Source organism: Rhodnius prolixus, unplaced genomic scaffold (assembly GCF_049639745.1).
Source record: "Rhodnius prolixus isolate KJV_2025 unplaced genomic scaffold, Rpr scaffold_8, whole genome shotgun sequence".
NCBI classification, from domain to species: Eukaryota; Metazoa; Arthropoda; class Insecta; order Hemiptera; family Reduviidae; genus Rhodnius; species Rhodnius prolixus.
The window spans coordinates 35,640,366-35,712,454 of record NW_027411593.1 but is presented as its reverse complement, the minus strand read 5'-3'; the positions used below and the strand labels follow the sequence as shown (position 1 = coordinate 35,712,454).

At 31.4% G+C, this 72,089-nt stretch overlaps 3 protein-coding genes, 3 long non-coding RNA genes and 1 pseudogene across 10 annotated transcripts; 3 read left to right on the top strand and 4 right to left on the bottom strand.

The window, feature by feature from the left end:
• Window positions 1–4,052: 4,052 nt before the first annotated feature.
• Window positions 4,053–4,577, bottom strand: LOC141450621 (basic helix-loop-helix transcription factor amos-like). Its single transcript, XM_074121211.1, has one exon. It carries the CDS (start codon window positions 4,472–4,474, stop codon window positions 4,193–4,195), a length of 282 nt encoding a protein of 93 aa, XP_073977312.1. The 5' UTR covers window positions 4,475–4,577; the 3' UTR covers window positions 4,053–4,192.
• Window positions 4,578–8,824: 4,247 nt separating this feature from the next.
• On the top strand, window positions 8,825–18,016 carry LOC141451353 (RCC1 and BTB domain-containing protein 1-like). Of its 2 annotated transcripts, XM_074122658.1 has the most exons (12): window positions 8,825–9,097; window positions 10,529–10,678; window positions 10,802–11,007; window positions 11,743–11,877; window positions 11,952–12,208; window positions 13,109–13,215; window positions 13,389–13,612; window positions 14,249–14,370; window positions 14,485–14,588; window positions 14,668–14,798; window positions 16,571–16,734; window positions 17,803–18,016. In XM_074122658.1, exons 1-11 carry the CDS (start codon window positions 9,001–9,003, stop codon window positions 16,730–16,732), a joined length of 1,695 nt encoding a protein of 564 aa, XP_073978759.1. In that variant the 5' UTR covers window positions 8,825–9,000; the 3' UTR covers window positions 16,733–16,734; window positions 17,803–18,016. The 2 variants fall into 2 exon arrangements, with proteins under 2 accessions (XP_073978759.1, XP_073978758.1); XM_074122657.1 differs by lacking the exon at window positions 17,803–18,016 and having other exon boundaries at window positions 16,571–16,920.
• On the bottom strand, window positions 17,658–22,830 carry LOC141451354 (pyruvate dehydrogenase E1 component subunit alpha, somatic form, mitochondrial-like). 2 transcript variants are annotated; one of them, XM_074122659.1, is made up of 9 exons: window positions 22,654–22,830; window positions 22,524–22,580; window positions 21,690–21,863; window positions 21,519–21,583; window positions 21,296–21,449; window positions 20,162–20,410; window positions 19,968–20,071; window positions 18,756–18,900; window positions 17,658–17,974 (listed from the first exon to the last, which is right to left on the bottom strand). In XM_074122659.1, the coding sequence occupies exons 1-9, from the start codon at window positions 22,684–22,686 to the stop codon at window positions 17,795–17,797; spliced, it is 1,161 nt and encodes a 386-aa protein (XP_073978760.1). In that variant the 5' UTR covers window positions 22,687–22,830; the 3' UTR covers window positions 17,658–17,794. The 2 variants fall into 2 exon arrangements, with proteins under 2 accessions (XP_073978760.1, XP_073978761.1); XM_074122660.1 differs by lacking the exons at window positions 22,524–22,580; window positions 22,654–22,830 and having other exon boundaries at window positions 21,519–21,614; window positions 21,690–21,832.
• Window positions 22,831–23,917: 1,087 nt separating this feature from the next.
• LOC141451349 (putative cystathionine gamma-lyase 2) lies at window positions 23,918–35,538 on the top strand (annotated as a pseudogene).
• A 1,229-nt stretch (window positions 35,539–36,767) lies between these two features.
• On the bottom strand, window positions 36,768–55,471 carry LOC141451350 (uncharacterized). Of its 3 annotated transcripts, none has more exons than XR_012456702.1 (3): window positions 55,187–55,471; window positions 51,690–51,821; window positions 36,768–37,545 (listed from the first exon to the last, which is right to left on the bottom strand). It is a non-coding gene; the product is annotated as an uncharacterized lncRNA (long non-coding RNA). The 3 variants fall into 3 exon arrangements; XR_012456700.1 differs by lacking the exon at window positions 36,768–37,545 and adding an exon at window positions 40,091–40,796 and having other exon boundaries at window positions 55,187–55,470; XR_012456701.1 differs by lacking the exon at window positions 36,768–37,545 and adding an exon at window positions 40,091–40,764 and having other exon boundaries at window positions 55,187–55,470.
• Window positions 55,472–57,413: 1,942 nt separating this feature from the next.
• On the top strand, window positions 57,414–60,199 carry LOC141451351 (uncharacterized). The gene is made up of 4 exons (XR_012456703.1): window positions 57,414–57,538; window positions 57,628–57,781; window positions 58,298–58,413; window positions 59,421–60,199. It is a non-coding gene; the product is annotated as an uncharacterized lncRNA (long non-coding RNA).
• Window positions 60,200–66,961: 6,762 nt separating this feature from the next.
• Window positions 66,962–70,430, bottom strand: LOC141451352 (uncharacterized). The gene is made up of 2 exons (XR_012456704.1): window positions 69,966–70,430; window positions 66,962–68,697 (listed from the first exon to the last, which is right to left on the bottom strand). It is a non-coding gene; the product is annotated as an uncharacterized lncRNA (long non-coding RNA).
• Window positions 70,431–72,089: the final 1,659 nt, after the last annotated feature.

Here is a 72,089-nt window from a genome sequence, read left to right as displayed (position 1 = left end):
TTATTAACTGTGTGTTAATTGTGCTCACGAATATTTCGGTAAGACGAATTCAAGACAGTAGCCTACTCTAACTTTATCTTTACTTTAACATGCATGTACGTATATGTGATTTATCATAATTATAACAAAAAAATAATATAAATGAAGTGGCCAGCATAAGGGTCTGTGATATCTAATAAATTCTAAAAAATAACTTATTAATGAAAATTAATGCAGTAGAATTACTTAAATATTAATGAAGTATTAATGAAATGTTGGGTACTCGCTGATTTGTGTACCTTTTGGCGTTTAATCAACCCTTATACTTAACATTTTAAACTGTAAGTTTTTGTTAAGGAGATTTTTGTACCTTTTGGATAGATTTTCCTTTTTGTCTATTTTACAAAGTTACATATCTGCTTTACAGATTTTTTTTTAAAATTTGGAATAAGCAATTCTATCATTATAACCTGATAAGGTGTTAAGTCGGAACCGTAACTACCACTGGAGAGATCTTTTTAAAAAATGATTGTAGTTGCGGCTCCCAAACCATCCTCAATAACAATTTTTTTGAGAAAGCGTTTTGAATAACATAGGAAGGTATTTGTACGTAAATAGCAAAATTAAACTGCGATTTCAGTACTTCCTTTTAAGAGGAGTAAGAAAAATAAACTAGGATTGCAGTACTTCTCCCTAAAAGGCAAAGAGGCAAAGATTTTTTAATCGAACAATTCATTGATTTAAATCGGTTCACTCATTGATAATTTAAACGATTGCAGTACTTCCTCTTAGTAGGAGCAAGAGAATCAGCAACGTAGAGGAGCTTTAACCACTTATTCGAGCTGAATTTTATCAAAATCGGACTAAGCGTTATAGAAATATTGGTAATAATAGTTTTAGAAAGGGCCTTATTTGGGTGGGGCAAACTCCCCTCATTATGAGGCACGGTGCCGAGACTTTTAAAGTGCAAATCTGTATAAAATTTCGATTCGAATGACACTTCATTCATAAAAATCGGTTCACGTGTGGATAATTTGAAACGATTGCTATACTTCCCCTTAACAAGTGTAAGAGCTGATCGCCGCTTTAATGTTACGTAGGGGAGCCCTAACCCTATCATCCTACCAAATTTTATCAAAATCGGGACAAGATTTACAGAGTAATTAGTAATAATAATTTTGGAGGGGGCCTTACATAAAGGGGGCTAACTCCTCTCCCATTCGATGTACAGCGTCGGGACCCCCAAAAGGCACATCTACATAAAATATTGAATCGAATGACACCTCATTCATGAAAATCGGTTCACGCGTTTAGGCGCTACGTTGTTTACAAAAAAGGTAACAACAAGAACAACAACAACAACAACAACAACAACAACAAGAACAAGAACATTTTTTGAAAAAGCCGTTTTTGCTCATTTTCGGCAACTTTTTTCTCGAAACCTATTAGATCTGGGTGGTTGCAAAAAAATTACAGTTATAAAGGAGGGTTTGGAGTAAGATTTAAAGAAAATTTGGGAATTTTATCTTTTATAGAAAAAGAGAAAAAAATTGTCAAAGTTCGGTGTTTTTCAACGTTACGCTTTTTCGTGCAGTTTTTGATGGTCAACCCTTATACAACTGTCCTACCGGACAGTTTTAATATTGGTTTATTCGGTTTTCAGGAATACCTCTATGGTCTCACTAGATCCATGGTTCTTCTTAATCTTCATAAAAAAGATGATCTCTTGAAAATATCGGATTCTGATGTTCTTGCGTTCGTCTATGAATTTTTTTTTCTTAAGGTTTTTTTGCCCTATACGGATGCCAATAGACGTAGTCATCACTAGATGAGCTAAGAAGTACTTACTGCGTCAATTGTGGTGGCATGGAGTTAATTATCAGCAATTTCTAATCTTTTCTATTGACCGAAAAACAAAAATAAATTTAATTTTATTTGCTGGCGAATCTTTGAGTAGAGCTAGTAGTGTAATGGACGTAGAAAAAAACCTTAAAAAGTTCTTTCAATAGCACTCATGATAACGAAATCTGCAAAAGTGCTGCAAAAGCCATTCTAGATATGTGATAGATTCCAAAGAGGAGTTCATTATTTAGCTGGAATTTCTCTTCGACTCCAATTCGCTCGATGAATAATTTAGAAAGGAAAAAGAAGGATAATCAAACACTTTAATATTCATTCCAATCACCAAATAATTCTTTAAAGAATTAAAAAAGAACATACCCTGTAGCAAGGAATTTGAATAAAAGGTGCGCAGATAAATATGAATGAATAGTAAATGCAGCAATAGACCAATAACCTTGGTCTTGTATGACCGCCAAAATTTTGTCTGGAGCAAACAAAAGGACCGTCTGAAGTAAACGAACGTCTTAACTATAAATTATATTGAAACAGGGAATAGCCCTCGGCCATCTTTTGCTTCTATTCAATAAAGTGCTCTAAATGAGTAACATGCAGTCGTCTGCAGGACATTGCAATCTGCAGTATGAAGGCTTTGATTTTTTGTTTTGTTCTGGACGTGTTTGTTGCTATTTAATTTCTACATTTTTTTTCTTTTCTGTATTTAATAACAAGCACGGTATATTTAATAATTATGGCTTAGTGCACACAATCCATTGTTACGGCCGCAACTTTGTATATTAAAACTCCTGTTTTTAGGGAGTGTCATTTTATCGTTCAAAACTTAAAAATAATAACTTTAAAAAAGTACTAATTCTACCAATAAACAACATCACTATAACGGTTACTCAGTCGAAGGAATTCATTTTTATTGCTATTATTAAAATTCATAAAAATGTACATCAAGGAAGACAGAGAGGTTCTCCTTAGAATGCTCTGTGTGCAATGATGGAATCATGTTGCCATGTAGAAAACACGAAATATTCAGTAAACCTGTGATTGATAAAAATAATATTTATCTCTGATTTAAAATCTTCAGGTATACTAGGAAATAGATAATTTGACCGAAAACATTTGGACAATCCCATGTGAATTGGTCATGTGTTTGTGTTGTTAGATGCTACGATAGCCGAGCTGTTAAAGGCGAGCTTCGCAAAGCTAAAATGTATGGGAAACTCGTCTAAGTCATGCCAGTGCTTAAATCGTACCTCAATGATTTCGAAAGTCACTTTTTGTGTCATACAAATTTCAACAGTTCATAGTTATTCTGCTCGGTTGTACTTATGCGCGTAACCAGTTACATCGGCGTTTCAATGAATTCTGTTTTTGGTAAACAAATTCATTTATAGCCATTTCAGTGTAATTTCCATCTGGTGTGTAGAAGCTTCACTGGCAAGAAAACACTAGTTAAATACATATTGGTTTTTTAATATAAGTTATATGTCTATTAGTGATTTGTTTGCCTCTTGCAGTAATTGTGAAAGATTTTTTCAAAACTTGTAGTTTTTGTTTTTTTTTGAACTTACGTGCACACTGTGTCTTATCTCGTACCCAACTTACGCTTACTACTGGTATGACTTAAGACCCGGCCGTTAGGAGTTTCTAGTTTACTTTTCTAGCTTATTTGTTGAAATGCATTTTCAATAACTATCGGGCTAGGTAGGTCTTCAACCATTGGACCGTTCTTTTTCCTTAAAAATCTCTTAAGTGTTATTATACCAAATGAACTCGTAATAGTTTTTAGTTCATAAGGAATAATTGTTCATTGACTTGTCTAAAAATTATTTGTTTTATTCACCTATTTCATAAAGTACTAATAAGCGGATAGTAAAACATTTGTACCAGTGATTTTTCCCTTTCTTTACTAAAGAATGTTCGCAGGACTTTTTTACCTTCATTACCCACTCATTCACTTCTTCTTTTGCACTTTATTTTTAAATTTCTGCGAGAGGTTAATAAAAAGAATCTTTAATTAAAGAAGTAAGTTATTCGAATTAGGTTATTAACCTGTCAGAAGTTTAATGGTGTTGCTCTCTGATTTAGGAATATAATTCTGAATAATTGTTTAGCTTTTATTCTTATCATTACTTGAGATACTAGTAAAGCTCATTGAGAAATAAATGAGATTCTCAGTTGGAATGAAAGTGAAATATTAAAAAAATAAAATGAAAACGTCATAGTTTTAATCATTTATTAGGCATTTTAAAAAAATGTTCACAGCACAAGTAATTAAAAGATTAAATTTTAACAGAATATGATTTTATTTACAAATAATTTTTTGTTATTTACTTCCTTTTTTTAAAGAAACATCTTTTCGTCACCTGTTTAACAGTTCATGTAGAGCAGAAATATAAGTTTGCGCCATTTGTAAAGTTTCAAACTTGCTAAGTTTACGATCAGAACCCAACGATGGTATAACTTCTCGAAGGCGATCAAAAGCATCATTCAAACCATTCATACGCCTACGTTCACGTGCATTAGCTGCTAATCTTCTATGTCTGGCTAATTCAGGACTGGACAATCCATTGGAGGAACAAGATATATTATTCGTTGATGTGTTATACGAAGACCAAGTACTACTACTTTCTTGACAGTACATGATAACACAGATCGGCCGGTGATGGAATTACATTGAAGTGAAGTGAAGAAATGCTGGATAAATCGCTGCGCCTCGATGGACCAGACGTAGTGGGAGAATGCCAGCATCCAATCATCTAGCACGGAAGGCTATCCCTTCCAGTTAATAGGTAGCCAATAGTTATGGAAAGGTGTGACATAACACGATGGCAAAAAGGAAAAATAAAGGTTAAAATAAGGCAGGTTATTAGGTTTTATGTGTCTCAGTTCTCACCAAGGTCTTTCTCTCTCTCTTTAAACAAATAATTGGTTCTCTCTTTTAACTTCTCAATATTTATCATTCATTTATTAATGGATCCATGTACTTAAATATTATGGGTACATATAAGAAGAAAGAACAAAATACATGTCTATGAAAATTGTAATATCTTATTGTAAGTACAACAAATTTCACTGACATCAGTCTAATTAGATTTCTTGTAGATGTTCTACTCCAGACTGGTCTCCTTGCTCCTTATTCACTCCGCGACAAAATTCAAAATAAGTTTCTTAAATACATCTCTTACAAAAAAGATAATGTACCAACCTCAACGTACAATTTATCAAAAGAATTAAATTTAAATTCCTGTTAGGTTATGGGTTAATGTTTTGCTCATTTAATTTACCCTTAATGGCCTTACAGACAGCTCTGAATTAGTCTCTCATATTACAACTTTTCTATACCGAATTATAACTCTAGGAAAAATTATCTGTTCCCCATAAAATTCTATAAATTAAAGTATTCTTATCAATCCTTTATTGCGAGAAGTCTAAGATTTCTAAATAATTTACCAGATTTGAATTTAAGTCTTAATATAATAAAATGTTTTTATTGTCCAAATAATACAATAGTTTTTACTTGATATAAACATTGGAGTACCAGAACCAGTTCTTTTCCTCTGACAAAAATAAGTTAAACTTCTTCATACTTAAAAAAAATTTTTCTTTTTATATTTTGGGAAAAAGGACAAAAAACCCAATACAAAATTTAAGTCTTGATTAATCTCTTAACAGCGGTGAACGGGCCATTGGCAAAATGGGGGTATTTTAGAAAGAAGCCGCAACAAAAGGAACTTCTGGGGCAGGCATATTGAAAGGCCAAAATCTTCTAAGGGTTATGAAGGACATTTAGTTAGTCTTTGTAGCTAAACGGAAATTGAGATAATCGTGGAAACTATAAAAACGTGACTCAGATTTCAAGTAAAATAGAATGTAGAAAATGGTGATAGAGCCACAGTGTTGTATATCTTTGATTTTGTCCATCGTAGCATGAATGTTTATTGTTTCCATGACTGGTTACGGATTTTCGTCCATCACCATAGGTTGATTAATCAGGTTTTGGGGCAGAGATTGCTATATAATTTTAAAATATACATAAGTAATATAATTTTTATAAATTATATATTTTTATAAATGCCTTCCTTCCATAAACATAAAAATAAACCCTGGTTCTCCAAAGAATGTATTTCCGCCAAGAAATTAATCCGTAGATGCTTTAAATCATGTAAAAGGAATAACTTCGAGGAAAATTTTTTAAATGAATACATTAATTTGAGAAGAGAATATAAAACACTTATCAAATCTAATAAACAGACTTATTACAATAATATAAAAGATACAATAGCCTCCTTAAAATGTCCAGCAGAATTTTGGGAATGTATTCGCCGGCTCCAGAGCAAAAGGGCAGCTAAATCTCCTCTTTCTCTTTCAGACTGGGAAAAGTTCTATAACCGGACTCTACCGCCAAGATTGCACATTGAGTTTACATATTTAAGCACTTTTAATCCGGATATTGATGGTGATATAACATTGGAAGAATTGTTACACTCTATTGATAATAGTAAGTTGAAGAAGGCTTCAGGGCTGGATTTAATTCCTAATGAGTGCTATAAAGCGTTACCTTCCAATTGGATTCATTATCTGTTAAATTTGTTTAATAAAATATGGAACTCGGACGATATTCCGGCCTCGTGGTGTAAAATAAAATTGAGACTTATATACAAAAAGGGTGACCATTCTGATCCGAATAATTACCGTGGCATAGCCATTTTTAATTCCGTTACTAAATTATTTACATCTATTCTATACAATAGGTTGAGCAAGTGGTGCGATAACTACAATATTCTACCTGAAGAACAGATGGGCTTTCGCAGCGGAAGGGGTTGCGCGGATGCGGTGTTTTCTGTTAATACTGCTATTAACATTCAACTTAGGCTCAAAAGAAGGAGAGTATTCGGCCTTTTTGTAGACTTCAAAAGAGCGTTTGACTCTGTGAACCACGCCAAATTGTGGTTTAAATTATCTCAAATTGGTGTTAGCGCTAAGCTGGTTGGATTTCTTAGGAGTATGTATGATAGAGCCTCTTTTGTAATTTCGGATGGTGCCTCTCTCTCTAATGAGATGGGTGTTACTCAGGGGGTGCTACAGGGCGAGATATTGAGTCCACTACTGTTTTCGCTCTTTTCAGCCGACATTGTAGATTATTTCGTTGATCATGGTGCTCGAGGTGTAAATATCAGCTCACACAGAGATCTTACAATGGTTCTTTATGCAGATGACCTGTGTATATTGTCTTCTTCTTGGCTAGAAATGCAGACTAATCTCAGAATCTTAGAAAGTTACTGTAATGAGAATTCTCTTTCTGTAAATACCAAGAAAACTGTGCTGGTTCCCTTTCATAAAGGTGGAAGACTTCCGAAATTTCCCAAGTTTTATTATGGTCGGGAGAGTATATCTGTAGAGAGCTCTTTTGTATACTTGGGTGTCCCACTCTATGCTTCTGGCAGATTCTCTCAGGCTGGTAAGTGGTTTTTACAGAAAAGTATTGCAGCCAACTCTGTGGTCTACAGATTATTAAGTACCAGTAAATCAGATGTTTGGAGCACCAAATGCTATCTGTATAAATCTCTCTCTGAGAGTGTTTTGCTATATAGTGCCGAAATTTGGGGCTCTCAGTGTTTGGATATCCTCGAAAGGAGCCAAATCTTGTTCTTTAAATCCCTTCTACAGCTTTCCCCCAGTACTCCAAACTCGTACATAAGACTTGAAACAGGAAGGGTGCATGTAAAATACAATGTTTTCAAGAGAATGTTGAAATGGTGGGAAAAATTGCTACTCATGCCGGATAGCTGCATTCCTAGAATTTGCTATCTGAGATTGCATCAACTAGCTAATTTCTCTTCAATACCTTTCAATTGGGTATCTGAATTTAAATCGTTTTTTTATCTCATTGGAGCTGAGGATGTGTGGCTTAAGCAAGATGTTTCCTTTCTGCGAAAAAGCAGATGTGATGTACTTGCCAAGCTGAAAAACCACTTATCTTCAATTGATGTTGACCTTGTTTTAAATAGTCGATATAATTTATATTATAGAAATATTAGCTCCTTTGGATCTGGAGAAAGTTATCTCAATTTGAAGTGCCATATCAACAAATTAAGGTTGATGGCTCAGATAAGACTGGCTTGTAAAAAGTGCTCTAAGGTATCATGTGGTGATATGCGCTACAAATTTTCTCCAGAGAGTTACTGTTTGCTTTGTGATTCACAACAGTTCGATACATTGTCTCATTTCTTTTTAGATTGCTCAGAACTTAATCACCTCAGAACTAAATACATTTCCTGTTTCATAAATGATTCTCTGACTGCAACTGGAAAAATTGAAAATTTATTGAACACTTTGGCCTTAAGTAAAATGAATAACCTCTTCTTGTTTACAGTGAATGGTCTCAAACTTAAGTGTTAATATGTTTTTTGTGCCTGTATATAATGTCATTTAACATATACTTGTGTATATGCATAAATTTACTTTTTCCTTTTTTAGGCGGTTTATGTATTTTTTTTTGTGGCTTTGAGTTTTCATCTTTTCCTCCCCGTTTCATATCTATTTTCTAAGTTCATGAATATTATTATGTTTTAATTTTTGTGCAATTTCTTTTTTTGTTTGTTTGTTTATTTCCAAATTAATCAGATCTACTTAATTTCGATTTTATTAGAAATCAAGTGTTCTACTTTTGTTTGTATTTTCTGTATTTTTTAAGCAGTTACTTTAATTTTGTATGTTTTATTATTATATTGTACATGCGCTGTTTGCATTCCATTATCTATTTTCAATACTTTGAGTTCAGCATTATTGTAATCACAAATACATACAACTCCTTGCTTGTAAAGTGTAAACTTAAAAAGCAATAAATATTATTATTATTATTATTATTATAATTTTTATAAAATTAGAATCACAATGAATATTCAATTTAAAGATGAATATAATTTTAGCGGAACAATTGATTGATAAGGAAAACCATTCAAGGACAGCTGTAGTTGATAAGAGCAAGTGTGGAGAGTCAGTACTGTTTGTGCTAGTAATGCAACTACTGTACGACAGTTGTGCAATTTAAACTCGTGTAGCTGCAATTATGTAAACAGTTGAAACAAAAATGGACGTATTTTTTTTAAAATAGTTATTTAGCTTGGGTGTTATAAATATAGCTCGTTATAAATATTAGTGCTCATAATGTTTAATCTAGTGTATCCAAAAACAGATTTAAAAAAATGGAAAATCTTCTCCGACATAACTCTGACAGACCAAGTGGTGCTAGCGCATATATTTGGTAAGTAATTAAACCATTTTTACCTGTATTTTGGGTCACCATCGATGCCTAAAGAGTAAAATATATTGTCATATGAAATAGATAATGTTTGAAATAAATAATGCTAATATACTAAGTACAGAAACCTCTCTCATTTTAAACCATTTTCTCTATTTAAGGCACGTCTGCGTGAGAATCCAGTATGCTAACTACTGAGATAATCTCTTCTCTCTTCTTTCTACGCCAATCGATAATTTTAAATTGCCAATATTCGTTAAAATAGAAGTTTTTCAAATGCTTTGTTGCCTTTTACTTGGTAGAGAAAGGAAAAGGCAAAATGCTGATATCAAAGACAAGAAAGCAAAAAATTAAAATAGAAATTTTCAATAAAAAATCAGACATAATTATTAAAATTCAATTTACTAACTTACTTAAAACTAATAGAGAAATGAGACTATTTAATAATATTGGTGGTTATCATTGATAATGTTCTAGGATTTATGATAGGGCCTATCATTGGTCATCTACGCGCCCATTGTTTTCTTTCTATTCTTGAAAACATGAAATTCAACCAAACACTTCTAAAAATTCACAGAAAATCATAAAATTTAACTTTATAATCATAAATTATGGACGAAGTAAATAAAAATTTAAAGCTGGCACACGTTGTAAAATCCCTCCACAATTAACTACAGAACAGGCACAAATAATCATTTATTAAAAAAGGGTACCTATTCTATTTTTAGAAATTTTATTTTATACATTTTAGCAACTGTGTTAGCATGTCTATGATTTTATGTTAGAAGGCCTAACACGTGTTTAGAAGATTCTTTTCAATTAAAATTAAAGAAGTAGCCTATGATAGCAAAATGGTTAAAATTTCATTAATAATACTTTATGTAATTTGTTAATCGGTTTTTTTCCCCCAGTTTTGTTGAATAAATTGCTATTTGTGTAGAACTTGTATTTAGGCCATTATTGTGGCTATGACTAACTAACTGGTAGCTGAGGTAACCTAGTGAGAATACTAGGAACTAGATCATTTATTCCCAATCCCCCAGTAGCCTTGGAATTATGATTACAAATATTTATTTTTCTGAACTCTTTATAAAAATTATTTTGTTAAACTTAGGGAACTAATTAAATAGTGGACCCTTAAAGACTTTCTCTACTTACATTCTCAAACCCAACAATCATTGTTCTCAAAAAAAAACGGATAAATAATTTTTAGTTTTATTTCAATGCAGTTACAACAGTAACTTTAAAAAGCATTTTAAAGCAGACTAAAACTGATAATTATGTCTTAATAAATCATTTTATTAGTTATTTTCTTTGAGAAAGGCATGTAATAGATTTACTAAATTTTCTATATTTCAATATTTTTATCTTTACATCCATAATTATGATCGATAGTAGAAATAAATGGTATAACAAGATGAAAATAATTTTTAGGGGCAACGGGAAACAGAGCCATTTTTATAACTAGTTATGATGAAGTTTTTGGATTCGGCTGCAACTACTCAGGAGCTCTCGGTATTGAAGGCCCATTAACTGTGGAGAAACCTTCAGTCATAAAAGAACTCTCAAATCAAAAAGTTTTAGGTCAGTGAGTTAATTAAAATTTGGAACAAATTGAATCTTAAGTTTTGTTGTAAATTTAATAAATATATTTATCACTAAATATTTGTAACATGAAAGAATATTAATTAATTAATTCTATTGCAGGTATTAGCACTGGAGAAAACCACGGTTTAGCTTACACTGAAGAAGGAGTTCTATACAGTTGGGGTTGTAATACGAGTGGTCAATTAGGCGACGGCACTTTGACTTCTAGAGGAAATCCATCTCGTATCGCCTCCTTGAAACTGGATAAGATTGTTAATGCAGCTGCAGGGAGTAACTTCAGTTTGGCACTAACTTCTGATAATAAGGTGTTATTATTATTTAGGAGAAATGGGTGTTAGTCTAGTGATCTAGAGCGTGGCTTTATAAATGGAAGATCCCAGTTTGTATCCCGCGTATGACTACTTTTTATTTATTAGAAAAAATTGTAAATATTAAAAGAATAAATAAAAATTAAAGAACTTTCAAACTTCCCGTCAGAAATATTATATTAATCTTTAGATTCTGTAGAATGTACCACCTTACAGATTACCACCTCCTTCAATAATTGTAAGTAATTGCATAATTGTAAGTATTTTTATAAATTATAAAGGTCTTACAACAGATTTGCCATTTTATATCACTTATGAATATTGTATTGAGTTGTTGAATCCGTGCGTCTATTCATTAGATTCGAAACGGATATAGGAAGTGTCCTAATCCTTAGGATCGCGTTAACAGCTTTAATCTGCTGACCCCTTAGAAAGCCTAAAGAATCCTAGTCTTTTTCGTTGGTGGTGGTTTTTGCCCACCTGTGGAGTTTGAGCTAACAGTCCTTCCTCCGATCTAAAAGTTATCCTTTTAATGTTACTGATCCTAAATATTTCGTTTCGTAAGTCAAGTTACCAACGTTTTTTCTCCCTGAACCCTGTTCTTGTTCTCAAAATGAATCAAATTCTACTTGGTGAAAACGTATGTCACACTTCTGAATCCTACATTAATTTCAGCCGGCGCCTTACACTTTTATTCGTCTTGAATAGTGAATTGAAAACAAATTGTTTCAGGTGTTGTATTGGGGTGAGTTACGACCGCTGGCCCCAAGCCGTATTCCAATGGAAACAGTAGCTAGAGGCATTGAAAAAGTAATCTACATTACCGCCGGTTGGACGCATGCAGTAGCCCTAAGTGATTGTGGCAAGGTTTATTGCTTAATTCAGTGTATCAAAGTAGTAATATGCTGTCACTCTTTAAAAGATTGTTTCCATATTTACAGCTGATTACATGGGGATTAGAAGATGATGGAACTCTAAAAGGTACTAATAAGAATCCATTTGTTTATGACATACAAACGGATGCAGAACCGCTTAACTCTACTGCCAGCACCTTCATTAAAGTGGCTTGCGGTAAGCACGCTACCATAGCAGTCAACCAACTAGGAGAGGTATTTGCATGGGGCAATAATACTAAAGGATGTCTTGCAGTTCAGTCAAGCAGCCCAATAGTTCAGCATCCAGCTAGAGTTAAACTTAGGTATGCAAATCATTACAAACAAAGATGATTTCCCTTATATGGAACCCATCTCTTCACATTTTTCAAGTAATTATAATTAAATCCACTCTAATTTTGTTTGTTTACTTTTATTCAAAACATCCTTTGTTGTGGCGTTTCAATCTTGTGCCTTCCATTACATATTCTTCAACATGTAAGGGTCGTTCCAACATTTGTTAGGGAAGACAAATATTACGTCAATTTTATTTCGAAACGTGTTATGTTATATGAAATAATCTGATTGGAAAGATTTTCTCTCGCTGAAATACTAAAAAAAAGAAGAATTTACTAAATTTGATTATTACTTTGTAATTTCCTTGGATTAATCGTTTAAAAACCCTACATTTCATAGAAATAATAGACTACCCCTTTTTTCAGAAACCTCAGGTTTCCTCTAGCTTTAAATTTTTTTACTAATCTCTTCAGACTTCACAGCGAGCAAAAGTTTTCAAACTAACTATTGCAGAACAGGATACAAGAGATCGTTTTTTCTCATCCAGTTAGATACACGGAGGCACTTGGATGTGTCCCAGTAGAGGATTTACTTATAAGACTCAAGTTTGCTTGCCCTGTTTTAACCATCTCTCTAGCCTAGAAGTTTCTAGGACCCGTAGATGGGAGGAGTTTCTCCCTGATATCTCTCCTATTTGTCCACCTCGGCGAAACGTTTGTAATCAGGCTAGACTGGAAGGTACTCAAAACACTTGTCTCTGAAACCTTTTCACAATACAACCGTATCATGGAAAAAATGAAGGGACGTGATTTTAACGAGTTGTGATGAAATCGCTATTTTGGTATTAATAGCTGGTTTGTAATTTTTAAATTATCATATACTCTTCAAACTTATACGTTTAATTTTTTGTTTTGTTCCGTTTTCTTCAGAGAACCAGTGACTGACATAGCTGCTTCAGTAAACCATCAATTTTTTGCTGCTATAAATCAACAAACCTGCAATGTATTTGTTTGGGGCTTATGCGAAACTCAGTCAAGTAAGATTTAATAAATTTTTCTACAAACAATTAATTATAATGGTTTATTCTAAAATTAAATATGATTTTTTTATAACGTTTAACTTTTGTTTATTAATTAGTACTGAGAAATTGGGAAGGGATTTAAATTCATTTAACCAACTGAAAATTAATTCCTAACTATTCTCTTCCAGCTGTAATGAGGTTCTGCAGTCCAGTAACAGTGCACTGTTACTCATTATTCGAGGCGTTCTGTGATTTGGCCACCCCAACAGCTGTTAGAGCACAAGATGAATTTCAAGAAACTGAAAACCTTACAGATCCTGATTTTGTATCTGTCGCTGAATTAGATTTAAAGTGGGGTAACTTGAAGACACTAGCCGATCGCCAAATACCGTTAGACATGTTCAACAATAGGGTACTGAAATCTTATGTACATATATTAGTTAGTTTAATGAATTTGGTAACTTCTTTTTAAATAAAAAAGGGAAGTGTTTTACATTTTCGAAGTGAACAAAATTTGGAAGTGAAATCAAATGCTCAGAGCTAAACATGAAAAATGGGGGAAAAATTCATACCACTATCTCCTACCGACAATACTATAATACAAACTATAGTACAGTTTTTCAAAAATTAGAAAATGAAGGGTTGCTTTTCCAGCCTTTTGTAACTGGTTGACTATTCCTTCTCTACATCTGGAAGTCAAAAATCCTGACGATTAATGCATGTTACGGAATTGAACTAGCAGGTTTTTCGCTAAGTAAGCGATATATATCTTCTACCATATATTGCTTTTTAATTTTTAAGGGAACATTGAGTCCGATGTTTAGTTATAGTTAGTTTAGTTTAGGTAGTTTTGAAAATTTGACATGACCTGAATATGAATAGGTAGACTGTATTTTTTTTAATGAAAATATATGGCTAGTTTATGTTTGCATTGCAAAATTTTCGTCCGTTAACATATTTTTCCATTTCATTTTTTAATTGTTCCTGATTAAACTCAAAATTTTAGCTCTTCAATATGTTTTTAAAAAGTAAATATTTAATGTTACAGGAAATGAGTGATATTACAATAAAACTAAATGGTTCTGAAATATACGCCCATAAAGTTATATTATATTATTTTTCCGATCATTACAGAAATATGTTTCGAGAACAATGGAAAGATAACGCTAAGTGAGTGTTGCTATTTGTATTTTCATGCTTTTAATGATTTAACTTGTTCTTTTAATGATCTTCATCATTTATTATTTCTAATCCTGCTAATAGTTAATAAATAAATATTTTTAGTTCCGTTGTTGATATGTCTAATTACAATCCGACTGCTTATTCAGCTTATGTTAGATTTGTATATTCTGGAAGAGTGGAGGAAATAGATGCAATAGATATGTTCGGTCGGTAAATTATTTTATAATGAACACTATTCATTATTTAAATTTAAATTCAATTTTATTATGGCCAAATCATTTGCAGACTTTTATCTGATTGCTAAAGAATATGGCGAGGAAAGACTGGCTGTTGAATGTCTACAATTTTTAAGTGAAGCAGTTTGTGTGGAAAATGTTGCATTATTGTTTTCATCTGCCTGGAAAAACAAATGTCAGGTAATTTGTTGTTTTTTTTAGTGAATGTCTTTTACTTATGCTCTAAATAGCAAAGAGTTTTTGACTTGATGTGCAGATGAAAGTAAACTGAATATGCTTTCTTTGTTGCTCCTTGTCAAGAATTTCTCTTTCTAGGCTTCTCTTACTATCTCCTAATTATTCATAGTAGTGAGCATATTAGGTTAAGGAACAAAAGGCGCTGTATGGCCTTTTTAAAGAAGCGCTCTAGGAAATAAGCTGATTATAAGTGTGAGACTATTCAATTGGACTCATTGAAATGTGTTTGTGAAAAATCACAGTTGAAGGAATTACTGGTAGTAAGGATAATCTAGTTGAATAAAGGAAGTTTAGAGAAGCGTGAAACCAAATCAGATGTAAGCGTTGCGAGTGGCAAAAAGAGTACAAGTGCTAAATATCAAATGAACCAATGAAATATTTAAAAAAAGTGGCTGAGGATGAAAAAGTAAAAAAAGTAGATGGTAACTTGATGGCTCCAAGCTAGCACCAACAACCACAGATTGGCTTGCCAAGAGAAGATGCTCCCAGATCTTTTTAAACGGACTTAGCTCGACCGCAAATAATATTTAGAATTCGTGAAATCTAAAGTAGCATATTGCAGTGTTTCGAGTTTTAATACTTTAATTAACTTGAAGGATTTGCGGGGCAAAAGTGTAGCACACTTTTCATTAATTGTAATGAAAACTATTGGGATAAAATATAAATAAATTGTATGGTGATACAAATAACAAATTTATATTGAAATGGGGAATAACAAAAGTCGCTTTGATAAATTAAGAATTCTAGTTTTGCTCACCGGAATGAAGTCGCCTATTGTTATATATTATATATTTAAAATATATATTTAAGAGCCTTTTCTCAAATTATTTTAGCGTTCTATGTGGGCCCAATAGATGAGATAGTCAGCCAGTCAGTTCTTCGCTCTAATGTTTTATTTATTTATTTATCTATTATTCTTATACGCCTTACTACGCTACAACCAATTAAAGGATCATGGTATCCACAATTCGATTTCACCTGTTCTGTCTTAATTAATTCGACAGCCTTTCAGCTGTGGACAGCATGCTAACTCATAGAAATTCTCAGTTACCTCACACTCAGTCGTAATTTGTAGAGTCCAAATATTCTCGGAAATAACAAATTCTCTTCAACTATCTTTCTGTGCCCTTCGATCAGAGAAGTCTACCAAGCCTGGTTCCGGGAATATATTTCATTAATTTCACTGTTTTTCCTCTAGTCACTGATTCCCTAAGTGACCCTAAGTGAGCTAAGTAAATCCGTCAAAGAACCTTCACTTAAAGGTTTGCTGCATCTTTTCGCTTCTTTTAGTGATAACCTAGGCAATGAACCATTCATAAAATCTGGCCGAATGAACATCCTTCCGATACACAATCTTTTCAAGAGTTTTTCGAAAAGGCGAATGTTAAAATGAGTCAGAGTAATGGAATTCCAATCTTTCTCTGCCAGCAATTTGCGAGGAGATTCATAATTGTCAAATTGCCTGAATCTATGAAACTAACGACTTTATTAATAATATGTAGTTAACTTAAAAAGGAGGACGCATGGCCAGGTAAAATTGATCTGAGTCCGAAAAATATTCATTGTCTTTCATCAAGCATCTATTAAATGTGACTTATTGTAATCATCCTGCTCTTGTTTACTTTAATAGTTTTTAAACCACTACAACCCTTGCCATCCCAACAAATGGGACTGTCCAAAAAGTTTTATTGTTAATTCATTTATTATGTTTTCAGGAAATGATTGACACGTGCATTAAAGAAAGTGCAAAGAATTTAGACGATGTTATGTTGACAAAAGGTTTTACCAATTTCACGACTGATGAGTGGAGAGCATTTTGTCAGTTAACAGCGACAGAGAGAAAAAATCAACAGACTGCTGATCACTCAAAAGATTGAAAGTACTATTCTTTCTCTTTATATCAATTTGCCCTTTAATTTCTTTCTTTTTTTTATTGTTAATCTTCATTGTACACAAATTGTGTACATTGTGTGTGTGCACATTGTGCACAAATTTTTTTATTTAAGAAAAAGCTTTTGAATGATCAAAAAACTTACATTATTTTAATAAATATTCATAACTTTTTTTCAAATCTTCTTTTTTCCTGGAAAATGTATACATTAACATTAGAATAGATGTGTCTTATTACCGAACTTATTTTTCAAAAAATTGACTTTTGAGATCAATGATGTAAACAAAATCATAGAAAAGAGTTTTTATTTTATATATTGATGGAAGCATACATTTTTATTTTTGAAGAAACATTCCATTCAAAATATCAAAATGTAAAATTCCCAGGGGTGCTGCATTTTAAAATTCCCTTGCAATTTAATATTTTTATTAGTGGGATTTAATTTAGTTAAATCCTAACTCTATTAATAAAGAGAAAGTCCCCTGAGTTATTAAAGAAAGGATAAGATGTTTAACGTATACTGGATTCCAACGCGGAGATCCCAGGTTCGAATACAGCTGCTGGCCTTTTCTCTTCCTAGAAGCTTCTTACAGCTTTCTGTCCGTTGATGGCAGTGTTGCCTGTAGCCGGAGGCTGAAAGTGTAATGTTAAAAGCCCCGGGCGTCAATGATCTCTGATGTTGAAACACCTCAAAAGAGGGTCTGACATGTTTTGTGCTAATATTGTCAAATTTTAAAAGAACTAAATGGTAATTTCCCGTGATCTAACCAATTTTAAGCCAATTTTTGCAATGATCTGCCGACCAATATCACACGTCCTGTAGGTGAGACGTATTTCGCCAGTTTTCAGACTCTAGCCGCCTCTTTAGTTATTCATGATGAAATTGGCATAGGAAAAGAGAATCAGAAACATTTTGTTTTCATATATTTATATTTATAAGCAAGCAAAACCGTTCCACCGCTTGTTTAAAACAGTAATTAATGGAAGACCTTTTAATATTTTTATTTAACATAATTGCAATCAACAATATTATATTTTGGATACCATCTTATTTAGGTTTGGTGATTTGAATATGTTTGAGGGTTCGCCAAGGATTTACCCCTCTAACGTTTGGAGTTACTGGTTTCTTGTACACGTCTGCAACTAATTCTTCTGGACCAGGCACTGGGGCTGCTCTAACTTTAGCCGTTGCTTCTTCTATTATCTTCTTTGTTTCATTATCCAATTGCTGAAATCAATTTTGTAAATAATAATCAATTTTACACTACTATTTCCCTATGTTTTCCTTGGTATTTCTTTCCCAATAACTAGCTCCATCTTACGAATGCTAGGTACATATTATTTATGTTAAGGTTACTAAATTACAAACAATAGATAGAAAGTTCAGTAATCTAGGTTATAACATTATACAGCTACAATGCAAACAATATTTGCACAATAACATTGATGTTTCACAAAAGTGAATGATGAAAATATAAACTTACAAATATAGCATTACATATGAGTAATTAATATAATATCAAGAAAACAATAAATTTACGAAATATTAAATAAATTCCAAAGCATTAAAAATTAGGCTAGACCCTTGACGTTCATACTTAGATTAATTGAGATCACTTAAGACATTCAATTAATAGCTAAGATGAAGATTTTTTTGTTCGTGTATACAAATGGTGGGACGGTACATGGAATTTAATTTTGTAAAGTAATTGTGGAAAGTCAATAGGCGAATGAATTTCTTTGAATAAAAGTAATAAATTCTACTTTTTTCAACTATAATAAGTCTTCAGGTTTGATCTGAAGTTAATTATTGGTAAAGAATATCTTTGCATTGTATAGTTGACAAAATGAACCAGATGCAAAAATTTGTTTTGGACTGCTTCTATATAATGAATTTGCAGGCTTCATGCGGAAGTAATGAGGATGTGACCTCAAATTCAAGCATTCAAAAATAAACTGTTTTATTCCCTAAAACACACGTATGTACTTTTATACATTCCTTTATGTACCTTTATTTCTTCTTCAGAGACTAAATTTGCACCAAGTATTTTGTCTTTAAACAGAGTGATTGGATCTTTGTTTTTTCTTATATCCTGAACTTCATTCCTTGATCTATATGATGTCCCGGGATCGGACATGGAATGTCCGTAATATCTGAAAAAATATTTATTTATTAAAAGAGAATTAATTTGAATGATTCAACGATAATTAACATAGGGGAACAGAAAAACATCGAGCGACTGGTAGTTTGGAGATAACATTCAAAATTTAAAGTTTTCAATTTAAGTTTTCTAATAAAGGCCACAATTTATAAAACATTTTTTGGCTACAAATTACATTCACACATAAACGCAATTAATTTTTTTTAAAACAACTCACATACGTATGTCAAAGACCCATAAAATAGAAATTTATTTATCTCTATTATTCAGGGTTGCCGACATTTATGGTCCTAGGAAAATTCCTAAAATGGAGATCATTTCACTGGAAAATTTTGTTTTTCATGAAAAATAAATATATGTCAAATTTAATTTAATTTGTATCCAAATCAGCCATATGTGCCTGGCACAGCTATTCAGATATACAAATTATCTGATAATCTTTTTTGATGAAATTTCAATGCAAATGTTTGGTGTGCTTGAAAGAACTCTATTTTCAGAAGTAAAGAGAAAGGTTCACAGCTTGGCAAAAGAAGTAAAATAAATGTAAAACTTTTCACGAGATTTAGAAAATATTTTAAAGCATCGTTTTGAAAATTTAGCAAATAGACAAACGAATTCTGGGTATTAATGTCGTTAATGTTTTGGAATCCACGATTTAAAGAATAGGAGGTTTTTAATCGTATTGCGACAATCTTATCCTTAAGATTCATGCGTTGAAAGTGCTTATTTGCCCATTAGGGATGTTTATTTTATAGGCAAATAAAACCTGTTTATCCTAATATCCTCGCTAATTATTTGGTGTACAAAAGAAAACTACTGTTTTTTTTATCAATGCAACTGTAAAGTTTAAAATATAAATTCATACCGATTTGGCAAAGCATTCAATATCCATTCAATAAGGAGTTATTCCTTGGACTAAACAATAACCTTGGTCTTACATCTTTTTTTCATCATATGTGTCAGGTTAAGGGTCTGAGGTTATATTCTTTATTTTCCACTTCTTCAAATTAATGGAACACACTTTTTTCTAATGAGTAAGTTCGCTACTACATAACTCACCTATAGGTTACCATTTCTAGTAGGATTGGGCCTCTATTTGAAATACAGTGAGCTATGGCAAAAAGTGAAGCCTCTCTTGTTGCAAGAACATCCATTCCATCTACCTAAATAAGATTATACTTTTTTTAGTATTTAATGTAAAAATCATTTCATTCTTACTCACTACACGACAAATTGGTGGAACCTTCATATACCTGTATGCCGGGAATATAGTCACCTCTCGTGTAGAATTCTGGAACAGCTGACGCACGTTCTGCCGAAGTGCCCATTCCATATTTATTATTTTCACAAACAAAAATCACTGGTAAATTCCAGAGTTTAGCTAAATTGTAAGCTTCAAACACCTGTCCTTGATTGGCTGCACCGTCACCGTACAGTGCGAACGAAACATTAGGTTTCCCAGTTAATTTCATCATGAGTCCAATGCCAGTGCCCATTGGAATCTATAATTTTGGTTTCATATTAGAACTTAAAATAAATATTATTAAATTTGAAACACTACAAATAATTAACAAACAAATTTAGAGAATTACATTTAAATATTGTGTGGGAATTAAAATATTTTTTTGATAACAAAATTTGATTAAACAAATACAAATTAACTTTCAGAAAGACTATGTCATGGTAAATAGTCCTTGAATGGCACGTGAGGAAGTCACTTTTTCAGCACAGCTATTGTTACTTGCATGATCCACTTCTTGATAATCACTTTCAAAAAAAATTTATCTGAATTACCTCGTAACACTTTTTTTCACTTTTTTGCACCTGTGCAACAGAATTTGTTGAAATTTGGAGCCTATTTTAGAAAGGGTTACTGATTTGGGAAAAAATTCCCTACCCTGTGTTCCGAGTATTAAATTTAATTTGATTTCATATCAATTAAACCACCAATCAAACTAACTGTATGATCTTACATCCTTAAAGGTACTTTCAGCTTTCTATACTGTTTGCAGCTATACGGATAGAAAACAAAAGATAGCTGTAGGTTATCTCTTAAGCATCTCTTGTTGTTGGCTTCATCTTTGAGTCACCTAATTTTGAGTCCTGCTATCCTTTCTCTTGAGTCCTGCTTTCAGATCCTCTTTGGCTCGTGGTTCCTCTCCATTCTCACTGCAAATGCCATTCCAGCTGAGCCTAGAAAGTTTGATCATATTCACAAAATAGTTTCGCCCAAACAGTTCGTACATTACTTGTTCCATCTTCTTTTCCACAAATCGATTTCTCTTACGATTGCACATTGAATTTTAAACATCGAATACGAGAAGTTCCTTTATTATTATTATTTTATTATAATTATTGCTATTATTATTATTATATTTGAGTAAAACCTGTGCCCCAACAATTCCATTGCCTCCGAAGAAATTTTTTGCATAAGTGTGCATTGAACCACCTTTACCTCGGCTACAACCGATAACACGGCCACACAGTTCGCCAAGAATTTGTTCTGGAGAGCCACCCATCAGTAAAACCCAACCATGTGCTCTGAAAACATTACTCTTTTAATAATAGTTTAAATGCAATGTTTATTTAAAAACAAAGATCAATACCTACCTGTAAGCGGTGATTAAGCAATCATCTGGTCTCATAGTAGCTTGGATACCGACAGCGACTGCTTCCTCAAAATAAAACAGAATCAAACTAAGAGAACTGTGTTGCAGAGAGAAGGAGGTTTGATTAATACATAGTAAAGAAAAATCCAGCTAAATAAGATGGACTCCTTACTTGTCCTGCATAAAGATGGCAAAATCCTCGTATAACTTTCTCCATATATAAATTAGCACTAGTGTTTTCTACACGTCTAATTGTAGACATTTTCTTATAATATGTAAGAGCATCTTGCTTTGTCAAGGTGACTTTGGTGAGCGGCCCTTTCTCTAAACGATGCAACCTGAAAGGCTTCAATGACATATTGTTATTGGCAAGTATGTACTTTTACTACATACTTGCTTTGCATTACGAGCTATAAGAGAAAGTGTGGATGTATTTTGTGATATAGAGTTGTTTTAGTAGGTTAATATGGCTGACATGGTTAATAATAGGGATTAAATAGTAGGAAAAGTGAATTTGGTAAGTTTCATTTTTTTGTCTAATTACAAAATTAGAACTCAATTTCTCAAACTGTTTGTCTGTCTTATTTGTACTCTAGTTCAGGGAGATGTCTTATCATCACTTACAGCAATACGCCAATTCAGTCGAGTTCTTTCTAACTCATCTGGTCATGACAACTTGTACATCAAAAGATATGATTTAGCTACTTTATTGGAATCTCTTATTCGGTGTCTGCTGCACTCTGTGCAAAGATGAGAAAGTGGAGTGATGGAATGGAGGAGTGATGAGAGAGTGTAATTGATCACTCACATGTATGCCCTTTGCTTCTTTGGAATAAAATATTTAGAAAATTAAAAAAAAAAACACGAACGAGGAATGTGTGCTGAAAGCATATTTAAAAAAAAAAAACAAAATATTTGGAAAAAAGAATTAGACTTCCCAAATTAATAGTAAAATTTATTGATGAAGATTTAAACATTTTCAAGAATACAAAAATTTAAAACTCACCTCCTGAATTGTAAAATTTGCTTCGCTGACTAGTCTTTTAGAATACTTGAAGATAAGCTAAAGGGTAACCCATCCATTATAAATATATCGAATAAAATATTTAATACGTTTATATAAGCAAAAAACTTACTTGTGGAACATTAATTTTTTTTGTGACATTCATCTATAATTATATTCTATTTTAAACTTATCTATTCTAAACTTTAAATAATTATTTTTAAAAATCCAATAACGATGACATCAAGAATCATTAAATAATTATTAAAAAGATTAATTTGAATTCTAGGATCAGTTTCTTTTTTGTCAATATGTTTTTATTTAAAATATGATCAATCGTTTTAAATACAATTCATAATACTTGTTTTTAAAAATCTACTATTGTGACATGACTTCATGGTTTCACCGCTAGGTAGCAGAGGAATTTACTATTTTATTCCTTTTTCCAAAGCTGGATAATATTCTTTTTTCTTTTTTTCACTTCGTAGATTAATCATTTTATGTTGCTCTGGTTGAGCTTGTATTATCTGATACCGAATATATTGTTTGTTAGATGGCACAAATTAATTTAAAGCTGAACACCCTTTATATCAATCAGCCCAAAAATACAATTTTTTTTTTTTTACAATTAGCCGCTCTTAGTGAATTTTATTAATACAAATACGTTTGCTGTTGCAAGGATTTAAAAGTAGAGAGATAAACCTCTTCTTCAAGAATCTAGCCATAATTTGTTATTATTTTTCATTATCTACGTAAGATTAATATTATTTCTAAAATCACAAAAAAGTTAATAAAATATGAGAAAATAATAAAAGATTTAGAAAAATAAGTGAAAGGTATTGTTAATGCACGGTGATCAGCCATAACTGGTTTCCATTAGACAGAGGTGTGATTACCCTAGAGGTGGCATCACCCGCCCACAGTCTGCAACCGTACTACATTGTGATTGGCCAATACTTTAAACGTAATTATATCAGTGAAATATGTGCTGAGGAAAACCTGCGGATGGATCCTAGAAATAGGGAGATCTGCATCTTTTCGGACAGCCAGGCTGCACTGAACGCTAGATCCGAAAAAGGGAGTTGGCAAAATAAGCCTCTTGTGGCTGAGGTGCCGAGGGGCGTAGTCCCGTCCCGGTTCAAAATCTAATCTAGTATTAATGAAATAAGTAATTACATTTTTTTTTCAACATTTCTCCCGTAGGTATTTGATAAACTTTTGATTTAGGTAAGAAAAAAAAATTCTATTTAAAAATACAATAATTTTTTTTTTTAATACTTTTCGTTTTACACAACTATCGTTAACAGAAACGATATATGAATATTTTAGTATGAAGCTTGTTCTTTATTATTGAAAGTATTCCAGATTTTAATATTCATGCATTATTTATCAAGTAATATCACATTTTTGTCAATATTTAAGATAATATCTTTTAATTTTACAATAATCACTAGTACAAATGATCTTGGTATAATTCTGTGATTTCTGCTTACATAAGCGCGCCCCCTCATGCAAAATACAATACTAAAAAAATATCTGTGTAACAAAATTACACAAGGCTTAAATACATACAAGGTTTCATTAATTTTATTTCACTATTTTTCAAAAAATGTATTAAACTTCATTATCTTATTATCGTCACACACCCCATGTGATATCTTGTAACTACGCATGTAACCTTCCTCACTCAGTTCAAGTGTACAAGTGTAGTGTGAGTCGGAAAATAGTTGAAGTTAAGTAGAATTAACCAACCAATGTCTATTTAAACTGATTAATCATCTTTTGGTAATGGATGAAAGTCCAAAGCTTATAAGGGATTCAACAGAGTACTACTAATGGACAAAATCACCCCTAAGTGAAAAAGAGATTTCAGTGAAGTTAACTTTTTTGCTTAAATTGTTTACATTATTGATTTGGTTGATTATTATTACGAATTGCACATTTTCTATGGTTTCCATTATTATTGGATACAATGTTGCTTCAATTATTTTTATAACTATAACTTTGATTAAATTTGGTTTAATAGCTTGGTGACATTAGCACATTGGTAGAAACTGCAGTCAGTCAGGACCTTTCTATCTTTATCCATTGCTTTCAATCACTTTGCCAGATAGCAGCCTAGTTAGTAATGCTCAGCTTTCATCTGGGAACGATTGCCTCTACCCTTCTTTACGTCTAGCAGCAAACGATATTAGGTGTTTCTCAAGTCTATTTTGGAGTATAAAGAAGCCAAGGAAATCTTGTAACCACTTTGCCTGTGGAAATGTCCTACAGGTAGTTTTATCAATTATTTAATGCGATGAAGTGTTACCATAAAAACTAAAACTTTTTTTGGTAATTAATCTTTTCCTTTGAATCTGTACATATAATGTTATAATTTCTTTACAAAAACGGTTTAAGATTAATTGTAATGTCAAGTGTTAAATGAAAATAATAATTTATTTGTATCATTTCCCGTTAAATACTAGTAAAACGATAATTCTGTTGATTTAGACTTCCTGTTTTGAATTAAGCAAAATATTTTTTTACGTATCGTGTAAAATGTTTCATTTTTATTCTTAAAAAGATTTAATTTTTGAGGTTCACTCAAATTATATTAGAATTAGAATAAAAATATTAGAATATTATAAATTTGATGTGTTTTTTACTCCAATTGATCTTAATGTTCATATAAATGCTTTAGATAAATTACAGTCACATTTATTAATTTTTTTATGAATAATACTTTACCAAAGGTAGGTTTTATAATTAAAATGAAATAATTTTGAACAAAATTGATTTTTTTTCATGAAAATTAACACTAAAACGGTTTATTTTGGTCAAAAACTTAATCAAAACCTAATTTATGGCAGTAAGTGCAACTTGACTAGAACAAGTGTAATAGAAAGTAAAATTGCAAGTTGGAGCTATTCAGATTCAAATAATATACTATTACGATGTTTTACGATGCTACGAGTTCATCGTAAAAGATCGATTAGTTTAAAAAAATAAACTTTATATTTTTATTTAATTAATTCCTTACATTCCTAATGGATTAAGTAAGAAATGTATATTTTAAAATGGTTCAGTTTAAATTTGTAGTATCAATGAATTGAACTCTTTTCAATTCAAGATTAACTCTTATGAACACTTTATTTCATTGAACAATAATGATTTTCCGATAGAAAAAGCCAATACTCTCCCAAAAAATCATGATGTAGTGTAATGGTTAGGGAGATGTCACTTCGATGGTCGGAAAGCAACTATTCTCCCCACCCTACTCCACCAAGTAGCAGCCTAGTAATGAATGCTCAGCTTTCATCTGGAACTGATTATCTCCATGGACCCTGCTTCACATCCAGCAACCGAAAATATTAGGTGATATTCTTTAAACCTATTCTGGAGAATGAAGAAGTCAAGGAAATCTCTACTTACCTCGAATAGAAATGGCGGAGGTGACAGGCTTTTGGAGAATTAAGTAAGAAAATATTTATTTACTCATTTGTTCTTAAGACTTATTATTACTGAAGCTCTACTCCTTTCTATGATTGCCAACAAACGTGATAATATAAGTTAGATTCTTTTTAACAGAAAAATAAAACTTTTTTTCTCTTACCAGAGCTTTCGCTTAGATTAAAAAGCTTGGTATATAGATCACTATCTAGCGGAATAATTGTGAACTGTAAATAGTTATATAGTTTCTAACTCTGCCGCTAGATTGTGCGGGCATGTCAATTTTTATATTTTCATATCAATCTTTTCAAATCACTTGTGACCATGATATCTATTCACTGTTGTATTTCAAATATGTATTCTTTTCAATTTTTTCAAGTAATTTAGATTGGTTAATTTTAGCTAGTGAAAAATCCATACTGCGGTTCAATCTTCGATTCCATGTTACCACTAACGTCTTCTACATTACGAAGGTCTACATTTTGAGTTTTTCTCTCAAACAAAATGATGGCCTATATTTCTAGGTGAGTGAACATTCCATTGTTATATTGTTGTGTTGTAAATACCCTTACTTAAACCTTTTATTGTGTTTATATTATTATAATTCATTTTTATTTACGACGTAAATAACTGCAAATATGTTAATTGCCATTTGATTTATTAAATCTTTGAAAATAAACTATTTCAATACATTTGAACGTATCTTGTTATAAAAGACTCAGTTTCATCCCTATTTTGCTTCTTCATGACTTACTTATTCAGTAAGTAAGTTTTCTGATTATGTAAAATTAACCTTCTTTTTCAGCAAAGAATGACCTAACCAATTAGTAACTATTTTATTTATGGTTTTACTAAATGACTGTTAAATTATGAAAGATTCGACAATAGAGTAATTAATACCACTTTCACTCGAGATTTTTCTTTCTCGTCTTAATGATTATTATTTAGTGGATTAGTTACCTGACAAAAATAATAATAATATTAGCAAAGTATAGATACTAATGTGAAAATCCAGCAAAAGATCATGAACAAACATTTGTTAGACGTAATGACTAGTGTCGTATTATTAGAGTAACTTTATTGTATTTTTACAGGTTTGTACAATGTTGCAAGTAAAGTGAAACTGGGCAGGTTCTTTTGAACATCAAATGAAGGAAGTTGGAATGTTATTTCCAGTACATCCTCATTAACCGGAAATGGTAAGTGAAATTCGCTCATCCAGAAGTACATTTTAATAATTTATAAAAATTATAAGAGAACATGGAGATAACGTATGCACCACGCATTTGACAGAAACAAGTTCGTCAACTAAATACCTTTAAAGTAAATCTTTAAAATTTAAAAATTTAAAAAGGACAGTTGTATAAGGGGTTGATCGTCAAAAACTGCTCGAAAAAGCAGTTGAAAAACACCCAACTTTGACAATTTTTTTCTCTTTTTCTATTAAAGATAAAATTCACAAATTTTCTTAATAATATAGGGCAAATCCTCCTTTATAACTGTAATTTTTTATTGCGTCTACTCAGATCTAATAGTTTTCGGGAAAAAAGTTGCTGAAAATGAGCTAAAAATCAAAAGAGAATAAGAGCCAGTTCTGTTCATAAAGACTTCTAATCATTAAACAAATTTTGTATCTATTAAAGCTTTAATAAAGTAATAGGTTTACACAGATTTCACTTTTTAATATTTAGGGTGTATGTACAAAATTCTTTATGAACTAAATGATTTACTCCATTTTCGTCTTACACTTGGACAATGCAATTAATGCTAGAAAATATTTTAATCTCTTTTAGGGCTACGAATATGGTAGATCTGGTAATCCTTCAAGAGCTGTTCTTGAAGAGTGCTTAGCTTCATTGGTCGATGCGAAATATGGTTTGGCATTTTCATCTGGATTGGCCGCTGACCAAAGTGTTCATGCTCCACCCACTTTTTTTTTAAACGGCGGGAAATTTCGAAAAAATAAAAAACACGTATTTAATCATTTTTAGTCTAGTTTATTTTCAGTGATTAACCCATTTTTTAAAACCCTTGTATCTCGAGATACAGTATCCAACTTTTGTTTTTCAAATGGAACGTTATATTTTTTGTTGCATATTTTTGTAGTATTTGAGCTCCTAAAAACAACAAAATTTTTTTTTTTGAAATCGGTTAGGTTTTTCAAAAGTTATGGTAATTTAAAATATGAAAAACAAATTTCAGTTTACTGTCAAAATTATGTTATTTTTTTAAAGAATCTATTCAAACTGGGCACAATCAACGGATAGGCAAGCCAAAACTCTGGACTCCCACGCTTTGCTTGTAGCAGCACTTATGGTGGCGAAGTCAAGATCTTGGCAGGCTAGAGTTATTCGACGTACAGGTTGTATTTTCTACAAACGTTTAGTGTGGAGTTTTAGGAAATCAACTAATCGGACCATACTTCTGCAGAGAGAACTTAACTGGTGTAAGGTATCTAACTTTTTTTTAAGAGACATTTTGCCAGTTCTGCATGAAGATGTTCATCTACAACCTCGGCTAGATATGTATTTTCAACAAGATGGTTGCCCGGCACATAATGCGAGAGAGATTCGAGGTTACCTGGACAGAAATTTCCATGAAAAGTGCATTGTCCCATCCAATGGCCACCTCGATCTCCGGACTTAACCCAAATGGACTATTTTTTGTGGGGATACCTAAAAAAATAAAGTGTAAAGTATCCTTAATCCCGTGGCTTCAGTCGATGATCTGAAACATCGAATAACTCTAGCCTGCCTAGATCTTGACTTCGCCACCATAAGTACTGCTACAAGCAAAGTGTGGGAGTCCAGAGTTTTGGCTTGCCTATCCGTTGGTTGTGCCCAGTTTGAATAGATTCTTTAAAAAAATAACATAATTTTGACAGTAAACTGAAATTTGTTTTTCATATTTTAAATTACCATAACTTTTGAAAAACCTAACCGATTTCAAAAAATTTTTTGTTGTTGTTTTTAGAAGCTCAAATACTACAAAAATATGCAACAAAAAATATAACGTTCCATTTGAAAAACAAAAGTTGGATGCTGTATCTCGAGATACAAGGGTTTTAAAAAATGGATCAATCACTGAAAATAAACTAGACTAAAAATGAGTAAATACGTGTTTTTTATTTTTTCGAAATTTTCCGCTGTTTAAAAAAAAAAGTGGGTGGAGCATATAACTCTGGTCACCCTGTATATTTTTACTTCAATTGGTTTTGTGCTTGAGAATTTCTCTTTTAAGTGGAAATTAATGTGTATTATTTTGTAGCCTCAGATACCTGAGAAATGTTGCCAAAAAGATGGGAGTTGACACTACTTTTTTCGATATGACTGCCCCAGAAACTTTGAATGAAGTAATCCAGCCTAATACTAGAGTATGTATATTTTTTTCAATTTATATATTTTTATAAACATTTATTCCAAATGGATTGTAGTAATATGTTTATTCAATATTTTTGTTATTTATTTTTTGTAGCTCGTTTGGGTTGAAAGCCCTACGAATCTTATGATGAAAGATATGGACATACCTAGAATAAGTGAAATTATTAAAAGGCATAATCAAGATATTATATTTGTTGTAGACAACACTTTTTTAACACCGTACTTTCAGGTGAACGTTATAGTATTTAATTATTCGAGGTTAATTTTATTTTAAACGTACATAGGATTATAAATTGCCTACACGTAGAGTATGTTCTAATGTTTTGCTTTATAGATAGTTATTTTTTTGACTATTTTTAGGAAGTAAGATTCAGGAAGTATGGATCTTGAATGATTGCCAGCAACTAGTTATTTTTTATTATTACCTATGTATTTAGGACTATACTGTTTATGTTTATAATTAATTTAGGTATTTAATTAGCTTTAATTTTTTATTATTATCATTATTATTTACTTTTGTTTTCATTTTTCAGAAACCATTACCTTTAGGAGCCGACATTTCCATGTATTTCTTTAACTAAATACATGACTGGCCACTCGGACGTAATAATGGGCGCAATGACTACAAATAATGAAGATCTTTATAAAAGGATGCTGTACTTACAGAATTGTAAGTTTCTACTTCTGTGCTTACTAAATATTACAATCCTTATTTACTATAAAATAATGCAATTAATCGAGATAGTTGCAGTGTTGATGGTAACCTTATAAGTTGAATTGTTTATGTTATTTATTTTAAAAAAATAATAATATTCTGTTTTCTAAATCGGCTTTCGCCAATCAACCAGTGACTTTCCCTATATCTTTGTTCACTCAATAATATAATGTTTGCAATCTAAAATCTAACACTCCTCCTTGCGTCTTATTTACATCTACTGATCCTAAACCTTCATCTCATCAATAGCAGGACTCCCTATTTTTTTTAGCCTCACGGTACCAGTACTCAATTCTTGCCTTTATGACACCTCTTCGCATTCGTCCCTTAATGGATTTACGAAAAATTGTATTTATATTATATTGATTTAATTGCATAAATGTTGCTGCCGGAGTATATCAAAAGTTATCTTTTTGAAGTAGTAGTAGTAGTACCGTTCATTTACTTTCTTTTGAATAACGTGGGCATATCATTATTATATGTTTGAGATCTTATTTATTGCTTTATTACCCTTAGCGTATAGGGTAAAGATCTCTTGTTGATTCTTTGCAAATATGATTCACAAACTGTTCTTTTCCTACTTATTGTAGAAATACAAGTCTGTACTCATAACTTGATCTTAAAAACCACCGTCCTTTGGATGATTCGGGGAACATGATCTTATAGGAACTACTCTAGTTGCTGTTATTGTAATCTGCCATTTCTGCAAGGCTTGCTTTGTAATCTTAGATCTCATATCGGTGACAGAATATTTATATTACCGTTGTTGGTGGTAAGCATGTCTTCTACCATTTCGCTGCTCTAACGCCGTCCCCTTACAAAACTAATAGGATCCTTTCTTCTTTGAATTAAGGGTAGCTATAATATCTATATCTTTAACTAATTAAAGGATGTTAAAGCAAATAATCTGTCTTCTCTTTAAAAGGTTTTTTTTTTTGTGTAGCTACTAATAGTAAAATAATTTTTACAGAAACTTCTTTTTTTTGTAACAATTTTAAACATTTTTGCGTTTTGTTTAAAGCAATGGGTATCGTGCCATCACCTTTCGACTGTTACCTCGTAAACAGAAGTCTTAAGACTTTAGCCGTTAGAATGAACCAACATATGAAGAATGCCATCATTGTCGCCAAACACTTGGAAAAACATCCTTCAGAAGAAAGAGTACTGTGCCCTGGTACGCAGATAAATTTATTTTATACATTTTACAGGGATAAATTTTGTTAAGTATGGAAAAATAAATTGATTTTCTATTTTCAAGCTCTACCCAGCCACCCACATCACAGTCTAGCTAAAAGACTTTGGTCAGGAAGCTCTGGTATGATGTCATTCTATATAAAAAATGGAAATTTAGAAAAAAGCAATGCATTTCTGTCATCATCCAAAGTGTTCATATTAGCTGAATCATTAGGAGGTTTTGAAACTCTTGCAGAATTACCGTAAGTACCTACGATTTTGTCAAAATTTTGAAATTGATTTCTTTCGATCAACTTTTCTATGTAATAACGAGGCTGTCTCTTTATTCGGAATAGAGAGAATATTCTGGCAAATAGGATAAACGTCTGAGGTACCTAGTTTCTCATTTATTTATTTTATTTTCTAATTTTTTGAATGAATTGTTCATCAAATGTCATCTCAAAATGCTTTATGAAAATCCTGCTACAATAAATTCCATTAAGATTCTGTATTACTTTATTTGTTTACTGATTTTTTTTTCTCTTTTGCCACTAATCTTATCTTAAACTATGCTTTTCTAGACTTCGGAAGATGTTACTTGATACCATCGATTTTTGGTTGCCACAAATTACTTCCTTCTTTTACAAGCTAACTCTTTTCTTAATCCGTATTTCTAACTAATACTATTTAACTTAACCAAAGTAAATTTAGTAAATAAAGTTAAAATGTAGCAAAAACTATATATGTATATATATTTTTTTTACTTCTTCAGGAGTGATATGACCCTTGCGTCTGTACTTGCAGAACAACGAGCAGTACTCGGCATTACTGACAGTATGATCAGATTGTCTATAGGTTTGGAGGATGCTAACGATCTAATTGCAGACTTAGATCAAGCGCTTGCTGCCATTAAAGCTCACTGAGATAAAAGGTTTTTAATTTTTCTTTTAGAAAGAAAATTGAATATTTTAAGCTTGTACCAAAACTTGACAAAAGTTTGATCAAGTTTGAATATAAAACAAAAAGTAGGCATTTGTTTAAAGATATTTCTAAATTAGAAGGCTTATTTTCAGAAATGGGCTAAAAAATTCGGTGAATTTACAGGAATATATGTATGCTTAAAAACACTTGTTTTCACTCGGTTATTTAATTATTTTTTTTAAAATACCATCTATATTTTTAAAATATTAGGTTTTTTGCAATAATATTTATTGCATTTTAAATTTTTAAAGTTGCCTCAGAGACTTAATTAATTGATGCATTAACAATTGTCAAAAAATTATTTCTTTTTGTTTTTTGAAGTGTTAGCTTTGTTCTTTTTGTTATGTAGTTTAACTTAGGATGGAAGATTTGCGAGGAATCGGTCAAATAAAACAACTCGTCTTTTTACCAACGTTTCGACAAATATATTGTCCTCTTCAGGGCGTGGCTATGCGGGTTGAGTTTCTGTAAAGCTGGTTATTTGCTTGCAGAGTAACGGCTCCGATAACTATTTCTTTTCATCAATTGAAACTTGCACAGCTGAAAGAAAGAAGGTTGGCTCATTTCTGAACTAGTATTTAACCCAGACAAGATTACCGCTAGTCGTAGCCGATTTCTGACGTCAAGAAGGTGAACTATGTCACGATTTTGTCTTAACTAAATTTACATAATAACTGTTCATTATTTTTGGTGATTGAATCATAGTTTCAATAGAATGAAAAAATTAATGCCATTTTCAGTCATGACAAGCTTTATTATGCCGAGCTTTCGACCTAGGGACTAGGTCATCTTCAGGGCCAGTTTACAAAGTTTACATCATTGGTTAGTGTGTCTTCCGTCTTTTCTGCACACTTTTCGATCTGGTTATTGTATGGTAATCTGGAGCATCTTTATTATTTCGTTGTAAATGCTGTTTTGTTTCAGTAATCCGTTTGCAGTTATTCTAGTCTTCAATAAGAGCAATGCTTCAAGAGCTGAAAAAACAAAATTTAGTTTGGGAATTCTTCTTTGCATACTTTAAGTATAGCTGGTTTTGATTGAATATTGAACACATTGAAAAAATAAATAAATGTAAAACGCTAAATTGAATAATCTAAAAGACAGGTTGAGACGCTTTATTCTAGAAAGGAATGCAAAGTCTTCCTGTGGTAATGGTAAGACAAAAATAATAGTACACTTAAATTTTCGGTATCGAGCTAAGTGAAGTTTTTAGTAAGTAGTGAGTGATATTGTCATCCGATAAAAGTTTGACAGCAGTGCATTTAAGCACGAAGTCACCTTTGAGCCAATCTGTTATCACCTTCAATGTATTTTCATATGAGCATAAAGTAATTGCAGAAGATTGAAGTCTTACTGTTGATTGATGGATACAATGGATTAACATGGCTGAGGAGCAACGTTGGACTGAACTAGTTGATAACCTTTTACTCCACCCACGTCTTCAACTTCTGATAAAAATAGTAAGTTTTTATTGATTTAATTATGGAAATTTTAGATACGTTATTGGTAAATGGTGAAATATCAATACATCTTATGGAGATTTATTAAGAATTTTCCTCGCTTGTTGTACCAATATTATTGTTCCATAATTATAGTTTCATAAGATTGGTTCGTTCTATCATACATAGCTTGTGAAAAGAGAGTTTATTATTTTGATATTTGCTCTATTTAAATTAAAGAACAAATCAGAAATTGAAGTCCTTATAATTAAATTAAATAAACTGGGCAACGTTATTAAAAATTCTATACATTCTGTTGAAAATTGGGAATGTGAAAGAAATAAACGTGTTAAGGTCATGCCAATGCTATCTAGCGGCAAGAGCTTAAGCTAAAAAGATGTATTCCGTAAATACTAGTTCCAGTGATCATCGCTAGGTAGCATGAACATGTACTTTGACACTATTAAAATAAACAACCTAACAAAACTACTGTCCGGTAAGACAGTGGGGTAAAAAGGTTATTCTGTTTTCTACTAAAATACTCTATCGATGCTTTATTTTAATTTGCTTTATTTATTAAATGTTCTTCACCCACGTTGATAAACATTTGATGTCGTCAGTATTTTAAAAAGAAGTTTTACTCTAAAAAAATTTCCATGTTTAAAATTCACTGTTTACCTCGTAGTTTGATGTTTCTTTATTTATGATTGATAGTTTTGTGTTGATACTGCTGTAACTAAGTCAGTGAGAACTTTACGTAGCTTAAATAACTGATTGTATTATCTATTTGCATTAAGCGATGACTTCCTCGGAAATTAAGAAACTTCTCTTTGGATCATTACTGCGTTAAGGACTTCTTGCAGGTAAGCAACATTTTTTGTGTAAACTTTTATTTTTAATTAAGTGTTCAACCGCGTCTCTAAACATATTCGAATGTTCTGGAATATACTAGCCCACACAGAAACAATAATAAGTGACAGAACAGTTTCCATATTTAGACTGTTCATTACTTTTTTAATATGGTTAAATCCGCTATTATAATCTATCATTTACTACGTTCAGAGTAATACTACATAAAATAAAACTTTTTTCATTTAAATTTTTGTCTTTGTAGCTGGAAAAAGTTTTAATTTTCCGAAGGGTTTTAATTAGATTGAAATTCTGTTACGTATATTCTCCAATAACAAAACTATTTCTATTCTGTATAAAAAAACAAAAACAAAATAGAATATTAGTAGCACGTTTGATGTATTGTCAATCAGAGTAATCTTTTTAATAAATAATAAGTGTGTTTTTTGAAAATATATTTCCTTTTCTCTGAAAGAAAGGGTTAGGTTATTTAAAAAATGATTTAAACTTTCATATCAATGCTTTAGTTTTATTGCAATCACATTTATTTAATTTTTATGAATACATAATAAATTGTTATAATTTTTTTTTCTAGGTTCTTAATTTAAGCTTAACTAATTATTTTTAGTACATAAATGTAGTTGATTGTACATGATGTTGATTTTCAGATTAAATACCTCTGATACTGGAGTACTGCCTGCAAAACTGTTTATCAATAGAAGCCCAACTGAAATAGACGTAAACCATCTATCCTAGAAGATTTTTGTGAAGAGTCAATTAATAAAACAAGAATTATGTAGTTACTATTTGTAATAAGCATGTTAGTTTCACAATGTAATGTTAGAATTTTTACTTCAAATTACGTGTTCTTTGTTTTAATAAAATGTTTAATTTGTTTGCTGTATATAAAAAAAAATATATAAATTTAAAAAAAGAATCTTTTTTATTCTCCTTTTCATCTAAAAAAAAGAAGGAAAAAGTTCAAAAAACTTCGATAGGTGCTGACAACAGGATGGAAGAAATAATTTCCAAAAATAAAAATAAACTGTTAAAGATATTTTATTAACATGTTTGTATAGATTTATTGTTAAAAAGCAATTATTAAAAAAAAAGAATATTAAGAAAAGAGATTAGAAATAACTGCGACAATGGAAGGAATAAAAAAGAAATCCTTTAAAAAAAAGGATAAAAAAAAACCGTTAGAAAAAGTCTCTTAATTTCGATGTAATGTTTCTGCATTTGATAGTTAATATTAAAGGCAATCCTGGAATGTATATGTTAGGTCGATCAATTTTGAAAATCAAGAAGTAAAAATTATTGTAAAAAGTAAAACAGAAAAATTAGTTTCAAAAATGGCCACAAGGTAGAAGCACTTACTGGACTTGTCAATTATATAAACCTTTAGTTTACTTATTTGCCACCATGTAGCACTAACACTGTATATACAACAGTTATGATTTCTCTTCAGTACGGCTTGAGCATTGAAGGGGAGAAGGTCGCTCTGTCGCTCTTCACCTTAAACTTAATCTACTCTTGTGCCACATCTCAATCATCAAATATGAAAAAGGTATGATAACATATGTTTGTTTAGTCTAAAAATCACTGTCGTAAACTTTTACACATTAAAGTTCTTCTTTAAGAATTATAAAAAAAATTATCGAATCATCAAATATAGGTGGTATCATTTTATATGTCTGTCTAGTAAAAAGTAAGAATTATTCTAATATATAATAATCACTATCACAAATATAGATGACAGTTCTTATAAAGAATTATTTAAAAAAAAACTATTCAATTACAAATATGAAATAAGGTATTAAAACAAATTTAGATCATTAATTGCCCCACCCTCCCGCCCTGCAAAATCACTCACCTATATAGTATGGCAGTACTACTGCACACTCGAGAAGCAAGAAACATTTTATGCATTTTTCTCAGCATAAAACAATTTATTTTATCTTACTTCCGGTATCATTAATTAACACATACCTAATGCCATCTAAATATAATGTTGCCTAATTAAAAAAAAAGCTCGAGCTACATAATATTTAATAAAAACCACGGAGTTAATAACGAATGAACTGCAGTTCTAACAGTCACTCCTAGCTAACAGAAAAATCACTACGTATTTTAACGATTAGATTTCTCTTTCTAGACATTTCAGGCCTTTTTTAACTGTTTTTTTTTTTATTTTTTCTTTTTACGTAATTTTTTCTTTATTTTTAATTTCTTATTCTTTAAGAGTTTAAAAGGAAAAATAAATACAATATTATTTATTAACTACTTTTTTTATTATTTAAAAATAATTTATAAAAAAAATTTACAATAAGAGTTTGGGAAAACTTCAATCGACTGGTGACTCTCAAGACTTATACAGGACCTTCTTAAACACACATTTAACCAATGAAAGGAGAATGAATGAAAGGAGTCGTCAATATGATTAAATGTGAGTGAAACGAAGTTCTATATAGACCAATGCTAGATTGTAATTGTGAGGTCTATCATTTTTAAAAACAATCTAAAAAGAAAATTGAACTTTTATTACCGTTTCACTGAGATGCAGTGGTTTCTGTATAAATTAGTTAATAATAAGGCTATTCTAGTGTTTACAGCAAGGGAAGACCTGTAGTGAAAAACAAGAATCAAATACCATTGGAATGTGTAGAAATCGTCCTCTAATTTCACTCAAACACTCCTGTTTAGTAGTTAATAGATAATATTAAGGCCGATGTAAGAATGTAGATGTAGGTACGTTTAAGTATGAAGAAATAACCATTGGAAAAAGTGGAAATTTTCTCCTAATTTCGCTGGATTGCTGATGTTTCTGCATTTTATAGTTAATAATAAATGCTAAATTGCAAATGAAGGGTCGATCTATTTTGAAAATTATAAAGTATAATCCATTACAAAAAGTTGAATTTATTTCTTAATTTCACAAGAATATAGCTGTTTCCGTGTTTGAAAAGCCATTCCAAGATTGTGCAAATTAGCTTTAAGAATTATAAAGTAGTGTGGCCCGGGGAGAACAGTGAAGTTGAAATCTTGTTATTCTTCCTCTGAAATTTAATAAAAAGGAACCTTAGTTAATGATATTAAGTAACCTATGTACGTATTACACACAATTGTTTATGAATTTTGGGAGAATCGTTTCAAGTTTTTGTTATAGTTATACTTCGTAGAATATAGCCAGTGTAAGAAAAAATAACAAGATGACAATGTTAGGGCTTGAAAAAGGTGTGAAATATATCGAAACTTTGGTATTTATACATGATGGTGATTTCGGCAATTCAGATGAAAACTTAAATGGCTTCATAGATAGGACTGATAAGAACTTGCTAGCTCAGTGTTTCGCTGTTAATGGTTTTGACTACTTCCTAACAAGAATGAAGAGGGTAGTATTGCCTACAAGCAGGAGTAGAATGAGAAGTACTTGCTGGAGCAAGTGTGTGAACAAAACCTTTCCTTTTGTATCCTCTTCATAAGGTATTTTGCTTATTTATGTCACTTGGCCCTTTAATTTTTCACCTTTACTATAATAATTACAAGGTGTTACGATCAAGTAATGTTATTCAGTTTTAAACGGATATATTTGTTTTCGATAAATGTTTTTACGAATCTTCAAGTTTCGTGTGTGATGAAAATCAATAGGGGAAAATTCAAATATTTATATTTAGTTAAATGGCTCCTTTTGGCCATCTAACTACAAATTTACTGAATCTGATTTTTCGTATTTTCTCTTGAACAGCATTTACGATTTCCAGTAAGCAAAGTTCTTATGTCATTATGATCTAGAGCATGTATTGAAACATTTCTCTCGAAAAATTGATAAAAACTAAAAACTTTCTGTAATAAATAAAAGACTGCTGTAGCAGCTGGTATGGAGCAATCTGTACTTTGACAGAAATCATGGGTACTTACTACCTTTCCAATTGTCAACGAATTCAGTCTCCCCACTCAAAAATCTTTAGAAAAATAGTAAATGCAATGTTCGGTTTGCATTGATGTTACCATTCATAATGACCTCAAAATCTTTTATCCTCTATCTAGCGAAATCCTTTCTTTGCAAAATTATTGTTATGTGCACATCATTGTTTAAGTTTACTTACAGTCACATTTATTTAATTATATGAATAATATTTCATCAATAGTTATAGATATTAAATGTGTTTCGTTACTTTTAAGAATTAAAAGAAATAATTTTGAACAAAACTGAGCTTGAATTTTTTGGTTGACAAACCTCATAAAGTAATGATTTCAATTTATGGCAGCTTGACTAAAACAAGTTTAGTATAACAGTTTAATTGCAACGTAATTTATGTTATAATAATTTAATGTTTTACAATGCCACAAATACGTTCTAAAAGATTGATCCGTTTAAAAGATTTATACTAAAATTTCAGCATTCATATTTTTTTTATTTCTTAAATTTTTGAAAGATACAAATTTATCTTGAATAAATAGTTGCGTTTTAAGCTGTAGTATCATTGAATTGAATGCTTTTAATTTAAGATTAAATCTATAAACTTTTTATTTCATTGAATAATGATTTTCAGATTGAAAACAGCCAATTGTGTAAGTCAATAACTGCAAAACCGTCCATTAACTGAAGTAGAAATGAAAAAGACGTTGAGAAAACATCAGTCAAATGAGTATGTACAAACAACTTTTTTCGATGTGAAAGATATTAACGTGACTAGGTTTTCCTTTTTAGGGCTTACACATGAACAATTTCAACACAAGATTAATATCTTACCACTAATATAGAATAACAGACAATGAAGATTTTGTAAAAATAATAACCTAAAAGAGAAAATTATCGCGTAGGTTCGTGGAAATTCGCCACGTACAAGGATAGGTAATAGGTTAAGTAGTTTTTACGGATTTTCTTAAATACAGCTTCAAAGATTTTGTTTAAACTTTGTGTACTTTTTATTTAAGCCGTTTTACATAAATTTCACTGAAAACCGTTCTCTGAAAACTTATTTTGAGACCACTTTTGGAGTAAAACTTCAACCCTAGGTCAACATCGTAAAATAGCATTTAAATAAAATTTTAAGTTTTACCACTAATTTCTTATTAAACTTTACCTATTATTTAATTAAAATTCCAAATTTGAAGAAAATCTATGGAGCAGATTTTCAAGAATTAGCCAAAGAAGGTCAGAAGTACAGGTGCTCATTTTTGCCTTAAAAAACTATTTCTAATGGAAAATAAACTTTTTAACTACTTATTTCAACTTGATAATTTAATATTCTTTCATTTTTTAAAAGAAAAGAATTAGTATTATTAATTTTCAATTGGAACTACTTTTTGTATTCTTCCGCAAAACCATGTGCTTTTGAGTGACGTCATAAAGTAGTCCCAAATTAATTATTAAAAAAAAAGACTTTAAAACTATTAATAGTGTGGGAAAATCATTTCTTTTATGCAAATTAACTTGCTATTAATCCATTTTAAACAGAATTATGCTTAAATTTAATTTTAAAAAAAATCCAAGTTCAAATATGGCGACTAACGGATTTTTGCAGTCAGTTGCCATTGGGATCCCGACCAGTGAACATCTACGCAGTTCACGTAAGTAAGATTTTATTATTTAGTTAATTAAATTCAATCAAATTTTTATTAAAATTAATAAAGTGATACAACTATATTAAATTTACAGAGTTTTAGATATTTTTTTACTAAAAAATTAAAAGAATTGAATTAGCACGTGGTCGACCAATGAATCTTGCATGCCTAGACAAGCAATGATTTGTATTTTTTTTGATTATATTTCTATTTCACTTTAATAATTTTTACATTTTAACATGAAATTAATTTTTGTTATTATTTTAAATGTAATTTTTAATAAAAAATTAAACAATTTTGTATGTGGTCGACCAACGAATCTTGCATGTCTGGACAAGCAATGATTCGTATTTCTTTAATTATATTTCTATTTCACTTTATTAATTTTTACATTTTAACATGAAATTAATTTTTGTTATTTTAAATATAATTTTTAATAAAAAATTAAACAATTTAGCATGGGTCGACCAACGAATCTTGCATGCCTGGACAAGCAATGATTCATATTGCTTTAATCATTTTTCTTATTCACTTTTTACATTTTATATTTAAATACATGTTTATTGTAATTTTAAAATTTATTTATTTTTTTGCAGTAACTTAACTCTTGAAATAGCTTTAGACCTTGGGACATTTCTTAACAACTTTTCTTAAACAATCAATAGTCCGAATGATGAAGTATGTCATCCCGAACAGTCTTTACCAACCTTGAACAGAATAAGCAGGGGCTAAACAAATTCTGGAAAAAAATAAGTAAGTAATAATATTTATTATTTTATTCAATAAGAACACTGCAAATTAAAATTTTATAATAGAAATTCAAATAGTTTAAAATAAAATTAAATAATGAAATCAATTAAGGATTCAAATGAAACATGCTACAATCTACAATTGATTCGATTTTGAAATAATTTTAAAGCGCACAATAAGAAAGGCAACCTTCACTTTGGAGTTAAGCACTGAAAAAAAGAAAGATATAAATATCTTTGATTTAATATACACTAAGTGAATTTATATGATTCTTATGAGTAATGGTGAATTTAAGCTATGGAAAGATCCATCAATTTCTATTTAAAACAATTGGAGGGCATTTCGTTTCCCTAAAAAGATTTCTTATGTGCTTAAATATAATAAACTAGACTGAAGGAAATTAAAATATTATTCAAGGTTTATGAGAAATTTTATTATAATAAGTCATTACACGTCGATACAGCAAATCTTAAAACGTTCTCAATTATTGAAACTATATCTTGATTTTAAGTTTGTACAATACATTAGAAAGGAAAGATATTCCTTAACCTTATAGTTATTGCGAAAATCGGTAGGTAATTTTTGGGGAGCGAAATCTGATCTCTACCTCCTCGAGGTGCTCCCTGGGCAACTACTCCCGGGAGTAGGCTAACAGAGACAGTACACGTTTCAAAGCTCAAATGTAGCTTCAATTAACGCTTACTTTTAAAAATTATCTAGTATAATCTTTCGCTTCAATGTTAATTATAATTCCACTTATTTTATATTTTCATATTCAATTAATATGGTGTAACTAATAGCATGATAATAATGCATGAAAAAAATTAAATCATTTCACTAATTGCATGTTCACTACTCACCTAAATGAATACTTGGAATTATAATTATTTAAAACATTTTAGTGGCCACTAACAATGTTTTTACTCGGTTTTTTAAAACTAAATGTGAATCAAATATACCGACTAATTATTGTGTTAGATTTATCTCGGATACACATCCTGCACAACACTTCGTGACAAAAAACACTGGCTCCGATTTTATACATTACACGTTTCATTGTTTTAAAAACTTTTGTTTCTTGTTTGATTTGTTTAATTTCAGGCTGGGGTTTTAGTCGTTAATCGTCTTCTTGTTGATTCTTGAATTTCGTATTCTTTGTAGGTTTTGTCGACTTTGTTTTCTTCAAGTCTGTATCTTTTTGTAAGCCCACTTACCCACCAGTCCGATCAGAAGAAACAATATCTTAGGAATTTCAATGGATGACAAAAATATCTAGTTGGTAAGTTACGTTACGCTTAGTTGTAAGTTGGGCAACAGAGCCCCTGCTATATAAGAAGAAACCATAACTTAGGAATTTCAAAGGATGGATAAATATCTAGTTGATAAGTTAGGTTAGGCTTAGTTGTAAGTTGGGCAGTATGCCCCTGCCATATAAAAAGAAATTTCAATGGATGACTAAATTATCTAGTTTATAAGTTAAGTTAAGCTTAGTTGTAAGTAGGGCAAGTGTGCCCCTGCCATATGAGAAGAAACCATATCTTAGGAATTACAATGGATGGCTAAAGTATCTAGTTTGTAAGTTAGGTTAAGCTTAGTTGTAAGTAGGGCAAGTGTGCCCCTGTCATAAGAGAAGAAACCATATCTTAGGAATTACAATGGATGGCTAAAGTATCTAGTTTGTAAGTTAGGTTAAGCTTAGTTGTAAGTTGGGCAAGTGGGCCCCTGCCATATAAGAAGAAACCATATCTTAGGAATTTCAAAGGATGGCTAAAATATCTAGTATATAAGTTAGGTTAAGCTTAGTTGTAAGTTAGGAAAGTCTGCCCTTGCCATATAAGAAGAAACCATATCTTAGGAATTTCAAAGGATGGCTAAATTATCTAGTTTATAAGTTAGGTTAAGCTTAGTTGTAAGTTAGCAAGTGTGCCCCTGCCATATAAGAAGAAACCATATCTTAGGAATTTCAAGGGATGGCTAAAGTATCTAGTTTATAAGTTAGGTTAAGCTTAGTTGTACGTTGGGCAAGAGAGCCCCTGCCATATCAGAAGAAACCATATCTTAGGAATTTCAATGGATGACTAAATTGACTAGTTTATAAGTTAGGTTAAGCTTAGTTGTAAGTTGGGCAAGTGAGCCCCTGCAATATCAGAAGAAACCGAATCTTAGGAATTTCAATGGATGACTAAATTATCTAGTTTATAAGTTAAATTAAGCTTAGTTGTAAGTTGGGCAAGTGTGCCCCTGCCATATAAGAAGAAACCATATCTTAGGAATTTCAAAGGATGGCTAAAGTATCTAGTTCGTAATTTAGGTTAAGCTTAGTTGTAAGTTAGCAAGTGTGCCCCTGCCATTAAAGAAGAAACCATATCTTAGGAATTTCAAGGGATGACTAAAGTATCTAGTTTGTAAGTTAGGTTAAGCTTAGTTGTAAGTTGGGCAAGAGAGACCCTGCCATATAAGAAGAAACCATATCTTAGGAATTACAGTGGATGACTAAATTATCTAGTTTATAAGTTAGGTTAAGCTTAGTTGTAAGTTATGCAAGTTTACCCCTGCCATATAAAATGAAACCATATCTTAGGAATTTCAATGGATGACTAAATTATCTAGTTTATAAGTTAGGTTAAGCTTAGTTGTAAGTTGGGCAAGTATGCCCCTGCTATATCAGAAGAAACCATATCTTACGAATTTCAGTGGATGGCTAAAGTATCTAGTTTGTAAATTAGGTTAAGCTTAGTTGTAAGTTGGACCAGTGTGCCCCTGCCATTAAAGAAGAAACTATATCAAAGGATTTTCAATGGATGACTAAAGTATCTACTTTGTAAGTTAGGTTAAGCTTAGTGATAAGTTGGGTAAGAGAGACCCTGCCATATAAGAAGAAACCATATCTTAGGAATTACAATGGATGAATAAATTATCTAGTTTATAAGTTTGGTTAAGCTTAGTTGTAATTGATGCAAGTGTGCCCCTGCAATATAAGAAGAAACCGTATCTAAGAAATTTCAAGGAATGGCTCAAGTATCTAGTTTGTAATTTAGGTTAAGCTTAGTTGTATGTTGGGCAAGAGTTCCCCTGCAATATACGAAGAAACCATATCAAAGAAATTTCAATGGATGACTAAATTATCTAGTTTATAAGTTAGGTTAAGCCTAGTTGTAAGTTGGGCAAGTGTGCCCCGGCCATATATGAGAAGAAACCATATCTTAGGAATTTCAATGGATGGCTAAAGTTTCTAGGTTGTAATTTAGGTTAAGCTTAGTTGTAAGTTGGGCAAGAGTGCCCCTTCCATATAAGAAGAAACCATATCTTAGTAATTTCAATGGATGACTAAATTATTTAGTTTATAAGTTAGGTTAAGCTTAGTTGTATGTTGGGAAAGTGAACCCCTGCCATATAAGAAGAAACTATATCTTAGGAATTTCAATGGATTGCTAAAGTATCTAGTTTGTAAGTTAGGTTAAGCTTAGTTGTAAGTTGGGCAAATGAGCCCCTGCCATATAAGAAGAAACCATATCATAGGAATTTCAATGGATGACTAATGTATCTAGTTTATAAGTTAGGTTAAGCTTAGTTGTATGTTAGCAAGTGTGCCCCTGCCATATAAGTAAAAACCATATCTTAGGAATTTCAAGGGATGGCTAAAGTATCTAGTTTATAAGTTAGGTTAAGCTTAGTTGTAATTGATGCAAGTGTGCCTCTGCAATATAAGAAGAAACAATATCTTAGAAATTTCAAGGGATGACTAAAATATTTAGTTTGTAAGTTAGATTAAGCTTAGTTGTAAGTTGAGCAAAAGAGCCCCTGCCATATCAGAAGAAACCGTATCTTAGGAATTACAATGGATGACTAAATTATCTAGTTAATAAGTTAAATTAAGCTTAGTTGTAAGTTGGGCAAGTGTGCCCCTGCCATATAAGAAGAAACCATATCTTAGGAATTTCAAAGGATGGCTAAAGTATCTAGTTTATAAGTTAGGTTAAGCTTAGTTGTAAGTTATGCAAGTGTGCCCCTGCCATATAAGAAGAAACTATATCTTAGGAATTTCAAGGATGGCTAATGTATCTAGTTTATAAGTTAGGTTAAGCTTAGCTGTAAGTTGGGCAACTCAGCTCCTGCCGTATAAGAAGCAACCATATCTTAGTAATTTCAAAGGATGGCTAAAGTATCTAGTTCGTAATTTAGGTTAAGCTTAGTTGTAAGTTGGCCAAGTGTGCCCCTGCAATATAAGAAGAAACCATATCAAAGGAATTTCAATGGATGACTAAATTATCTAGTTTATAAGTTAGGTTAAGCTTAGTTGTAAGTTTGAAAAGTCTGCCCTTGCTATATAAGAAGAAACCATATCTTAGGAATTTTAAAGGATGGTTTAAGTATCTAGTTTGTAAGTTAGGTTAAGCTTAGTTGTAAGTTGGGCAAGAGTGCCCCTGCCATATAAGTAAAAACCATATCTTAGGAATTTCAAGGGATGGCTAAAGTATCTAGTTTATAACTTAGGTTAAGCTTAGTTGTAATTGATGCAAGTGTGCCTCTGCAATATAAGAAGAAACAATATCTTAGAAATTTCAAAGGATGGCTAAATTATCTAGTTTGTAACTTAGGTTAAGCTTAGATGTATGTTGGGCAAGAGTGCCCCTGCCATATAAGAAGAAACCATATCTTAGGAATTTCAAAGGATGGCTAATGTATCTAGTTCGTAATTTAGGTTAAGCTTAGTTGTAAGTTAGCAAGTGTGCCCCTGCCATTAAAGAAGAAACCATATCTTAGGAATTTCAAGGGATGACTAAAGTATCTACTTTGTAAGTTAGGTTAAGCTTAGTTGTAATTTGGGCAAGAGAGACCCTGCCATATAAGAAGAAACCATATCTTAGGAATTACAATGGATGGCTAAAGTATCTAGTTCGTAATTTAGGTTAAGCTTAGTTGTAAGTTGGCCAAGTGTGCCCCTGCAATATAAGAAGAAACCATATCAAAGGAATTTCAATGGATGACTAAATTATCTAGTTTATAAGTTAGGTTAAGCTTAGTTGTAAGTTGGAAAAGTCTGCCCTTGCTATATAAGAAGAAACCATATCTTAGGAATTTTAAAGGATGGTTTAAGTATCTAGTTTGTAAGTTAGGTTAAGCTTAGTTGTAAGTTGGGCAAGAGTGCCCCTGCCATATAAGAAGAAACCATATCTTAGGAATTTCAATGGATGACTAAATTATCTAGTTTATAACTTAGGTTAAACTTAGTTGTAAGTTTAGCAAGTGAGCCCCTGCCATATAAGAAGAAACCATTTCTTAGGAATTTCAAAGGATGGCTAAAGTATCTAGTTTATAAGTTAGGTTAAGCTTAGTTGTAAGTTATGCAAGTGTGCCCCTGCCATATAAGAAGAAACCATATCTTAGGAATTTCAAAGGATGGCTAAATTATCTAGTTTGTAACTTAGGTTAAGCTTAGATGTATGTTGGGCAAGAGTGCCCCTGCCATATAAGAAGAAACCATATCTTAGGAATTTCAAAGGATGGCTAATGTATCTAGTTCGTAATTTAGGTTAAGCTTAGTTGTAAGTTAGCAAGTGTGCCCCTGCCATTAAAGAAGAAACCATATCTTAGGAATTTCAAGGGATGACTAAAGTATCTACTTTGTAAGTTAGGTTAAGCTTAGTTGTAATTTGGGCAAGAGAGACCCTGCCATATAAGAAGAAACCATATCTTAGGAATTACAATGGATGACTAAATTATCTAGTTTATAAGTTAGGTTAAGCTTAGTTGTAAGTTATGCAAGTTTACCCCTGCCATATAAAATGAAACCATATCTTAGGAATTTCAATGGATGACTAAATTATCTAGTTTATAAGTTAGGTTAAGCTTAGTTGTAAGTTGGGTAAGTATGCCCCTGCTATATCAGAAGAAACCATATCTTACGAATTTCAGTGGATGGCTAAAGTATCTAGTTTGTAAGTTAGGTTAAGCTTAGTTGTAAGTTGGACCAGTGTGCCCCTGCCATTAAAGAAGAAACTATATCAAAGGATTTTCAATGGATGACTAAAGTATCTAGTTTGTAAGTTAGGTTAAGCTTAGTGATAAGTTGGGCAAGAGAAACCCTGCCATATAAGAAGAAACCATATTTTAGGAATTACAATGGATGACTAAATTATCTAGTTTATAAGTTTGGTTAAGCTTAGTTGTAAGTTGGGCAAGGGAGCCCCTGCCATATAAGAAGAAACCATATCTTAGGAATTTCAATGGATGACTAATGTATCTAGTTTGTAAGTTAGGTTAAGCTTAGTTGTAAGTTGGCCAAGAGAGCCCTTGCCATATAAGAAGAAACCATATCTTAGGAATTTCAATGGATTGCTAAAGTATCTAGTTTGTAAGTTAGGTTAAGCTTAGTTGTAAGTTGGGCAGTTGTGCCCCTGGTATATAAGAAGAAACCATATCTTAGGAATTTAATGGTTGCCTGATGTAATTAGTTTAGAGGTAGCTTAGTTTTAACTTAGTGAAGTGTCCGTCCTTCAGCTCAGAAGAAAACCATATCTTTGGAACCTCAGTAGTGGATTTCAAAGTAGTTGATAAGTAGTATTTAAGGAAATTGTTTGGAACAAATAGTTTATTTAGTTACATACTGACTATAATAGTAGTTTCAGTGCGTCATCTAATAAATACACAACTTAAACTAATTTAAGTGAACACAATTTTGTTTTGCAGACTGTTGAAGTGCTTATGAAGTATTGGTATATGTTTAAATTTCAGTTGTACATTTTTTTTTTACACTTAGCATTATTGGTGCATTTAAGTGGCTTTTTTTCTTCTGGAACAGATAGAGTATATTTCCTGGCAATATATTTTTATTAATTAATCTTCGTTGTAATCCTAAAAAGAAGGTTGTATTTAGGTAAAAGTGATATTGATTGGAAAAAGAAAACGGTTGAACAGGTTGAAAGCGTACGCTGGTTACTGAGAAACTTGTTGGGATGGTTTCATTTCAAATTTGTCCAAGATTTGGAGATCTTTTCTAGTTATTATTGATAGCCTGCCCAAAGCATTCTTATTGATTCTACTTTAATAGCTTTGCAGTCAGTCGAAAATCTTTAGTTCTATTATTAATAATTGAAACACTTACTTTTAAAAATTATCTAGTATAATCTTTCGCTTCAATGTTAATTATAATTCCACTTATTTTACATTTTCATATTCAATTAATATGGTGTAACTAATAGCATGATAATAATGCATGAAAAAATTAAATCATTTCACTAATTGCATGTTCCCTACTCACCTAAATGAATACTTGGAATTATAATTATTTAAAACATTTTAGTGGCCACTAACAATGTTTTTACTCGGTTTTTTAAGACTAAATGTGAATCAAATGTACCGACTAATTAATTATTGTGTTAGATTTATCTCGGATACACATCCTGCACAACACTTCGTGACAAAAAACACTGGCTCCGATTTTATACATTACACGTTTCATTGTTTTAAAATCTTTTGTTTCTTGTTTGATTTGTTTAATTTCAGGCTGGGGTTTTAGTCGTTAATCGTCTTCTTGTTGATTCTTGAATTTCGTTTTCTTTGTTGGATTTGCCGACTTTGTTTTCTTCAAGTCTATATCTTTTTGTAAGCCCACTTACCCACCAGTCCAAAAACCCTTTTTTTCCGAACGCCTTTCTAATAATCCCCCTATTTCCCTAATTGCCTCATCCTATACATAACCTAGAAATCTAGGTTTAACTCATTCTAGTCATTGGTCTATGCAGACAGATCTCCCTGTATATCCCTCAATCACTAAACGATATTCTTACCCTATTCCCTTTTCCTCCAATTTTATCCCAATCCATTTTTACAAACTCCATTGTATGGAGTTCTACGTATCCCTATGCCTGCTTAAATGACCAACTAGAATGCGGATGTGGGTAGAAAGGCGTTCTTTGGGGAGCGAAAACTGATCTCTACCTCCTCGAGGTGCTCCCTGGACAACTACTCCCGGGAGTAGGCTAACAGAGACAGTACATTTTTTAATGCTCAAATGTAGCTTCAATTTAAATTTTTTCCAAATTTAATTAAACTTTATAAATAGAAATATATTCATTAACGATAAGCAATATGATAAATTAGAACTGTTTTAAAAGGGTTGTAGAATATGAAAGTGTTATCTCCTGCTGTTTCGCGAAAGTTTCGAGATATATAAATGAAAAATTGCTAAAAAAAAAAAAAATATACCTCAACTGCTCCAGTTCGAACTTGAAATAAAACTAATAATATTTCGTCAAGTTAAATAACTGTAGAAATCTACAGCAAGCGTGTTTAATTTTTTTTCAACTCTTTTCTGTATTGATATCTTCTTTTTACTTAAATTTGCCTTTTTCCTTTTATGATCAAAACTTATATTAACTAGCGAAAAATTCATTGCCAGCTAAATATAAAATTTCTGTACTAATATAAGAATCAGCGTTCTTTTACAATCAATAATGGTTTAATCACAAAAACAAGTAAAAGTGATAAACAGAAAAATATATACATAGCGATACTTCATAGCAGAATAAACATTCTGACCTGACAGAATTAAAGAAAGCCTTTTGTTAGTTTAAGTGTAGTTTATTTAGTGACGTTACACTGAAATAACTTTATAGTTTACCGAACAAATTAAACTATTCATGTTCCAAACAATTAGCTTTAAGTATAGTTAAGATAATTATTAAGATCAAGCATAATGAAGAACATCCAATGATAATGAAGATGTAGTATCAAGCTTTGATGTGGAAACCAAAAAATTTAAATGCTACTTAGTTATAAGTTAGTTTTAAGTAACGCTAATCCCAAGCTGGGTTGAGGAAAACAAACTTCGTTTAGTTAAGTTAGTTTTAAGAGACTTTAATTTTGTACATTGTATTAAAAAAAAGAAAAAAGATATCTCTTACTATTTTTCTCCCTAATCCGCTTAATATTAAACACCAACTAGCTATGATATGGAAGCCAAAAATGGTTAATACGAATTAAATAATAAGAAGCTATAGAAGTGAGCCAAATCCTGACACTCAGTGATGTGGAAGTCAAACGTAGTATTAAATTAATTAATTTAGTAAATTTGTAGCTATGAGTGTGATGCAGTGATGTGAATTTTGAGAAAAAAAATTTGTAAACATAAGTTAATTTTAGAAAAAAGCTTAAATTAATCTGGGGACATATTATTGTTTAGTTGTTAATTAGTTATAAGATATTAGTTAAACAAACGCTAATTCCAAGCTGCGATAAGGAAGCCAAATACCATTTATATGCTGATTATTAATAAGTTAGTTATAAGAAACGCTAGACCTAAGTTGGTATGTGGAAAAAACTCATAATTTAATCGATAGATAGTTACGTATAAGCTAGTTTTAAGAAAACGCTAGCGCTAATTCAGTCATGAGGAAACCAAACATCGTTCAGTAATTAAGTTCCCTAGTTTCAAATAATAGTTATAATTCTGTTATAATTAGTTATAGAAGTAGGTATAGTTTTAACGAATTATTTATAGAAGTAGGTATGGTTTTAACGAATTAGTTATAGAAGTAGGTATAGTTTTAACGAATTAGTTATAGAAGTAGTATAGTTTTAAGCACATTTAAAGGCCATCATATCAGTTTACATTCATTGAAAAAGTTCAAGTGATGAGAGATGCAGTTTTAATACATAACTAACCTAATTTGTATAAAATTCTTACTCCTCCTACATTATGTTACTAACCTTTATTAAACTGGCTCTTACCCCAACTTCGAATAAAAGATAAGTGAATTTGAAGCTAATTTCCAGACATACAATTTTATTCTTTTATTCCTCTAAAACTAGATAGCAGATGCACCTTACGCTCTTTTGCTCGTTAATAAAAAAATAATTGCTAGCTTAAATGTGACAATTCTTCTAGAGTTCACTACTGATACGATATATTTTAACAGTATGGTACCATACTACTAATATCAGGGCGAATATAAAATAAAACGGTGCGATTTGTATTAGCGCGTCTTCTATGGAACGATAAAATCGGATATCCGGGTATTTAGGTAATCCGTGAACGTCAAAACATTCGCTATTAAATATCCACCGTCCGAGTTACTATTTTATTTTTAAGACCTTAAAAGATTATTCGGCACGGAGCGTGTTCGGGAAGTAATTCGGTGTTGCAAACGGAACTAAATCGGTTACCGGTATTTCGATAGTATGTGATCTCTAGAACATTTATATACGACATACGTCGCCGAACAATTAAGTTACTGTTATTAATGTGTCAAGAAGAACTGGGCGCAGAGCATGTAGTAGTTCTAATTTAGTGAAATTGCTTGTCTTACTTCGAATTGAGTGCTTCAGTCTCAAACAGTCTATTTGTACGGTTTTATGAGTATATTATAATTTTGGTTAAACATTTATGTAGAATTTAAATTCTATAAAAGTTCAAAAAATGTGCTTTTATTTAATACGTTCAACGTTTTGAATTTAATGTTTTAGGATAGTTTTTCTTTCTGTTGAGAGTTTAATGTTCATGGACTTGTTTTCGCTGCAGTAGATTAACAATCCATAGGGGTTAAACTCTAAATAGATGAAATCCTTTTTTTAGATTCGAAACGTGAGAAGTTAAATAAAAGTTTTTTTGTTTTTATGGTTAATGTAAATTTTAAACGTGTTAGTAATCAAATATTTATAAGCACAAGTACTTCTTTCCCTTTTGTGTTTACTTTGACCTTGATCTGCGAAATCTGAGTAGATTGTTAGGCGAACACAGAGCTTCGTTTTGTTTGGTTTGTGTTCTTTGTGAATTCTCGATAGCTGTTCTTCAGACAAAAATGGTCCATTGTAAATTAATTGTATATTTAAAGTTTGTTACTTTTGTAACGTAGATAGTAAAGGGAAGTAAACCTGATACCTCTTTTTTATGATTCATTGATGTTCTTGGTTCATAGATTCTTTGTAGGCTGTTATTTCCGCTATGAAGCTAGAACATGGAACTAATCCAAACAACCGCATTACGTAAATCTACGTCTTATGAAACTCCAGCCTAGCAAAAATTAGAAAAGAATAATCATTAGTTGTTAAGTTTACATAGTTATAAGTTAAGGAAATTTTACCTATCATGACAAATCATTAGAATTCCAATGGATGCCAACTGAAATCAGCTCTAATGTAACTTGGCTACAAGACAGGAGAAATGACCCCTTTATGCCAGATGAATGTAATATCCTTAGAATCGCAAAGGTTGCCTAACCTTGGTTTAGATTAAGCTTTCAAAGTTCGCGTTTATATCTTAAGCCTTAACCTATTGGTGTTCACATCTCTTTTTAAGTAATTTAGTAATTTAGAAGTAAACCGTATGCACCCACAAATTCAAATGAAAGCGAAATCTTAGGAATCTCAATGGCTGCAAAACGTGATTGATTAGTAGTTTACTAACTAATCTTACTTACTAGTTAAGTTAGCTGTAAGTAGGACAAAATACTCCTTCAGGACAGACGAAACCATTATCTTAGGTATATCAACGTTTGTTAAACGTGATTTGTTAGAAAGTTAATTTAGCAGTAAGTTGAACAAAATACACCCTCAATGTTAGACAAAACCCATATCATTAGAATATTAATAAAAGCCACACGTGATTAGTTTGTATGAGAATAGAATGAATTAAGCTTATTGTCTAGTATGCGATATTAGCCCAATGAGTTCAGCTTTTTATTCACCTGCATAGTTTAGTTAGATAGTAAATAGTTTTTAGTTAGCATAGTTGTAAATTGGGCAAGTATGCCCCTGCCATATAAGAACAAACCATGTATTAAGAATTTCAATGGATGGCTAAAGTATCTAGTTTGTAAGTTAGGTTAAGCTAAGTTGTAAGTTGGGCAAGTGTGCCCCTGCCGTATGAGAAGAAACTATATCTTAGGAATTTCAAGGATGGCTAAAGTATCTAGTTTATAAGTTAGGTTAAGCTTAGTAGTAAGTTGGGCAAGAGTGACCCTGCCATATAAGAAGAAAGCATATCAAAGAAATTTCAATGGATGACTAAATTATCTAGTTTGTAAGTTAGGTTAAGCTTAGTTGTAAGTTGGGCAAGTGTGCCCCTGCCATATATAAAGAAACCATATCAAAGGAATTTCAATGGATGACTAAAGTATCTAGTTTATAAGTTAGGTTAAGCTTAGTTGTAAGTTAGGCAAGTGTGCCCCTGCCATATAATAAGAAACCATACCAAAAGAAATTTCAAAGGATGACTACATTATCTAGTTCATAAGTTAGGTTAAGCTTAGTTGTAAGTTGGGCAAGTGAGCTCCTGACATATAAGAAACCACATCTCAGGAATTTCAATGGATGGCTAAAGTATCTACTTTTAAGTTAGGTTATGCTTAGTTGTAAGTTGGGAAGTATGACCCTGCCATATCAGAAGAAACCATATCTCAGGAATTTCATTGAATAGCTAAAGTATCTAGTTTATAAATTAGGTTTAGCTTAGTTGTAAGTTGGGAAAGTGAGCCCCTGCCATATAAGAAGAAACCATATCAAAGGAATTTCAATGGATGACTAAATTATCTAGTTTATAAGTTAGGTTAAGCTTAGTTGTAAGTTATGCAAGTGTGCCCCTGCCATATAAGAAGAAACTATATCAAAGGAATTTCAATGGATGACTACATTATCTAGTTCATAAGTTAGGTTAAGCTTAGTTGTAATTTGGGCAAGTGAGCCCCTGTCATATAAGAAGAAACCATATCAAAGGAATTTCAATGGATGACTACATTATCTAGTTCATAAATTAGGTTAAGCTTAGTTGTAAGTTGGGCAAGTGTGCCCCTGCCATACAAGAAGAAACCATATCAAAGGAATTTAAATGGATGACTGAATTATCTAGTTTATAAGTTAGGTTAGGCTTAGTTGTAAGTTGGGCAAGTGAGCCCCAGCCATATAAGAAGAAACCACAACTCAGGAATTTCAATGGATGGCTAAAGTATCTACTTTTAAGTTAGGTTATGCTTATTTGTAAGTTGGGAAGTATGACCCTGCCATATCAGAAGAAACCATATCTCAGGAATTTCATTGAATAGCTAAAGTATCTAGTTTATAAATTAGGTTTAGCTTAGTTGTAAGTTGGGAAAGTGAGCCCCTGCCATATAAGAAGAAACCATATATTAGGATTTTCAATGGATGGCCAAACTATCTCGTTTGTAAGTTAGGTTAACCTAAGTTGTAAGTTGGGCAAGTGTGCCTATGCCATATAAGAAGAAACCATATCAAAGGAATTTCAATGGATGACTAAATTATCTAGTTTATAAGTTAGGTTAAGCTTAGTTGTAAGTTATGCAAGTGTGCCCCTGCAATATAAGAAGAAACTATATCAAAGAAATTTCAATGGATGACTACATTATCTAGTTCATAAGTTAGGTTAAGCTTAGTTGTAATTTGGGCAAGTGAGCCCCTGTCATATAAGAAGAAACCATATCAAAGGAATTTCAATGGATGACTAAAGTATCTAGTTTATAAGTTAGGTTAAGCTTAGTTGTAAGTTAGGCAAGTGTGCCCCTGCCATATAATAAGAAACCATACCAAAAGAAATTTCAAAGGATGACTACATTATCTAGTTCATAAGTTAGGTTAAGCTTAGTTGTAAGTTGGGCAAGTGAGCTCCTGACATATAAGAAACCACATCTCAGGAATTTCAATGGATGGCTAAAGTATCTACTTTTAAGTTAGGTTAAGCTTAGTTGTATGTTGGACAAGAGTGACCCTGCCATACAAGAAGAAACCATATCAAAGGAATTTCAATGGATAACCCCCTATTTCCCTAATCATCCTATCTTATACGTAACCTAGAAATCTAGGTTTACGTCATTCTAGTCATTGGTCTATGCAGACAGATCTCCCTGTATATCCCTCACTCACTAAACGATTTATTTACCCTATTCCCTTATCCTCCAATTTTCTCCTGATCCATTTTTACGAACTCCATTGGCTGGAGTTCTCCTTAATCCTATGCCTGTTTTAAAGACCAACTAGAATGCGGATGTGCGTAGAAAGGCGTTCTTTAGGGAGCGAAAACTGATCTCTACCTCCTCGAGGTGCTCCCCGGGCAACTACTCCCCCCGGGAGTAGGCTAACAGTGGAAGTACACTTTTCAAAGCTCAAAAATAGCTTTCATTAAAATGTTTTCCAAATTTAATTTAACTTTATAAATACAAAGATTTTCATTAACGATAAAACCTCCCGTGCAGGGGAAGTGGACTAGCCACTTCTTTGGGGACCTTAACGTCCCTGCGGGTACCCTAGCCTAACAACACGAACAATAGGCACATTTTAATGCAATTTTTTTAAAAAAAAAAATGCAGTTAAACTAGACTTACAATTCTTAATGTTTTCTAAAAAAGTCAAAGAATATCTATTACTTACTTTCCTAAAGTCGTAAAAAGAAAATGTAGATTGCTAGGTGATTAAACTGGGAAAGAGAGCACTCATATTTCACAACGTTTTCCAAATGAAACAGCCTGCAGTCTTGTACGCCTCTTGACTGCATTTCTGTTAAAATTCAATATATTTATTGCAAAAAACCAAAACACTGTTTAAAGAACCAAAGTATTCCACTTTTGTTCTTTATTACCAAAAATCACAATACACCAAACAGTACAAATGGAGGGAAACTTCTAGAATCATGTGTCCCCACTTTTCAGAAAGACAGTGTAGCAATTATATATTTAATATTTAACAATATGAAATATGTTATAATCAATTGAAAGTATTTTTAAATTTTAAATATAAAATCATTTTTATAAAACCTTCTGAGAAGTAGTTATAATAATGCTTAAAATAATTTCTTATTTCTTTATACTGTTCCTGTGAACGAATCAAGATAACATATTTACTTTGATTCACTTGAGTTTATTCTAAATCACTAAATCATAAACAGAAAAAAATTCAAGAGAACTGTCACACGATTTTCTCTTACTATATTTGTCAAGGTTCTTTCATTACACTTCGATACTGCTAATCTTAAAACGTCTCAATTTTTAAAGACAATATCTAGATTTTAAATTTGTACATTGCATTAATAAGAAAAGATATCCTTACATCTTATTGTTATTCCGATAATCGGTAGATAATTTTTGGGGAGCGAAATCTGATCTCTACCTCCTCGAGGTGCTCCCCGGGCAACTACTCCCCCCGGGAGTAGGCTAACAGAGGCAGTACACTTTTCAAAGCTCAAAAATAGCTTTCATTAAAATGTTTTCCAAATTTAATTAAACTTTATAAGTACAAAAGGTGTTCATTAACGATAAGAGAAAAGACAACAAACTAAAAATTGTAACAGTTTTAAAAGGGTTGTAGAATATATAGCAAGCGGGGTTTAATTTTTTTCAACTTTTCTCTGTATTGTAACTTGTTCTCACTAAGCTTGCTAGTTTTGGATGTGAAAATAGAAAACTGAATAATTTTCATTACTTTTACTGGTATTTCTTTGTTTTCTGTTTCTTTAATTGTATTGTTTAGCCAATCATAAATTATACAAATTAGATCGGCTATTCTTGGATTTGCAGATTCTGAAAATAGAGAATAATGTATAATTTTTATTACTTTTGCAATAGTTTCCTTGTGGTCGGTTTCTAACATTGTACATTAATGCCAAACGCATATTATACTCATTAGTTCAACCAATTTTGGATGTAGAGTTTCATAAAGAAAGGAAAAAAGCATAATCTTCATTACTTTTACATGAATTTCGTTATTTTGACTGAATATTGGACATATTTGAAATATAAATAAATGAAAAATGTTGTATTGAATAATCTAAAAGATAGGCTGCAGAAAAGATTGAGAAGTCTTCCTTTGGCAAGGGTAAGACAAAATTAATAGTAAAATTTAAATTTCGGTATCGAGCTGAGTGAAGTTTTTAGTAAGTAGTAAGCGATATTGTCATCCGATAAAAGTTTGACAGCAATGCATTTAAGTACGAAGTCACCTTTGAGCCAATCTGTTATCACCTTCAATGTATTTCATATTAGTAGGTATAAAGTAATTGCAAAAGATTGAAGTCTTACTGTTGATTGACGGATACAATGGATTAGAATGGCTGAGGAACAACGTTAGATTTGTTGATAACATTTTACTCCACATCTTCAACTTCTTATAAAAATATTTTGTCAATAGTCAATTTAATTATTGAAATTTTAGTTGCATTACTTGTAAAGAGTGAAATATCAATACATCTTAAGGAGATTTATTAAAAATTTTCGTCGCTTGTTGTGCCAAAATTATCGTCCCATAATTATTAAAATACTTTCTTACGATTGATAGGTTCTATTATACTTGTGAAGAGAGCGAAATTTATAAATATATTACTTTGGTATTTGCTCTATTTAAATCAAAGACTAAATCAGAAATTGAAATCCTAATATTTAAATTAAAGAAATTGGGCAATCTTATTAGAAATTCTGTACATTCTGTTCTTACGTTAAAATTAGGAACGGAAAGAAAATTGACGTATTAAGATCATGCCAGTGCTTTCTAGCGGCAATTGCTTGAACTAAAAAGAGGTAATCACATAGGAAGTAGTTTTAGTGATCACCGCTAGGTAGCATGAACATATACTTAACACTTAAAATAAACATTCAATAACCTGACCAAACAACTGTCAGGTACGGCAATGGGGTAAATAGGTTATTCGGTTTTGTCTAAATATTCTCTTAATCATGTAGCAACAGTAATAATTTGCATTATTTATTAAATGTTCTTCATCCACGATGATAAGTTAGTATTTTAAAAAGAAGTTTTCCTCTAACAAAACTTCCGGTTTAAAATTCACTGGATACCTCATAATTTGATGTTTTTTTACTTAGGACTGATAGTTTTAAGTTGATGCTGCTGTAACTGAGCGAGAACTTTACATAGCTTAGAAAACTGATTGTATTATCTATTTGCATTAAGCGATAACTTCCTAGGAAATTAAAAAACTTGTTTTTGCTTCATTACTGCGTTAATGACTTCTTGCAGGTAAGCAATATTTTTTGAGTATACTTTTATTTTGAATTACGAGTTGATGTGATTAGAAGTGCTTATGAAATTGACATGTTTCCAAGACAGTTGATAGTAGATGCATTTCTCAAGTGTAAGCGTGTAATTTTAAAAAGTTGATTTTACATTTCATTATTTTGTTTCATAAAAATGGTCATAGGTAGGTAGATTTAGTTCGCAACATGGTAATACTTTATTCCTTTCGTCTTTATTACTGTAAAAGTAAATTGTAAATTACGATTATTTTTTGGGGAATTATGAACTTCCACGTAAATATTCAAATTTCTCTCATTTAAAGGGAAGAGTAATCTCCATGAAATTTAAATTAATAATGTAAAGTTAAGTAACGTCCTATAATTATGGACCTTGGATTTTGCAAGGTTCGCACTAGTAGATTTAACTTATTGAAAATTGTTTTTTATCAAAATGTTTGTAAATTACAATGAAAACAATGGTATAAATAATAGTTTATATAATGTTTTTTTTTGTTCTCAGCGTTCTTTCGACATTCTAATGGTAATTCTGAACTAGTTCAATCCAAAAAAATGGCTGGGTTGATAACATTGATGACATTTTTTGCTGTTTAACACATTTTAACACCTACAGCAATAGTAAGTACATGTTTTCTGCTTATAGCATGTTGTTTCTCAGTTAAGATATGTCGTATTATCTAAAGATAAATAATAAAGTATACAGTAATAGATTAGATACCTAGAAGTGCAGTGATTTGCCTAAATTTAAACTATCAAGAAGATACATGAACTTGGAACGTAGATTTAAGTTTAAAAAAAAAGTGCTTCTGCTTAACTTTTAATGATTCTCTATCATCTTAAAGCTTTTTTGTGATCAAATTGGTTTACTGAAGTGAATTATTAAGTTTTAAACATTAGTGTTGTACAGATTGCCCATTCAGAATATTAATTATATAATTTGGTCTTTTTACTTCTTCAAAACTGAACTTTTTGCATCAATTAAGTCAAGTATCTCAAATAGGTAGCTTGGCGTGTTGTCTTCCGCTATTATAACCCATTTCATTATTTTGAAGGATCCTTCTATACTTTCAGCAAGTACGACCGTATTTACGAGGTAATTCGCATCCATTCTATTTTGATAATAAACTAAACTAGATTCTCTAATTGTGGGACTGTTCTTCAAGTATTCTTGTCCATTATTTACTACGTTCAGAGTAATACTACTTAAACTAATACTTTTTTCATATAAATTTTTATCTTTGTAGCTGAAAAAAAGTTTAAATTTTTCTGAAAGGTTTTAATTTGATTTAAATTCTGTTATATTATTAAAAAAAACAACAAAAAACTAGAATATTAGTAGCATGTTTGTTGTTGTATTGTTCAGTCTGAGTAATCTTTTTGATAAATAAATATGTTTTTGAAAATATATTTCATTTTCTTTGAAAGAAAGGGTTAGGAACATTAAAAAATGATTTAAACTTTGCTTTAGTTTTATTGCAGTCACATTTATTCAATTTTTATGAATGCATAATCAATTATTATAAATGATTTTTTTTGTTTAGATTCTTAATTCAAGCTAAACTCAGTAAAATCTTATTATTTTAAGTACATAAGTATTGTTGATTGTACATAATGTTGATTTTCAGATTAAATACCTCTGATACTGGAGTACTGCCTGCAAAACTGTTCATCAATAGAAGCCCAAGTGAAATAGACGTAAATCATCTATCCTAGGAGATTTTTGTGAAGAATCAATTAATAAAACAAGTGTTATTAAAACAGTCCGGTAGGACAGTTGTATAAGGGTTTGTAGTTAATATAGTATGTAATATGCATGTTAATTTCACAATGTAATGTTAGAATTTTTACTTCAAATTGCAAATTCTTTGTTTTTAATAAAATGCTTAATTTGTTTGCTGTATAAAAAAAAAATATATAAATTTTAAAAAGAATCTTATTTATTCTCCTTTTCATCTCAAATAAAAAAAAATTATAAAGTTCAAAAAACTTCGATAGCGAACAGACAACAGGATGAAAGAAATAATTTTCAAAAATAAAAATAAACTGTTAAAGATGTTTTATTAACATGATTGTATAGATTTATTGTTAAAAAGCGTTTAATTTAAAAAAAGAATCAAAAAGAAAACCTGAAAAAAGGTTAGAAGTAGCAGTGAGAGTGGAAGGAATAAAAAAGAAAACCTTTAAAAAAGTTTAAAAAACCATTGGAGATAGTCTCTTACCATAATTTCTCACTGTAATGGTGCTGTTTATGCATTTGATTGTTAATATTAAAGGCAATCGTAGATTGCATATGTTAGGTCGATCTGTTTTGAAAATCAAAAAGTAAAAACCGTTGGAAACAGTAGAATTCGTCTTCTACTTTCACCCGAACGCTCCTGTTTAGTATTTGAATTTTGTATTGAGGCCAATGGTAATATTTACATATAGGTACGATCTTTTGTTAAAAGTAAGAGGTAAAAAGCTATAGAAAAAGTCAATTTCCGTCTAATTTTACTTATTTGATAATTAGTATTATGATCAATGCTAGATTGTAATTGTAAAGTCTATCATTTTTGAAAAACAATAAAGTAAAAAGCAATTGGAAAAATTGAACTTTTATCCCAATTTCACTGAGATGTATGTATGGTAATATATTTTGTATTTGATAGTTAATATTAAGGATGTAAGAATGTAGATGTTTAAGTATTAAGAAATAACTATTGGAAAAAGTGGAAATGGTCTCCTAATTTCATTGAAATGCTGATGTTTCTGCATTTTATAGTTACTATATAGTCTAATGATACATTATACGAGGGTCGTTTGAAAAGTGCGTGCAAAAATAAAAACTATTTAATTTTTTGGGGTGAACCTTTTTTATTTTTCAACATAGTCTCCTTTTAGGCTTATACACTTCGTCCAACGCTGCTCTAGTTTGTTGATCCCTTCCGAATAATAGGATTTGTCCAAGTCTGAAAAATAGCCATTCGTTTCTGCAATCACCTCCTCGTTTGAATAAAATCTTTTTCCCGCCAGCCATTTCTTCATATTGGGGAACAAATAGTAGTCCGAGGGAGCCAAGTCTGGAGAATAGGGGGGGATGTGAAACGAGTTGGAACCCTATTTCCATTAATTTTGCGACCACAACTGCTGAGGTGTCAGCTGGTGCGTTGTCGTGATGGAAAAGGACTTTTTTGTGGGCCAATCGTGGGCGTTTTTCTTGCAGCTCGGTTTTCAAACGGTCCAATAACGATGAATAATATGCACCTGTAATAGTTTTACCCTTTTCCAGATAGTCGATGAGGATTATTCCTTGCGAATCCCAAAAGACAGTCGCCATAATCTTTCCGGCCGAAGGAACGGTCTTCGCCTTTTTTGGCGCAGATTCCCCCTTGGTAACCAATTGTTTAGATTGTTCTTTGGTCTCAGGAGTGTAGTGATGTATCCATGTTTCATCCACAGTGACGAAACGACGCTTAAAGTCCTGCGGATTCTTCTGGAACAGCTGCAAACCGTCCTTGCAACACTTCACACGATTTCGTTTTTGGTCAAGCGTGTGCAATCGCGGCACCCATCTTGCGGATGGCTTTGTCATGTCCAAATGTTGATGCAAAATATTATGTACCCGTTCATTCGAGATGCCCACAGCACTAGCAATCTCACGCACCTTCACTTTTCTGTCATCCATCACCATATCATGGATTTTATCAATGATTTCTGGAGTAGTAACCTCAACAGGGCGTCCAGAACGTTCAGCGTCACTTGTGCCCGTATGGCCACTCCGAAAATTTTGAAACCACTTATAAACTGTTCTAATCGAAGGTGCAGAGTCACCATAATGTTTATCAAGCTTCTCTTTAGTCTCCTGAGGCGTTTTGCCTTTCATAAAGTAGTGTTTAATCAACACACGAAATTCTTTTTCGTCCATTTTTTGAAAATCACTCGACTTCCTCGATTCAAACGAATGCCAAACACAAAGAAATAAACCGATCTGGCTGAAACTTGGTGTGTGTTCTTCCAAGAGATGCTACTAACTAAACATAACCTCGATACGCGCCAGTAGTGCTATCTCTCTGACTTTGCACGGACTTTTCAAACGACCCTCGTATATATTGGGACGATCTCTTTTCTTAATCAAGAAGTAAAAACTATTGGAAAAAGTGGAAATGGTCCGCAATTTCACTGAAATTCAGTGATTTCGTATACGATAGTTAATAATAAAGTCAATGCTAAATTATAAATGTAGGATCGATCTATTTTGAAAAATAAAAAGTAAAATCTATCAGAAAAAGCTTAATTTATTTCTTTATTTCACATGAATCCAGCTGTTTCCATGTTTGATAAGCCATTGCAAGAATGTGCAAATTAGCTTGTTCTATTTTGAATAACAAGAAGTAAAAGCCATTGGAAAAAGTGGAAATCGCCTTCTAATTTCACTCGAACACTCCTATTTCGTATTTGTTAGTTAATATTAAGACCGGCGTAAGAATTTTCATGTAGGTTCAAACTTTTTTTAAAATTATGAACCAAAAACCATTGAAAATGTAGAAATCGTCTTCTAATTTCACACGAAAACTCCTGTTTGTATTAGATATTTATTTAGGCTGATGTTACAATGTACACGTAGGAACGATCTTTTTAAAAGTAAAAAGTAAAAACGATTGGAAAAAAGTTGAAGTTCTTGCCTAATTTCGCCTGAGTACTGCTGTTTCTGTATTTGATTGTTAATAATAAGGTCAATGCTAGATATGTTGATGTCGCTCTATTTTGAAAAGTAAAATCCATTAGAAAACGTTGAATTTATTTCTTTATTTCACATGAATCCAGCTGTTTATGCATTTGTTAGTTAATATTAAGGGTAATGCTAGATAGTACAAGTTGGTCGTTCTATTTTGAAATTCAAGTAAAAACCATTGGAAAAAGTAGAAATGGTCTTCTAATTTCGATGTAGGTTCGATCTTTTTTTAACAAGAAAGCGTAAAAACTATTGGACAAAGTTGAAGTTCTTGCATAATTTCCCTGAATTCTGCTGTTTCTGTATTTGATTGTTAATAATAATGTCAATTCAAGTTGGTAAATTTTGGATTGTTGTGCTTTGAAAAACAAGAGATAAAAACCATTGGAAAAAGTGGAAATAGTCTCTTAATTTCATTGTAATGCTGCTGTTTCTGCATTTGATAGTTAATATTAAAGTCAATCCTTGATTGTATTGGATATAGAAGAAACTGTCTCCAGGAAGACTGCTGATCCACGTTTCCAATGGTTTTTCTTTCTTGTTTCCCAAAATTGATTGATATAGCTTACATAATCTACCCTTGGTCTTAAAATTAACTTTTAAATACGGAAACATAAGTGTTCTAGAGAAATTATGAGTAATGAGTAATGTACCTTTTCTAATCATTTTTGCTTCAGGTTTTTACAATAGATCGACCTAGGTTACACAATCTAGCCCTGGTCTTAATAATTACTATCAAATACAGAAACCGGTGAAAAATACAGTTCCAGTGTAATTAGGAGAAAAATTAATCATATTACTCATTTGACATATTCATCCATATTTCATTTAACAATAATTATTTCGCAGTGAAAATGCCATATTTTAAATTTCGTTCCCCCTCCTCCGCACAAAATACATTTCTAACTTTTCAGTACTAAAATATTACTTGTCCAGAACTGAAACACAAAAAAACATTCATTTTAACAAGTACTAAATTTCAATTATTTTAATTAATAAATTTTACAAATGTTTGACAATTCGTTAACATTTTGGCTAATACCACGTAACCTCTATTACACTGTCTGAGCAGTAAGTGTAGTGAGGCACGGGAGCGTAAGTGAAGTGGAATTGCCTACCCTAATCTGGTTATTCTACCTCAGATGGTTGAAAACTACAAATAGTATTACATACTGCGGACGTAACAATAACCTCAGGTGAGTACGATAAGCTTAATTCGCTTGTAGAACGAGTTATACTTGAACATAATATTGACTACTTATATTACATTAACAGTATAACTAAGGTCATTAAATCAACAGATATAGATTTAACAAAAAGGAACCTTATTTAATAATATTAGGTAACCTACCTCAAACTTCCCTTTCAAACTAGACGAGAATTCCTAATTTTTTCATTAATGTTGGAATGTTTATACATTCATTTTTCAGACGTAACTTCATATCCCGGTGTGAACATTCCACTTTTTGCTTTGTAATTGAATGTACTAGCAGAAATCTTAATATTTGCATTAAAATTATTCAAGAATTTTTTATTTTTCCATTCATTTTGCAATTGTAACTTCAAATGCGGCTACACTGTGTGAACATCTATCTGTGGCTTCGTTATTTATTCACCGAAGTCAAAATCTCAATCTTTTCAGTAACTATAGACGAAATTTCCTTATTTTTAACCACGTTAGAAACTCACTAGACCTATATAGGTTCAACTTACACTCATATTTAACCCTGTTTGCGTCTTACTAGACTTATATAGGACTATCTTATACTCGCTATTAGCTTATTTTTTTTACCGCTTCACATGCAACCTATTTATTAATTTGTTTACTTTTGTCAATCTATTATAAAAAAAAAAAAAATGAAAAGTATTCTACGTTCCAAGCACACCTGTTCCTTTAGAATTTAAAAAATGCATAAAAAACAAAAAGTGAAACCTTTGCTAAGTTTACATATTTTTTTCGAGGTTTTCGCTTTAATAATGAAATATTTTTAATTTTTTTAAATATATATTGACAAAATTAACAAATAGGATACAAGTTACATGGTAAAAAATAAGATAAACATGATTGTAATGTGGTCCTCTATAGGTCCTGTTAGTCACCAACTTGGTTAAAAGTGAGTGTAAAGTGGTTTTATATAAGTTTTGTGAGTCACCAACTTGGTTAAGTGTGTGTAAGGTGGTCCTATATAAGTTTTGTGAGTCACCAACTTGGTTAGAAGTGTGTTTAAGGAAGTTCTTTGTGAGTCTTGTGAGTCACCTACATGGTTAAATGTGAGTGAAAGGAGGTCCTGTATAAGTCTTGAGAGTCACCAACATGGTTAAATGTGAGTTTAAAGAGGTCCTGTATAAGTCTTGAGAGTCACAAACATGGTTAAATATGTGTGTAAGATAGCCCTGTATAAGTCTTGTGAGTCACCAACATGATTAAATGTGAGTTTAAGGAGGTCCAGTATAAGTCTTGAGAGTCATCAACATGGGTAAATGTGAGTTTAAAGAGGTCCTGTATAAGTCTTGTGAGTCACTAACATGGTAATAAGTATGATTAAGGTGGTCCTATATAAGTCTTGTGAGTCGCCAGCATGGTTAAATATGGGTGAAAGGAAGTCCTATATTAGTCTAAAGAGTCACCAACGTGGTTAAATATGAGGTTGTAAAGATTTTATAAAATTTATTGTAAAAAAATGTATCAATAATTAAAAAATAAATAATAAACGATTTATTTATAACAATATTGTATTTATTTTCCCTTTTAATCTCTCAGTAATTTGAAAAATTAAATAAAAAATGAAAAAATTGCTTAGAAACTAAAAGAAAATATAGAAAAGGGTTAAAAATGGCTGCCAGAGTCGTGAGAGTGTGTAAGAAGCATTAAGGAAGGTTACAACAATGGCTGCCAAAGTCTTGAGAGTGTGTAAGAAGATAGCAAGGTTACAACAATGGCTGCCAGAGTCGTGAGAGTGTGTAAGAAGCATTAAGCAAGGTTACAACAATGGCTGCCAAAGTCTTGAGAGTGTGCAAGGAAGGCTACGAGAGGTAAAACAGACAGCACGAGCGATCTAGTGACAGCTGTTGGAACTAATAGTAGGGGGGGGAGCCCGTTGTCATGGTGATATGACGTCATCTAGAGGGTATATAAGAAAGTTCGCGGCGCGGGCCGGGCCGGGTGGGGCGAATATTTGCCTTCCGACCGTCGCGGTGAACGCATCTCCCTAACCATTAACCATGACATATTATCAGATTGTTTAATGTAGAGAGAGGTGTTTTGACTGGATTAGATATTTTTGGAGCGACGAGCGACATAATCCCCCCCACACGAGTACGACTCTGCAGTCGTACTGAGGAGACATCTTGTTTGACAGTTGTATATAAACAGTTTAAATGCTACCTGGTGGCAAACATGTGAACTAAATTTTGTTTACATAGTAAACAAGTCCAGTAAGTGCTGCTACCTGGGTGGCAAATATGTAAACTAAATTTTGTTTACATAGTAAACAAGTCCAGTAAGTGCTGCTACCTGGTGGCAAATATGTGAACTAAATTTCCTTTTTTTTTTGTTTTACGTCTTTCTGATGCAATTTTTTCAACTTTTTTTTTTTCTGCTTTTTAACGCTCTCTGATGTCATTTTTTCGTACTACTATTTCTTTATTTTATTTTTTTGTTTAATGTAAACGGAATTTTTAGTTTTACATCACTTGCCTCTTATCATTTTCAGTCATTTTTGACTTTGTTTTTAATTGTAACTTTGCAAATATAATAAAAATAACAAGACTATGGGAAAGAGAAAATACATGACTTTTTTAATCATTTATAGATAATTCTTTATTTTGCTACCAATTATACATTTTTTTTCTTTCGTTTTACAAAAACATTTTAAATTCAATTACATGTTTTAGGTAATGATTCTTAAAATTACCTACATAACAAAATTAAAATTTACATTACATTTTCAAACTTCAAATATATTTTTTTTACAAATCATCGACTAAATGATAAAGAATTGCAGTTGGATAGGTGTTTTCCGTCTTTTTCATTTTGGCTTAATTCGATGACCCTGTTTGGCAGGAAGCACTCCAGTTTCGCCTGTATATATTTTAGACGAGTAACTGTTAATTTAAGGAAGCCGAGTTCTTAAAAGTATTTATTTAAATGTACATGTCGGCGTTGTAACTTTAAACTTCGTTCATTTATATTGATCAAAAAATGTATTGTGGTACTGAGATAGATTCCTTATCTAGCCCTTGAATTTTATTTAATGGTTAATATGAGAAATTTCTCAGGTACGTTTGCTAGTCGCCTCGTTCCATTTTGGTAGTTGTGTAAAGCTCTCCTGTAAAAAGAGCCACTACTTTGCTACTGTGTTGATCACAAAGTTACATGTGGTTAGAGATTTTTCTTTCTTGTCTTATTGTGATTATTTAGTGGATTAGGTTTCTTCAATAATAAAAACCTTTAAGTTAAAAATAATATTTTTATTTACGTCCTATTTTTACATAGACATTGTTTTTATAATTTATTATTAAAGAAATGTATGTTATATAAATTAATAAAATACAAAAGGAAACGTAAATATTTGCCACCAGATAGCAATGCAGTAGTCTCCCTAAATATACTCCAACACGAGCGAATTTTCTTCAGCACGACTTGAGTGACGAAGGGAGTAGATCGCTCGTCACTCCAACATATCTTACCGTCTAGTCTAACATTCATCACCTCTCTCCCCTAAAACCATGATGTAGTGTAATGGTTAGAGAGATGTCACTTTGACGGTCGGAAAGCAACTATTCTCCCTACCCTACTCCACCAAGTAGCAGCCTAGTAATGCTCAGCTTTCATCTGGAAATGATTATCTCTGTGGACCCTGCTTCACATCCAGCAACCGAAAATATTAGGAGATTCTCATTAAACCTATTCTGGAGAATGAAGCAGTCAAGGAAATCTCTACTTACCTCTCTGCCTGTGTGGGATTGTTTACAGATAGTCTTATCTATTATTTTAAACGTTTAAGTATTGCAACATAAACTAATCGTATTTTTGGATAAATTATCTTTTCCTTTGAGTCAGAATAAATAACGTTTTAATTTTTGTAAAACTGAATCAAAGCCAACCAAAGGTTTTTAGTTGTAATATATAATATGCATATTTATGTTCCAATCTTATATGATATTTTTACTTTAAAATTAAGAAAATTATGATCTAGTAGGAGAATAAGAAAAAACCTTTTATTTTTTTAAAAAAATTATTTATTTGCATCTCTATTCTTTTACATATTTAATTGTAAGAAAAAAAATATATGTTTCAATTATAAAGTGCAAAAAGAAGTGCTAAAAAAGGTAAAACTAACAAAAAAAAGAAAACAAAGACTAGTTTCAAAACAATCAACTGCAAGGAATAAAAATGTAAAAAAATGACAGTTCAAGCATTGGCTCTACCATTATTACAAGTGTTACCACAATAAGAAATATTGTTGTAGAAGTAGTAGACTGTATTACTGCTGAATTTCGCGAAAGTAAAAGTAAATTTTTTCTAACATGAATAAACACTCTGGAGAGCACAAATGCGAAAAATATACATATTTAAATCAATTCAAAATTCAATTAAATACACTCTAAAAGTACAAAGTTTTTATTCGTAAAATAACTTTATTTTACTGTTAATTAGGTTTAGTCGTCTAAAAAATTAAAAAATATTTTTATAAACAACGTTTGAATACAATTTAAACTTATTCCATTAAAGAAAACTTTTAAGCCCCTCCCCAAAAAAATCAAAGAAAGAGTTAATAATATTAATTAAAGATTTAAATTGACTGAAAAAGTTTCATTTGATTAAAAATGGGTACAGCACGTTGTACATGTAAATTGATCTTAACCTATCTTCTACGAAAGTGGAAATATTACTTATTCCGACTCAAATGAAAACATTAATCACTATAAAAAAGGTGTTAGTTTATGATGTAATACTTTAAACGTACTAAATGATGGATAAGCTTACCTGAAGATCATTTCCAAATGCCAAGTGGAAGGTAGATTTCCTTGACTTCTTCACTCTCCAGAATAGAGAGGATAAGATCCATCGAACATTTTCCAACTTCCACATGATAGCTCAGCATTACTGAGCAGCAAGCCAACAAAGATTTTACTTTAGTCCATAGCGATAAAGTATTACTACGCCATGCTCCCATCTCGCACACCACCTGCTGACAGTGGGGAAGGTTATATGGTGGTTATTCAAAAGTTAACTAAATCGTAAAATATTTTGAAAAAATAATGAAATAAAAACTACGAAACCTAGTACTTTTTAAAGGTTTTGGTACGTTAAGCGCATTTTTATTTGTTTTTAATTGCTAAGTTAGAGTTCTATTATTCAGGGGGGGGGGCTGCGAATTTAAGCAGAAGAGGCAAAATTGTATTTTTTTGATTTGTTTAGGGAAATAATTATTACAATTACTTAAAAATTACTTAAATAAGTAAAATCTTAAAAGACAAATGAAAATGCTAGAAATTAGGGTTTTTGTGTTTGCTTAGTGTCCGTTTGAACTTCACCAAACCAACATTCACAACTCCTAATAATAAAGGACTTAAATACTCTCAAAAATAATAATCCACACCAAAAACAATGAACATCTAACTAACCAGGCAGGAGTGGCAGTAACATTCACTTATTCATCAAATTCATGATAATCAAGAACACGCAATCACTTAGCTGCTGATACTATCAAAAATATACATACAAAACTGAAGACACAGAACTATGCAGCCTATCAGGTGCTAGGAACAGCAAATAATCTAAGAATAAAATAAGATATAATAATCACGTATAAAGTAAAGCGGATAAAGGTAACTCATAATCTTAACACTCAGACTACGTTAACAAAACGATAGACTTCATTAACAAAAACATACGACACACGTACTTAGAAAAAACAAAAACCGATTACACGATTCCAACATCAAATTAAGACTATCACCTAATAAAAATCACAAAAATACGTACACATCACCTATCCTGAAAGAAAGCACTTACCATTGTTTCTCAAATCTCTAATCAAAGATAACAATAGCTAAAGATAATGGTTTACATTAAGAAACAATTACTTAGAACAAGCAATAATTGCCCATCCAAGACCAACACCGATACAACATAATCGGCACATCGGAAAAGAGACATGTAAACTATGTAACCTTTTCCAGAAACAGGGCCTGAAAACCGCAATTAGGACCAACAAAATGGGAACAGGATATGTGCACATACCGAAACTAACAACACTTATGTCATCAGTAATATTTATAAAATAGACTGTTAATACCTAAATTGGTCAGAGCGGTGGAAAAATTAAAGACATATGTACAAAGAACACATTCGCTAGTACAAATACAATAAAACAAATTCAACTTATGCAACCCTCAGCACAATGACGCTGTTAAATGCTGGAAGAAAATTTGTGAAAAATAATAACATTACCTTTTAATTTCTTGGTCCGTTGTTGAATAAAACGACGGTTTTGATAGAATAGAACACCTTTAAAGCAATCTTGCTTGGAACATCTCACCATAATTGTTCACTTGCCGATGATGCCTAATCATACTTAAAAAAATATTTTGATTTACTACATTATCCAATAAAGCAATGATAGCTCGTTTCATTTGTAGTTAGGAGGTTATAGTGTAAACTGAAACCTCAGAAGTAAAGCTGCACATAAGAACATTTTTAAAGTCTTTTTATGCTATCTAGTGGCGCTTGCTAGAACTACAAAAGGGTTGTAGTTTTACAAATCGCCGCTAGATAGCATACAAATTTACTTTTGCACATTTATTGACAACTCAATGCCCCAATAATATATATTTAATTAAACAATATACAATTCTTATATTGTATCGTATTCAATACAATATATAAGATTAATATTGAGGGTATACCTTACGTTGAGTTCATAAATAGTACTAATATTATCATTTTTTTATTTTGATGAAAATTAATTAAAAAATTATTAGTTTAACTAAAAATAGTTCTTTGTGCTTAGAAATTTATACAGAATAAGCAAGCATGTTTGATATTGAATTTTCAAATCACATTAAAAACAATTTTTCAGACAACAGAAAAATTTACATTATATGGAAAAAGTTTTCGCTTAAGTTGTATAACTTTGGACTTATTAATAAATAATAAATAAGACTATCTGAAGAACAGGTCCATAAGATAGCGTAGTAGAACATTGACATAAGATAGCGTAGAAGAACATTAATTGACTGGAATGCAGAAATGGAAACGAATTACCACAACTTATGTGAGGACATGCTGCTATGAAGGGCCACCATATAATCTTCGAGCCAGCGAAGGGAATTGGATAAAGAAGAAAATGTTACATTAAAACCATCTTGTAAATAAACCAGTTTTTATTTTAGTACTGAGACCTTTTTAAATGCAATTTGGACTCTAAACTGATATAATAAAGTTGAAACAAGACCTCTAAAATAGTCATAATCAGCAGAAAACATTTAAAAACCATATTACGCCCTAAACAAAAATATTAATTTTTATTTTAATCTCTATGAAACTTAATAATCTAAACGTATTTAACTATCGTTAAGCTTACCAATCAACTTGTATACTGCCGGTTTTCGTAAATTGGAACTAATAAAATAAAATTGCACTACAAAAGTAACCGATTTACATTTGGTTAAACTTGAAGGTCTAATAAAAGTTGAAGGGGAGAATTGACTTATTTAGTGCAGCGAAAGTAATGTCATGCTATCTAGTGGCGCTTGCTAGAACTACAAGAAGGTTGTAGTTTTACAGATCGCCGCTAGATAGCATACAAATTCACTTTTGCACGTTTATTGGACAACTTATTAACCCTATTAATATATATTTAATTTGTATGAGCATTTATAAGTAAATACATTCAAAATACAACAGCAAAGTATTGTAATTACGATATTATTCCTCTTAGCGTTCCCTAAAAATTAAAATAGCCGAAGTATTGTAATAGCTTACGCTTTATTGCTAAAAATGTTTATCCCACTAGCATAAGAGCATTGACTACTTAAACGATACTAATTATAATTCTATTTTCCAATCATTAACTAAGAAATATATTCAATTTTCATTATCAGTTATTTTTTAAGTTTAGTAAGAGTTGCACATTCTTTACTTCATTTATACATTCACCGTTATTATGGTGATGCCTACTGATTGTGTAGACAACTGCAAAGCAAAGAATACGTAGACAATACAAAAAAAATTATAAACTTCAGAATAAATAAAATATTTGAAGCTTGCACTTACCTAGATATACTGGTTCAGGTAAAACTGGCAGAATTACCCTTAAATAGATCACTTCAAAAAATATTTAGATAAAATTCCAGATCTAGGAGTATGCTGTGACTAGATATTAAAAAAAGCAATCGAGATGCTTTCCACTTTGAGTATTGTATCGCTCTGAATTATCTCAGTTTTTCCCTTGGTTTATATAGGGAATTTTAGTTTGACTTTTGGTTTGATTGTTTATTTAATTATAATCTTTATTGTTTTTAATTTTCAAAAAACTAACGAGTACTTTTCTTTATAGTGATAATTTTTTACTAT

Coding starts and splice junctions, on each gene's coding strand:
- LOC141451353 (XM_074122658.1), top strand. CDS start 9,001: ATGTTTAATCTAGTGTATCCAAAAACAGATTTAAAAAAATGGAAAATC. Junction 11,878..11,951: donor CCCTAAGTGATTGTGGCAAG/GTTTATTGCTTA, acceptor CCATATTTACAG/CTGATTACATGGGGATTAGA. Junction 13,613..14,248: donor TAGACATGTTCAACAATAGG/GTACTGAAATCT, acceptor TTAATGTTACAG/GAAATGAGTGATATTACAAT.
- LOC141450621 (XM_074121211.1), bottom strand. CDS start 4,474: ATGTACTGTCAAGAAAGTAGTAGTACTTGGTCTTCGTATAACACATCA.
- LOC141451354 (XM_074122659.1), bottom strand. CDS start 22,686: ATGAATGTCACAAAAAAAATTAATGTTCCACAA. Junction 20,411..21,295: donor ATGGAATTGTTGGGGCACAG/GTTTTACTCAAA, acceptor CCAAAATTATAG/ATTCCAATGGGCACTGGCAT. Junction 18,901..19,967: donor CTAGAAATGGTAACCTATAG/GTGAGTTATGTA, acceptor ATATTTTTTCAG/ATATTACGGACATTCCATGT.